The 72,089-nt window shown below is 39.6% G+C and overlaps 3 protein-coding genes across 3 annotated transcripts; all 3 read left to right on the top strand.

Moving 5' to 3' along the window:
• Positions 1-20,997: 20,997 nt before the first annotated feature.
• LOC137033614 (cerebellin-1-like) lies at positions 20,998-34,897 on the top strand. The gene is made up of 7 exons (XM_067405689.1): positions 20,998-21,176; positions 21,908-21,970; positions 22,056-22,154; positions 22,305-22,397; positions 29,421-29,558; positions 29,644-29,929; positions 31,177-34,897. Exons 1-6 carry the CDS (start codon positions 21,011-21,013, stop codon positions 29,925-29,927), a joined length of 843 nt encoding a protein of 280 aa, XP_067261790.1. The 5' UTR covers positions 20,998-21,010; the 3' UTR covers positions 29,928-29,929; positions 31,177-34,897.
• Positions 34,898-45,459: 10,562 nt separating this feature from the next.
• Positions 45,460-47,382, top strand: LOC137033616 (adiponectin-like). The gene is made up of 3 exons (XM_067405691.1): positions 45,460-45,889; positions 46,152-46,280; positions 46,372-47,382. The coding sequence occupies exons 1-3, from the start codon at positions 45,733-45,735 to the stop codon at positions 46,653-46,655; spliced, it is 570 nt and encodes a 189-aa protein (XP_067261792.1). The 5' UTR covers positions 45,460-45,732; the 3' UTR covers positions 46,656-47,382.
• Positions 47,383-52,224: 4,842 nt separating this feature from the next.
• On the top strand, positions 52,225-60,685 carry LOC137033615 (asialoglycoprotein receptor 1-like). Its single transcript, XM_067405690.1, has 5 exons — positions 52,225-52,398; positions 54,047-54,127; positions 55,843-55,994; positions 56,067-56,176; positions 59,120-60,685. Exons 1-5 carry the CDS (start codon positions 52,230-52,232, stop codon positions 59,265-59,267), a joined length of 660 nt encoding a protein of 219 aa, XP_067261791.1. The 5' UTR covers positions 52,225-52,229; the 3' UTR covers positions 59,268-60,685.
• The last annotated feature ends 11,404 nt before the right edge of the window (positions 60,686-72,089 follow it).

The raw sequence follows: 72,089 nt of genomic DNA, 5'->3' as shown, positions 1-72,089 counted from the left end.
AAAATAGCATGCTTTTGGAGTTTAAATTAAGATCTGAAGTGAACAAATGTAAATTTTTAGAAAAAAACATTTTTAGAAAAACCTGTTCCCTTACATGGTTCATTAGCTGAGATAATATATTATATATATTATATAATGGAGTTCATGTTTTGAATGTATGAATTTGTCAACAATGGCTCCCTGTTTTGGAGGAAACATCACGGCCACATTTTTGTTGAAACGCAATCAAGATTGTGAATGGGTAACTGTGAGCTGCACTGCTGCCCTTCTATCAGCACATGATTTGAGACTGAGCAGTTCTGTGAAACAGGAAGGATGACATCAAGCCGACTGCCAGAGCCCTTCATTACCTCATAGGAAGGAAATGAGGGTCTGTGCGTGGAGCTCTATGAGGGTCTCTGGTGTCTCCAGTGAGCAGTAACACCACAGACCCACTGAACATTTCCCCTAGTCAGGCTTGGCAGAAAAAATTAATCAAAGTGATGAATGGGACTGCTCTTCACTAAAGACGTTAAACTGAACAAATGGATTCTTTAATTTACGGAGGGTGGAAAGGGTCGGGCTGCAATCAGCACCAAAAACTGGAAAATTATACACACACAGAACCCTTCTTTTCTATAAAAATAGGGCAAAGAAGACAGTCGGTGTGCCAGTAGCTTCATCAGTACAGCAGTCGAGATGACCAGTTGAGCCTAATCGCTGTGATGAAGATGTGGGAGGTGGAGGCGGCATCTCGAAAGCGCCCTCCGCCGCCTGTGCGCCTCACGTCCCCGCAGTGGCGTCTGGGCCAGTCCGGTGCCTCTGATGCCGAAACGCTTTAATCAGGCCAGAATCCCTAATGAATGGAGGCTGAGAGTCTGCTGAGGACTGGAGGAAGAGGGAAGGCAATTTCTGGAAATGATTACTGACTCATTTCCTTGTTTATCGTGCCTTTGAAAGAGAGAGACCCCCACGCCTACTGCCCTTCGCTCCACACCGCCTCCGCCCCTATACGCCCCTGCCACTCTTTTCTGTATCATTGTTGGCCCACTTTTGAACATTTGGCGCACTAGATCAAGCCTGCTTCTGCTTCTTTTCATGTCAGGGGCTGTACCTTCTCCTGCCCTTGTTTCCCTCAAGTGGGAGAGCCAGCTTAGTCTGAAGTTAATGGCTGGAAATCTCCAACTAACCTCCCCAACAGCTGTCTCTTCAGCCTCTTTCTTTTTCTCCTCACGATTCCTTCCTTTCTTACGAGTTCCCCCTTGTTGTTTTGTTTTCCCGTTCTCTCCTCCCCGAACCAATCAAAAGGAGGATGAAGGCAATGGGCCCGCTTGTTGATAAAACAACCACTCCAGCGAGTTTTTCAAAATTGGCTTTCTACAGACAAGTGGCTGGAGGCCGGAAGGGAGGTGAAGGACATGCTGTGTAAAGCTCTCTTGTTTTCATCCGAGTCTTGTTGAAAAGAAGAATAGAGAAAGCCTGGCCGTTGGACTTGTCTTTCATTTGGAGTCCACCCTCAAAAGGCAATTGGGGGTCTTTTTGGTCCCACCGGAGCGAGCATTAATGACGTAAGAGCTCAGAATACTGAACTTCACCTCTATGCGGCCTCATTCTATAGACCGCAAATGGGTTTGAAGGAGAGGGAGAAAGAGTTCAGGGATCGCAACCTTGACCAGACCCCAGAATCCATCGTGTCCGCCATTTATGCTGAGCTTCAAATGGACATGCTTAAAGCAAAAATGCACATATCCTTCACCAAGTCAATGGCGTTTGAACTTGTGTGGCGGTGACGACCCCTGCTCACTCCACCTGCTGTTTTTATTTGGTGGCATCTTTATGTTACAGTGATTAATGGACCAGAATGCCCCTCCTGAGAGCAAACATGACCTTCCATTCACACATGCAGCTTCCTGTTCACTCTTTCTCCTGTAATTTCCACTGACAAAGTAAACAATTAACCTGCTTGTGCAGTAAGAGACCAGAATCAGGCCACTCCCTCCTCAGCTTGATGTCACATGGGCAGAGGTCAACAAATGTTGTCCCTCCACACACTCCTGTGTGAGTGAACCTCAGTGTCTCAGAAGATGTGGAGCATTCTGCTCCAAACCCCGGATCCCTGGAGCCACACACTCATCTGAAGCCTGTGACGGTCGCATCTACAGTAGCAGAGCGGGTCGAGGCTTGTTTTTTGCGATGTCAGACCTGTCAGCTTTTCACTTGCAATTAATATCTGCCTGCTTCAAGCTCATCAGTTGTCACAAGTTTAGCACCCAGTCACACGAGCGGACAAATCAGGCTAAGGCAGAATGACACCACTGGTGTGAAAGAAGATACTAATTCTGGATAATTAGCTGACAAGAGCATGAGAGAGAAAGGATGGAGGCGAGGAAGAAGGGAGGAGAGAGAAGTGGCAGTGCGTTGTAAGCGTTTCTGTCAACCGGCGATCTCTCTCTCTCTCTCTCTGTGTCCCTCTGACCTCTTTCCAGTCTTCTTTGTCCAAGGATCAAATCTTTCACAGTAGCAAAGCTTTATCAAGCTCAGACGAAGCCTGAGGTCATAATACTGCCTTTATTAGAGTTGCGATAATAGATGACAATGGTATTTTTAGACAAATCTCTTGTTACCAAAGCAGAAGATGCCATATTCTGGGGTGCAGCGCATCCTTAAAAAAGCAAGGCTCTTGTGCTAATGGCTTTAGAGAAACTCAACATTTTGAAAGTACTGAAATGCATATGCTCCAAACCATGAGATCCAACAATGCATGTCAACATAAATCAATTAATATTGATGATGAAAAAACAGCAAAACAGCTTTCTGTCTGCACAGTCCTTGAGTGAATGGATTGACCATTCACTGAAAAACTCAATTTCCATTTGAATGCAGTTGCTTCTATTCTCAGCAGTCATAGCAACATTCCACTCATAGTAACATGATCTAAGTGGCCAGTATGTACATAGCAATTAGTGACATCCCTTCTTTCCAAATTTCCTTAATGTGGCCTTTATATATTTCTGAATTGCTCAACTCTCAGATGAGAACTTCAGGCAGATATATGCATTTCTATTTTCTTTTCATCAATGGTGTGGATTAATATAGCCCATTTCTAAGAGTGATGTCTATGATAGATCTGTAATATATCACTGATGTGAATCTAATTCCCATCGTGGCGCTTTGGCCTCGTCTCTGACGTGTTCGGTGACCAGCAGTGTTACTACAGGGTTGTGCTGCAGTGACATGACGGGTGTAAATCACAGAGTTTGGGGCATGTAGCAGGTCATTATCACCATGTGGCAGTGTCTGCTTCATCAGGAGAAGATTAGACGACATTCTCTGCAGCAAAAGGCGGGAACAAAAAGAGGGACATCCGAAAGCCAAGTGACACCTGTAAAAGTGGTGCGCTCAATGCTAGATGGAACTGCCGTGTTATTAAAGGGTTAGTTGACCCAAAAATTTAATTTCTGTTATTAATTACTCACCCTCATGTCGTTCCAAACCTGTAAGACCTTTGTTCCTCTTCAGAACACAAATTAAGATATTTTTGATGAAATCCGAGAGGTTTTTTATCCCCCATAGAAAGCAGCGTAATTACCGTCATTCATTGTGTGCAAAACACAACATATTTGTCTCTCCTGTCATTCTCCTATGCCATTTATGTCCAGGTTCTACATCCAAACGCCGGCTCAGTATTGGCCGGCTCCTGCGTCCTAACATTAAGGTTGAACCACTGTAGTCACGTTGACTATTTTAACAATGTCTACTCTATTTTTCTGGACCTTGAATGACAGTAATTACGTTGCGTTCTATGGGGGGGATAAAAAAACCTCTTGGATTTCATCAAAAATATCTGAAAGTCCCCCTGTAGTCAATAATTATCCCTTAAAGGCGCCGAACAACATGTTTTCAAAAGATGTAATATAAGTCTTAAGTGTCCCCTGAATGTGTCTGTGAAGTTTCAGCTCAAAATACCCCATAGTTTTTTTTTTTTATTAATTTTTTTAACTGCCTTTCATTATAAATGCGCCGATTCAGGGTGTGCGGCCCCTTTAAATCTCGTGCTCCACACCCCAAGAGCTCGTGCTTGCCTTAAACACCATAAACAAAGTTCACACAGCTAATATAACCCTCATAATTGATCTTTACAAAGTGTTCGTCATGCAACATGTTCAATCGCGTAAGTATAGTATTTATTTAGATGTTTACATTTGATTCTGAATGAGTTTGATAGTGCTCTGTGGCTAAAGCTAACATTACACACTGTTGGAGAGATTTATAAAGAATGAAGTTGTGTTTATGAATTATACAGACTGCAAGTGTTTAATAATGAAAATAGCGACGGCTCTTGTCTCCGTGAATACAGTAATAAACGATGGTAACTTTAACCACATTTAACAGTACATTAGCAACATGCTAACAAAACATTTAGAAAGACAATTTACAAACATCACTAAAAATATCATGATATCAATGTCAGTTATTATTGCTCCATCTGCCATTTTTCACTATTGTCCTTGCTTGCTTACCTAGTCTGTTGATTCAGCTGTGCACAGATCCAGACGTTAATACTGGCTGACCTTGTCTAATGCCTTGAACATGAGCTGGCATATGCAAATATTGGGGGCGTACATATTAATGATCCCGACTGTTACGTATCAGTCGGTGTTATGTTGAGATTCGCCTGTTCCTCGGAGGTCTTTTAAACAAATGAGATTTATATAAGAAGGAGGAAACAATGGAGTTTGAGACTCACTGTATGTCATTTCCATGAACTGAACTCTTGTTATTCAACTATGCCGACGTAAATAAAAAATTTAATCTAGGGCACCTTTAAAACTCATCTTTGATCACCAAAATGACATATTTAAATGTTTTTTCCTGTGGAAAAAAAAATAAAAATCTTCATGACTTAAAATAGCTTGAATGTAACCTTGCTTCATTTAATATACACAGATCTATGAATATGCACATTAGCCCCGCCTCCTCTCGCTCACGCCAACTTACTGAGGTAAATGCTGCACAATGCTATCACTCTTTACAACGTCGGACACATAACGGTAATAAATATGATTAGCTTTTTGCTTGATTATGTTATCAAACAGCTAATAATGTGTTGCTAATGTGTTGTTTCCTTTCGCCATCTCAGACAGCTGCCTTGTAACAATCAGTATCCTTACAAATGCTTTGAACAACTCAGAACGTCAGTGGAGAAAGGCATATGTTTCATCATAGCATCGTAATATACATCATACACCCGCCATATTGCTAAATCTACACGATATTTAATATCAACAGAAAAATATACCAGGATAACCTGGCTTCTCTCGAGACTCCCCTGCTAGTTCGCTGGTAATGTTATGCTAAAGCCCGCTGGCACGTTGACGTGATTGGTTACAAAGTAGTTTGTGATGTCACAGACACTAGCAATTTCTTTTTTTAACTGCATTTTTAAAAAGAATTTGCACATGGTTTGTCTTAAAGCATTTTTAAAACACCACATAGACATATGAACAACATTAAAAACTAGATTTTCCCCACACTGGGTCTTTAATTTGTGTTCCGAAGATGAACGAAGGTCTTACGGGTTTGGAACGACATGAGGGTGAGTAATTAATGACAGAAATTACATTTTTTGTGTCAACTAACCCTTTAATGGCAAGGATGAATAATTGTTATTGTATAGTAATATACATAGAAACAGCACAATACCTGGTCGAGTTCAAAGCAAGACCTAGGGCAGGGTCACTGCCAGGTCACCTTTGAAGTTCACACCCAACAGTGTAGTCGCAGACAAAACATATAAAACAAACAAGCATGAGTGTTTGTGCGACAGTAGCAGGAAGACTATGACACTGACACTATAATTAGTCAGAGGTTACAAGCTTTGATTTTTGCCCAGAATCACACTTGAAGCCAAAAAGCCAGCGGGCACGAGGAAGCGCAGGCTTTGTTTAAAGCACGCTGACATGAAAACACACTTGAAGGGGGAAAGAAACGTCCCGTGACTAATGCGAAGTGACATTTTGGATGTCAGAATTATCACATCAGCCTGTGGGTTTTTGGTGTCCATTAAAAAAAAAAATCAAAGTCTCAGAAGGACCGTTGAAGTTACACCTCACCATGTGATCATTTATTGTCACTTATGCATTCATTTAAATCCTCTAGGAGGTTACAGCACCGGACTTTTTCTGACTTCATCTGACTTTTTCTGACATGCAGAATTTTCAGCATGGCAGGAGATATTTACCAGCATCAAAACATGCATGGTGTTTCCATCAGAATGGCCACGTGTAGCAAACAATTCATTCGAAAACTTGATTAGAGAAGTTAACCCCACAGTTGAGCCCATTCCACCTATCTGGGCAGGGGTCAGCATACACCGGCTCTAAGACAGCGGAGGCCCTACATATTTGAAATGATATCCATTACTGTTTGTGACAGGCCTTCCTGAGCACACACTTTGATGCTCTCTCAGACTGACAAGCTGAGTCCAGTGACACTGATGGCTTCGGGCACAAATCAGAGGCGGTTTCCTGCATCCCGGTGGCTGAGGCAGCGCTCCATGTTTTAGTGCCCCTCTTGTATCACGGGAAGGCGTGAATGGGATGCAGCCAAAAGAACGCATTAGAATCCTAAATCCCATCCTCTCGTCCGGCCCTCAGCACTCGACACTCTCTTATATCACTCCTCTCCTGAGCTCCCCAAGCAGACGAGAGTTATCTTTAAAGGTCATTGAAGAGACGAGGCAGACGGGAGGAAGAGCGAGGGAAGGCCATGCGCTTTACAGAACAAAAGAAGCTCTTTGCGCTGTGTGATTCTCACTGACAACTGATGTATTCAGCTCTTGAAAGAATTTAAAAATGAATTTTCTTGCATGGTTTATATACAGTACAAGCCATATCCAATACTCTTGATGTGAATTCTGTGCGAGAAGGTATCTTAATGCTCAGGGTAGTATTTCCCAAAAGCATCGTAAGCCTAAGTTGATCGTAGCTCCATTGGTTTCAATGGAGCTACGATCAACTTAAGCTTACGATGCTTTTGGGAAACGCAGCCCAGCACAGTTGTGAATATGGGTTGGACGAGTGTGAATTTGAATCAAACTGGCCACGCCCACAGGATTACATGTGATTACATATGATGGTGGCTTATCCATTTCACAAGTCTCACATTATTATTTTTGACTAACTATTCTACGTAGATAATTTTTTTTAATGTATCCACTATATATTATGTGTCTTAAACTACAATGCACTTGCATCAAAAAAATTTTTTTTTTGCTAAGACTGAGGTGGGATACGGGTAAAGTTAGTGACAGGTTTGGTGGAATGGGTAGGTTTAAAGGGTTAGTTCACCCAAAAATGAAATTTCTGTCATTAATTACTCACCCTCATGTTGTTCCAAACTTAGTCCATCGTTCATCTTCAGAACACAAATTAAGATATTTTGATGAAACCCAAAAGGTTTTTTTATCCCCCATACAAAGCAACATAATTGACAGTTCGCGAAAATTCGAACAATAAAAACCATTTTGTGGCTCTTTAATGTGTCGTGGCAGATCTCTGTAGCACCTCAGATCAAGCAGCTTGTGAACTGATCATCTCTTGGCCTCGTAGACTAGTTCATTTATAGCATTAAATAAAAAATGAATGAACATCAGAAGGAATGTTGTTTCAACTGTAGAAAGATGATAGTACACACCACTTTTCAAGTTCAAGTCCACCGAGGTTAATCTTCTAACTCCTGACTGCTTTGTCGGACAAAATGGCGGATTCGGCGTTATGATTGGTTAGATCACCTGTCAATCAAACCGTAAATCAATTACCATCCTAAAAAGCCGTGTCTCAGACAGCGCAGAAAATTGACCTCTCTTTAATTCCTTCCTGTGCTTGAACGCACAAATTCACACAAAATTATGTCAAAAAAAGTATCCTAGTAAACATAGCCGGTTATGTCTTCAGTTGAGAAAGAAAACGCATAATCTGTGCATGCATCCGCTCTTAAAGTGACAGCATCCTAATAATCCTGCTGCTGTCTGCATTTTTAATGTTAATCAAACAACAAAAGGAAAAAAAATCACTCACTGCTTGAAAAAGGATATGCAGTGTTATTTATTTGATTGGACTACTTTATTACATTTCTGAATGTACCTGAAAACTACTGTTAGACCTGCCCAAAAAGCACTGTTTATTTTATTTGTATCTTTGTTGTATTATATGAATTTGTGCTATTGCTTGTAATTCGATTATTTGTTCTTATTTTATCTGTTTACTTACATCACTAGCTTAATTAATATGAGTAGTTTTAGCTGTGGTATCGACACTATATATGCTCAATGTCTTGTAACTGACCCTATCAGACATCTTTAGTCGCATTATTGCCCACTGGAGATGCTCATCTGCCCTGATGATTGACAGCACCTCCCATCCAATTCCGCTCTTGCTCTCTGCTCGACTTAAGCGGTTGTGGCAAGCGGACACGCATGGACCCTGCCGTCCACTGTCCATGTGTCACAGGCGTTCAGCGGCGGCACCAGCGTGTGCGCAGAGGTAGAGATCTGGCCCGAACGGCCTCTGGCCACCATGCCAGTGCGATCTCTTCAGCCGGCCACGGCAGGGGGGCGGCCAGTTCCTCTCAGACCTATTTGTGCTGTTATTTCCCCAAGCCCACATTTATTTCTGTCAGTTTCCATATTCTTGTACTCAAAGCTTGTTTGGGCTTCCTTGGTAGATGTCTCCTGCGAGGCGGGCAGATGAAATCGGAGAGCCACAGGCTGAAGGAACAGGAACCGGTTTCTGCAGGCTGACTGACGGGTCCGCCGATGACCGGCCTCTGAGAAACGCACCACCCGGTCTCCACTCTGGCCTGTCAGAGGCGCTGAAATCAGATACATATACAGCATCTGAGCATTTCCGTGATGTGAAAATCAATATTTGAGTTTAGCCAGCTAACAGGGAACGTTCTGGCAAGTTATGAACAAACGTTCTTCCAGTAACGTTAACAGAATGCTTATTCAAAGTTATCTTTAAAAACATTAGTAAACATTAGCACAAAACAAGATTATTTTTCTGACCCCATTGGCAGATATTAGTTATTGTTTTAAGCAAAGCTCACTTCATTTTGATGCATTTTTCAGAAAACAAGACTTAATATCATTTTAAAGTCATTTTGCTTTCCAGTAAATGTATCTTGATTTAAGAATGTTTCAATATTTGTACTGGAAAACAAGACAAAAATACTGAGGAAATACTGAGAAAGTCCTTTTTGTTTTTTTGCTGTGTACTACTTTTGTCATATGGTTCAGAGAACATTCAGAAATAACATTCCCATAATACTTGCAAAATGTTAATCAAGAACTAAGAAGAATGTTTAAAAAACATTTAAAAAACTGGACATTTTGAACGTTCTGAGAACATTCAGAAATAAGGCTTTCGTAATTTAATGATAACATATTTTTGTTAGATTAGAAGCATTTTAGCAAAGTAAAGGAGAAACTGCACTGTAAAAAAAATCCCAGTAAAATTTACGGTAAAAAAACAGCAGCTGTGGTTGCCAGAACTTTACCGTAAAAAATACAGTAGCAATGTAAAAAAAAATCTGTTAAATTTATGGTAAAATAACGTATTTCATTAACTGATATAATGTTAATTTACCAACCTAATGAAGTACTAATATCTGTTTTGTACCTTTATAATACACTGACAGTCACCAAACACAGTGGTGATGAGAGTCACATGATGAATCAAAGTTCATCACAAGCAGCTTTTCCACTGAGAAGGACAACACTAACATATAGAAGGTGCACACAGTGTCATTCACACACACACTAAACACCATCATGGTAACATGCATTATAAATGCAAATAAACATTAATTTAACAACATTAGATGTAAAAAAACCCTAATGTACATAACTGATTAGAAAAAAATGAGAAAAACTAAGAAGAAACAGAGTTATTTCAACGAAAATATATCAAATTATAATAAATTAATATTAATATAATTAAATTGTGGGAATGTCAATTTACGGTTTTTCACTGTAAATTTTAAATGAATTGTTATTTTTCACTTCCAAAAACTGTGAATTGAACGGTAAATGTACCGTTAGATCTATTACAGTTATTCACCGTATATAGTACGGAAACTTTCTGTAAACCAATTGACAGTTTTTCACGGCGCATTTTTACAGTCTTTTACTGTTAAAATCACAGTAATTTTTTACAGTGTGCTTAAATTGCCTAAATTATTACATTATTAGCTAAGTGCATTCTCTAAATTGTAATGTTGACATGCATTCTCTGTAAAGCTGCTTTTCACGATATGTATCGTGAAAAGCGCTATACAAATAAATGTAGAAATGTAGAAACCGAGAGATTATTTATTGATACAAAGTTAAAGCTCAACTGAACTTGTATGGTGGAGCAAGTCCTGGTTTTGATCTGGTTTCGAGGGGCCTGGGACTAACTGTTGGTCTGAGCAATGTTGTTTGGAAATACACATCCATAATTAAAGTAATTTTGCCTGAAATCACAGGATCTTTGGTTAGAAGTCCTAGCAGTGTTTGGTTAGCGTGCTCATGTCCAATCTTCCTGATGGCTCTCGGCTTTCCTTTGCTCTTTCTGTTCTAATGGGATGAGTCAAGCAGGCTGTCCTGATGAATTGATCTCTTTGGTTCAGACCCTCCCGTTCCTGCCCTGACACAACCGTTAGAAGAGATTTGTCCATTATATTGACACAGCTGATTTACTGTTAAAATTCTGTCCACCCCTCCAATCATAGCTAAAGACGAGACCTCCCACAAGCAATGAAAACCAAGCTACAACTCTTCCTGAAGTGATCGGCCTGCCACAATCACATGCTTTATGTGCAGTTCACTGCCAGGCAAATGTGGCTAAAAGAAGTGCCATTGTAAAAGAGCTGAGAGCTGCGATTTCCCAAGCCCTGGTCATTTAAGCAGAGCCTGTTGACGGAGGTGCTCCCGGCATCGGCCATCTCTGCCCGCCGCCGTCAGAGTTCCCCGGCAGATCATAAAAGATAATTGCGCAGCCTGAGCTTTTAAAGAGTTTCAGAGCGAGAGCTGCGGGGTGGTCAGGAGGTAACGTGTGTTCACCAGGGCCGAAACGCGCACTTAGGGGGACCAGATTTCTCATGGTGGATACGGGACTGGATAGACAGGAACTCCCCACCCATATTTCATGATATGAGAAATTTGATTTCATGATAATGATATATGTCATATAGTTATTTTATTTTTGTTATATATATAAAAAAGAACAAAGAAGCAATTACAAACAATAGGACAAATACGGAGTTGATAAGAATGATAAGACATGCCATCATGGCTGGGAGCATCAACTGCAACTGCAACAATGAGCAATTAAAGACCTATTAAGATCATTTTAGGCAAAATAGCTGAAAAATCATAAATATAGTCAATAATAATGATTTAATGTTTTAACACTTTTGATTAATAGGTAGCGCTGCATGTGACCAAATTAATGTGGTATGGTCAGAGTGAGGTGACAATGACACATGCAAGTTTGGTGTCAATATGCCAAAGAATTGAATCGTATCATCTTCTGACCATGCCAGCAAAAAGTTAAATAACATGCTATTTTTCTTACACAAATGCTTTGCTTCACTTCAGAAGGCCTTTATTAACCCCCTGGAGTTGTGTGGAATATGTTTATGATGGATGGATACACTTTTTTTCGAGCTTCAAGCAGGTGGCTTCCGTTCACTGCCATTATAAAGCTTTGGAGCATCAGGGTGATTATTAATATAACTCTGATTGTATTCATCTTAAAGATTATATACACCTAGGATGGCCTGAGGGTGAGTAAACCATGGGGTAATTTTCATTTTAAATTGAAATAATCCTTTAATGGTACTGTTGAGCCATTAAAGGTACAATTTTATCACATTTTTTCTGAGAGTGTGGAAAAGGCGCATCTGCCCCTTTCCAGTTTAGGTGTTTGCTCGGGTTCTTTTAGGCACTGCGGGGCACTAAATCAACTTGTACAGAAAGCTTTTCATAGCATAGCTGTCAGGTTGAAGGCCGCAAGTTTCCTTTGTCCAGACACGCTGGTTGCCAGACGTACCTCTGGAAGTTGACGAGGTGTCGGAGCAGGTAACAGCGTACAGCTCGTAACAACAGACCACAGTCGCAGCACACGGCAGTCTGGGCCACACAAGAGCAGCAGGGGAAGTCGGCTTACTCAACGCACCGGGAGGTCCCAACCTGAGAACATGAGAACCAAAGCCGCCGTCTTTAAGATGAGACTGAATACTTTTTGATGTAATTTGTGTAGTTTTATCATGGCAAACAAAAATATGTTCTAAGAACGTTTTTCTAACTGAGTTACAGAAACGTTATTTTTGAATGTTCTCTGAAAATTCAAAACGTCTTTTGAAATGTTTTTTTTTTTTTTTTGGTTACGCGAATATTAAGGGAATACTCTGAAAGTGCAAACGTTAAGGGAACGTTCTGAAACTAATAGATGAACGTCCAACTGAAACATTTCATTAAAAAAATTGCATAAAAATGTCTAAATATTGTGCTAACGTTTTGAGAACATTATTAAAGTGGACCTGTAATGCCCCTTTCACAAGATGTAATATAAGTCTCTGGTGTCTCCAGAATGTGTCTGTGAAGTTTCAGCTCAAAATACCCCACAGATCATTAATTATAGCTTGTCAAATTGCCCCTTTTTGAGTGTGAGCAAAAATACGCAGTTTTTGTGTGTGTCCCCTTAAATGCAAATGAGCTCTGCTTTCCAGAAGATGGCGGAGCTTTAACAACTCTTGCTCAACATCAATAAAGCTGGAGAATCTCACGCAGCCAAAATGAGGATTGTCAGTGTTGGTGTTCAGCCTTACATTGTTCAAACCGGAGTCGACACTGATGGAGAGACTCAGGAAGAAGTTACAACTTTTAGAATGAAACTGGACGTTTCTGAATGGTTAGTGGATAAATTTATGTAGTTGCTGTGGAGTTGATTCAACTCATCCACTAGCATGTGCCGTCATGTTCATCTTTTGTGTTGAATTGATCCTAGTTTGTGAAGCAGTCCGGTGTAAAATGACGGCATGTCAGCAACACTCTACTACAACAACTCTTCCTCTTCTCTAAAGCAGCCCAACATGGCCCCGCCCCCTTTGTTGCGTGTCCTTGGGGGCGGGGTTTACGTAAAATTTAGGGTTAGTGATGTAACTAACTCAGGAAGAAGCTTGTTGTAGTCCCTACCAGTCGTTCGTTGTAGTCCTTAAACAGTGAATTCTTTAAAAGAAAATATCTCCCTTTGCATTGAACTTTGAGCGTCATAACTTTGCAGATGTTGTTTATGATCAAACAGCAACATTACACTAACTAAAATTAAAAAGTGAAAACATTATCAACCACCCCTTTCAAGACCAGATAACTTTGAAGAAAAAAAAAAAAAAAAAACGTTTTATTAACATTATTGGAAGAATGTTTGTTCATAACCTTGAGAGAAGCTTGCCATTTGTACTGGAAATTCAACTCCAAAATATTTAATATACATTACATACATCATATAATCATGGGGTAATGCCTAGAGACACCAAATCTCATGTTTTTTATTTATTCTGGTGATTATTTGTAAAAATGTATTTATCTACATGCACCATATTCAGGTCTCATATAGTAGTATCATCTCTGTCTGCAGTCTGAGGAGTGGAATTCATTTGCTGAAGCTTTATTAAATCAGTGCTGTTTCTCCTGGAGTGAGACGATACAACAGATCCATGGTAATGCAGTGCTCAGGGCAGCAGACAATCACATTACGGCAATGCATCCGACGCATGCACTGAGGTCAGGAACACACCTGAAACACACCTGCAGTGCTTGGTTATCAAATCAGCCTAATATGCTTCATTTGAGAAAACAAATCGGTTACTAAATGTTTTCCTGAGTAAAGAGACAGTGAAGGCCCTGAGAGACAGCCAACATGAAAATGTTCCTGAAACATGAAAGAGTTGCGTGCTGTGCCTGCTTTAGCGTGATCTACAGCGCTGTGTGACGTGAAGGTCTCAGGGTGAAGTTTTATTCTCCTGAACTGCTGCAGCCGTTTGATCTGTGTGACCTGTCACTGGCGTACGGCGAGCGGAGACACGGGCCACACACGCCGCGCTTATACCAGAGCTACGACGGCCCCAATCCCTCTCTCCTCCTGTCCAACAGAGTCAAAACTGAGGATAAAGATTATATACTGTATGTATGTTGCCCTGAATGTAAAAAAAAACGTTGTTGCTGGATTCTTTAAACTTTATTTTTAGCATATACTATAAAACTAGTCATTTCAATGTGAAATTAAATTGAACATGAAGATTACAAAAAGCTTTCCAGCTGTGGTGACTCTTCCAAATTTATTGGTAACACTTTACTTTGATGGTTGTACTTAATACAAATAATGGTGCAACTACATGTCAACTGGCAGTCATTAGAGCATTAGTAGACTGCCTGCTTAATATCTACTAACACTTTATTTTGATGCTCCTAACAGACATTCACTGACTATTTTTTCACTGACTAACTTTGCAACTACATGTCAACTTAATCTACTAACCCAAACCCTAACAGAATCATGTTCAGCCAAAGAGTTATTTTTTTGAGTGCTTCAATAATGTTTTCAAAACATTTGCACAAAAACATTATTTATACATCGCTCATGGAAAATTTTCAGTGGTCAATCCCCGAAGGGGCAAGGACCCCTATTGAAATCGTTAGTTTTCTTCTTATTATTATTCTGCTCGAGTCTATGGCAGCCCATACAACCGCAAGGTAAAAAGTTATAAAATTTGGCACACAGATAGAAGACAGTCTGAACTGTTACCATAGCAAATTTGGAGTCTCTACCTCAAACCCTCTAGCGCCACCGACAGTTCAAAGATTCGTTCATGTTTATGCTTAACTTTTGACACCCAAGTCCTAGAAACAACATTTTCCCGCCATTTTGAATTTTTCCCAAAAAAATTGTTTGTCCAATTTGCATGAAATTTGATAGCCTCTCAAGGGCGTAGATTTGGATATGATAGTGTATCTTCGTAATGATTTGGTGTATCGACACCAAACTTGGTATATGTCATTGTAGGCATGACTTGGGGGTACATGCACAGTATAGTCACAGCACCACCTACTGGTGCAGAGATAGGAAAAATGGATATTTTTGCTTATAACTTTTGAATGCCTTGTCCTAAAATCTGCTTAGATTCCTTGAGGCATGCCAAGTTCAATGATATCCAATTTTCTTTGGTCGGCCATTTTGAATTTTGTCATAAAATGCTGTGTTTTACAAACACATTAACATGTTACAAAACTTGGTATGATTTATCGAGGCCTTGTTCTGAGAGGATCTGTAAAGTTTTAGGTCAACGCACCCTATTGATCAAAAGACATAATGAAATTTATGAAAATGCTTATAACATGTAAAATTCAACATATTGTCATTTAACTTACAACATTAGATTTGTTGGCTTATGCTGAGTCCTACGATACCATATTTTCCATATTCTACCATACTTACTGTCCGCTATATTGCATTTTATTCAAAACCTACTTTTTTGAACTCCTCCTACAAAATTTGTCTGATTTTTAGGAAATTTGGTATGTAGCATCTACAGACACTCATGACAAAAAGTTATTAAAAGATTTTGATAGACCCAACCGTTGTTTTATACTGCGTCAGCAAATTTGACTGCAAGCGCACCAAAATGGATATGCGGCTATATCTTTGCCGCAAAAGTTTTGTGTATTGACACGAAACTTGGTACATGTTTCATCACAGGCATGACTTGAGGGTGCATGCAGAGTTTCGTCACAGCGCCACCTACTGCTCAGAAGTTATAAACCATGATATTATAAGTTCTTTAACTGATGTAATTTAAACAGCTTTATCCTAACCTCATGATCACAGATGTCCACAAATATTTCCTTTTCGGCCCTTATTTGGCTTGACCCCGTAATTGCTGCTTGCAGCTATATTTTCTTAAATGTTTTAGTTGGACGTTAGTGTTTTTTAAATGTTACTACGTACACTGCAAAAAAAAAAAAAAGATGTTCTTCCTCAGTATTTTTATCTTGTTTTCCAGTTTTTCTGAAACATTTTAGTTAGATGTTTGTCAAACATTTTTTAAATGTTCCTACTAGTTTAGAATGTTTCCTTAACATTCGTATAACCGAGAAAAATAGTTAATAGTTAAAAAAAAAAAAAAAATTGAACATTCAGGAATAATGTTTTATTATTAGAAGATATTTTTGTTAGCTGGGATACTAAACCACAGCAGCTGAATTCAAGAATCTGAAGTCAAAGGAAAACCCTTACTAAAAGATGAACTGAAAGCAGCTGATTTTCTGTTACCAGAGCTGAAGGAATGTAAATGTTTTCCAGCACCAGCATGAGTGTTTTTTGCTGTCAGTGAATGTTTGCCTTCTCCTGTGTTTGCAAGACATACAATCTGTTAAATGGGCTAAACATACACACAGAGCTCACTCACGCACAGAGCATATTTCTCTCCTGACCAAGAAGGACCGGAGAGACGCTGACATGACCCACATAATTGGCAAGAAGTCTTGCATCCTACAATTTGATCAATTTGCTGCATTCGGTCACCGTCGGCCACTCTGTCCCCTGCAGCAACACGCTGGCCTGCGCCCACCCCTCCTCCTTTTCCCCCGACACTCCGCGCATTTCCCCCCGGATCAGCGTGATGCCACGCAAACATGCCTGTGCTCTGTCATCTGCTGGCGTGGAGCGGACTGCCACTGACAGTTTGTCTGCGACCATATGCCGCATGGCAATAAAGTCAAGCTGATCTGCGCAGGGTTGGGGCAGTGCCTGCAGGCCTTTCATCAGGACTTCAGCCTCACTCTTTGTCTCCTTAAATTTTCCACAGTTATGTGATATAGTCCGAGTTTATCCACAGTCACCAGGCCGGTCGCGCAGCACACGCCTGCAGTGTTGCCGCTGTGCTACTGATCTTTATTTGTCTGATATTTCAGATGGCTCTAATAATACTCATGAAGTTTGAGAGCAGAGATATTATAATACAACAACAACATTCAGAGCTAACAGGTAATGTTCTCAGAGCGTTCTCTCAAAGTTCTTTGAATGTCCAGTAACTTTAATAGAACGTTTGTTTAGAGTTATCTGGCCTTTAATAATGTTCTCAAAACGTCAGCACAAAAACATTATTTACACATCGTTCATGGAGGGTTTTTTTCCTGAAAAGTTTAGTTTAGTATAACATATTTAAATGTTGCTACTTGTTTCAGAATGTTCAGAGAACATTTAAAAGTAACGTTCCCATAATGTTTGAAGAATGATAAAATGGAATCTTTCCTTAACGTTCACATTACTAAGAAAAAAACATTATAGAACATTTTAAAAACTGGATGTTTTGAACATCCAAAAAACATTCAGAAACAAGGTTTTCATAACTTAATAGGAACATTAGCAAATCATTCTTAGAACATTTTGTTAGCTGGGGCCATCTCAGACAGAGCAGTGCCACTCGGGAAGCATTGCCTGCATGTCTTTTGTTTGGCTTGTGTTTCATGGTTTCTCTGTTGCCTTTACATACTGTACATCTTCAGAAAAAAAAAAAAAATGGTTTCTCAGATATCTCAACAATATCCCAAACTGTTTTCAGATTTTAAAACACCCTAAAACCACACATACACCCACACACATACACATTCTCGCTGTTTATGGGGGCTCTCCATAGGCATAATGGTTTTTATACTGTACAAACTGTATATTCTTTCCCCTAAAAATGACATTGAATTGTATGAAATTATTTTAGTATCATGTTTGTTATTTTATTCATTATGTCGGCTATATCAGTCAGTCATTTTGTTTCCTGCATTCAACCTCTAGACTGAATTACTGTAATGCATTACTAGCTGGCTACAGTACTAGCTTCAAATGCAGTTACTAGAGTACTTACCATGTCAAGAAAATATGATCATATTTTCACCAATTCACTAATTTTATTATCTCTAAACTGGTTACCCATTAAGTTCTGAATAGATTACAAAGTTTTGCTACTGACATAAGGCCCTAAATAGTTTAACTCCTGTGTATCTTCAATTGCCCTACAATCCATCTTGCTCTTTAAGTTCACAAAACTCTGAACTTTTGATTGTACTTAGGATATAAAAAACTAAAGGACTTTTTTGCATTTTGTTCCTAAAAACTCATGGGGGAAAACTCCATGTTATCTCTGAATACTGAAGAATGATTGGTTCACATCAGTGCACCTGCACAGACAAATGGTTTTTCAGCCCGCCAAAATGGGTGGGGCAAACTGCCTATTTAAGTTGCGCTGAAAGTCATTTTTGGCAGGCAAGCTACACAATGCTCGTTCCCATTATCTCAGGGAACCAAGATTACGTTAGTAACTGGAACATTCTCTTTTGAAACAGTTCACTTGCATTGCATCAATCTCTGAAGCTTTTGGAGAACGCAAAACAATAATGCCGTGCAACTAACAGGCTGTCCTGTGAGCCAGTAGCCTGATGGCGCTTGATAACAAGGCAGACTACTAGAGAGATAGGGACTTAAAAATATGTACAATAAGACGGGCTGGGGTCCGGGACCATCCCATCACCTGAACATCACATCACCCCATTGTATGGGGACTAAGTAAGCAGTGTTATGACCTGTGCTCTAAAAGCCGTGGAAAGCACCTTTGGGCACATAGCCTCGTTTCACATTAAGGAAGACTTTACTGTCACTGGGCCCAATCTCAAGGCAGGAAGCCTCCACTGAAAAAGCCTGCAAATTACCAACTTGCTTGGCCAATGCTAGAGCCAGCAGCAAGGCAGCCTTTAGCATGAGGGCCCGAAGATCAGCCTCAAGACAGTGGACAGGTCCCAGGATGGAACTGTGTTGGGGTGAGGCGGGTGAGGCCTCCTGGCCCTTCTCAGAAACTTGAGCACAAAGTTGTGTTTCCCAACTGAACAGTCAGCCATATGAGCATGAAATGCTGCAATAGCTGCCACATATACCTTGAGTGTGGATGGAGAGTGTCTGCCGTCCAGCAGCTCCTGTAGGAATGAGAGGATATAAGAGATCTCACAAGATTGAGGGATTACATCCCTGGATAAACACCAGCTGGAAAAAAAGGCATAAAGGTGCCTGGTAGAAGGTGACTTTGCCTCAGAGATCATGAACTTCAGGGAAAGACAACTCAGGATGGGGATGCCAAATTGTCCCTCCCTCCCACCTATATATATATATATATATATATATATATATATATATATATATATATATATATATATATATATATATATATATATATATATATATATCCCGTTATATATATATGGAGTTGGTCCAAGCATATGCAGAGGGGGAGCCATGTTTTAAACAGTGTTCTCTGTTCACATATAGGAGATGAGCATGAATACTGGTGCAGAGTCGTATCGTCTTATGCTTTATTAGTCAGAGAGACTTTGAACTTCAAATATTTAAATGTCCCTTTTCTTAAACCATGAGTTTGTACTGACTTTATCAATCATTCAAAGAGGTCAATAGGCATGAGAGATTTGGTGATCTTAGGTAATTTACATATTGGGGGGGGGGGGGGGGGGTTATGTACAATAGTATTATGTAGTACATATGCATTCTGACTTATTTACACTGTTAAAGACTTCGATTCTCATGCTAAACATGGCCAAAGTTTCAAAACACGAGTTGGATGGCTGACAGAGTAATTCCGTGCCAAAAATACTCTTCCAAATCCTCACAAACTTCGGGGTCTTTTTTTCAAGTATGTGCCTGTGTGACATCAGAATGGTCGGAATTCCTTGTACAAGCACTTCTCCCGGAAGAGTGCGCGCACACATCGACCAGAGCGAGAGAGCAAGAGCACAGCCATCAACGCGCTTCGTTCGGCTTTACGGAAGTCATCGGCAGCAAAAATAATTTTACATGGCTGGTAAAATTATTGGAGCTAAACAAGTATCTCTGACTGACCTCTATACTGCTGCAGTAAAAAGAAAAACCTCCGCTATTTTGGCAGATACATCTCATCCACTTTATAGTTCATTTCCAGTATTTTCATCAGGTAGAAGGTACAAAGTACCCCTGAATAAAAAGACGTATAGGTATAAGAAGACGTTTGTTCCGACAGCCATTGACATTTTAAATAGGATTGTAAGATGAGTTGTTGTTGTGGATGTTGTGAAGTTTGGAAATTAATGTTTGTGTTTTGTTTTTGTTTTCTTTTTGTTGAGCCTTGTCTGAAGACAATTTTCTACCTCTGTGGGGCTAGACAATAAAGCTTTTGAATTTGATTTTGATTTGAATTTGAATGCACAGGACTTGCTGGAGAAGAATTTATCACTTTGTTTTTAGACCACAAAATCTAAAAAATTTTGGTTGTAAGGGAAAGATAACCTTGTTTCCCAAAGAACCCAGTGGAGCTGAGAGTTTTGTTCTCACGCATTACATTGATGTACTCTCGATATTTGTCATTAAAATAACCATAGAAACTCATCAGATGTCTGTTTATAATGTAAACAATATGAACGTAGCGAATTAATAAATTCATTATTCATCATTCACTATATGCTGTATTTATTATAGTGATTCAAAATTTATCCATGGATAATGCGATGGTGTATTGTGTGTGTTTAAATTTAGCTGACCATAGATAGCGTGCAGACGATCTCTTTACAAAAGCTGATATATGATAAAACTAAAGACTTTTCAGCGATATGAAGGATGCTATACTACTCTATAGGTACTTAAGTTTAACATGAGATTGGCAGGAACTATGTGTGAACCCCCCCCCGTAAATGTTAGGTTTTTTAATGTAAATTAAAACGTATGTACTTTAGCAAATCCACTAATTCACCAAATCCCTCATGCTCTATAAATGATTGATAAAGTCAGTTCAAACTCGTGGTTTATGAAAAGGGAAGCTTAAATATTTGTAGTCCAAAGTCTCTCTGACTGTTATAAATGTTGTTGTGTTTCTGGATCTATAATCACACAGAACAGCAAAGATGAAGCTGGTAATGAGCGTTGTTGTGTTGATGTGTGTTGTTGCAGCAGAGGATGTAATGTCACCAACAATTGACATCATTAGTGAAATCAAGAAGATTAAGGCCATGGAGGAAAAGTTAAATGCTCTTTATGATGGATTCGGGGAACTAAGGAGCAAGAATGAAGGTACTGTACAATGTTATTATTATTATTATTAACTTTACATGTGTATAACATACTGAAGTTCGAACTAGAATATTCTTCTTTTCACTTACTTGATCATATTCTTCTCCTCTCTTACTTGCAGAAAAGGTCAGTGATGTGAATAACGGCGTTATAAATAAACAGCGTTACTTTTTTCAGTAGCGAGTAATACATTTTCTCCTGTTACAACGCTTTTACCGTTAATGACAAAAAAAATGCAGCATTACTATGAGTAAAATAAAATGCAGCGTTACTAATTGAGCTCACTGAAGCAGTTTTCATCTGAGTAGGCTCTCTTATTTTTAAATATATCTCGGATTGCGTTCGTCTGAAAGAAGATAGTCATACACCTAGGATGGCTTGAGGGTGAGGAAATCATGGGGTAATTTTCATCCCTTTAAGACAAAATATGATATGAGCAGATGATAAATATGTATTTTTATATTGTCGTATTCACAAAGCCATTATTGCTATGCACATCTTGCTGCTCCAGTATAATGTATGGCTTTTGTTTCATGTTAAAGAGTCTCTGTCAACATCAGTGAGTGACCTGAAGAGTTCAGTGTCAGATCTTACTACTTCTGTATCATCTCTTTCATTCTATCAGTCACCAGTGAATATGCTACATTACACGCACAAAACAGCTTTTGATTTCAATAAGAGTCCAATAAATGCACATACTCTACTCACACATCTACACTTCTCTTCCACAGTCAGTGAGGTGAAGAATGTGATGAACAGCTTGAGTTCTGCTGTATTGACTCTGAATGATGCAGGTGTCAAAATCTTTTAATAACTTTACATAAATATTGTCTTCAGTGGATTGCAGAAGTTTTAAACACCAATCCTTTTTTCTCACAGTTAACAAGCAGGACCAGAAACAAACTGAAACAGAACGATTGCTGGACAGTTTGAAGTCATCCATACAGACTGATCAACAGAACAAACAGCGTGACTTTGGTAAGTCAGAAACATAAAAATCAGCTAAAATTAGAAGCATGAATACATATAAGTTTGTCTCAAGTAGTCTGTCTCAATAAAAACATCACAGTAAACTCATAAGTAATCTTGCTGATATATCATAATTATGACTTTTGTCTTGTGTTAAAGAGTCTCTCTCGAGCTCATTGAGTGCCCTGAAGAGTTCAGTGTCAGATCTCACTTCATCTGTCGCATCTCTCTCTTCTAAACAACAGACCTCTGGTGAGTTATACATTCACAGTGCTCAATAATGCAGAAAATGCATTATTGCATTATGAAAGCTATCTTAGTCTGGGCTGTGTAGTTGTAACCATCTCTCAGCTCCGTATCATGCTTGAAGAATAAATTTGGTCTCTATTTGCACTTTGAATATTGAGAGAGTACTTTGATTATAATTGCACTTATTGTTTGCACTTTATGATGTTTTATTAAAAAAGATCGGCAGGAGCACATTCAAATGATTTACCCAATCAGCATAAGAGGAGGCTTATAAATACGTAGCCGACTCACCTATGTTCCTCGACAGTTATTTCCACCACCCTGCCTCCTAACAATTGCCTGGTTACTATCCTAACCAAAGATATGGGGGAGTACCCTCCCCCGGACAGCAGGCCAAATATGCATACTTTTTATTCTATCTAATAATTTTTAAGTGTAAACTCATGAAATAAGACTAAGAGAAAACTGTTATTCATTTTTATTAGGGGCCAAGCACTGAAGGTGCGTAGGCACCTATTGTATCCGTTGGCGTTATTTTTTTTCTTCTTTATTTCTTCTATTATGGCAGCCCATAGAACTGCTTGCGGGAAAGTTGTGAAATTTGGCACACAGTCAGAGGACAGTCTGAACTGTGTCCATAGCAAATTTGGAGTCTCTAACTCAATCCCTCTAGCGCCACCAACTGTCCAAAGTTGCACCTATGTTTATATTAATAACTTTTGAACCGTAAGGGTTAGAAACAAAATTCTTTTTTTCCTTTGATTCCTTGGCTCAAGACGAATCGATTACTTACTTGCCGACAAAAGTTATGGAATTCAAGTCGATTCCTAACACCATTTTTGTAAAACACGCAAACGAATTGTACGTAGTGCTTGCGAAAATAGAAGTAAGGCTGTATCTCCACAACAGTTATCGTATTCAGACCAAACTTGGTACATGTAATCACAAGCATGACCTGAGGCATCATGCAGTTTTTTGGCGCAGCTCCACCTACTGGTGCAGAGATATGAAAAATGGTCAGTTTTGCTTATAATGCATTTTGGCCGTCGGCCATTTTGAATTTTGTGCTAAAATGCTGTATTTTACGAACGCATTAGCGTATCTTTATGAAACTCGGTATGGGTCATCAGCACAATGCCCTGAATGAGCTTGAGAAGTTTCGGACCAGCGCCACCTTGTGGTCAAAAGTTATAACAACATTTACAAAAATGCTGATAACTTTTGACTATTTTAACTCATTGTAATGAAACTGGTCTCAGTTGATTCCTTGGGTCATGCCGAGAACACAAATATCAAATTTGCCATAGTCGGCTGAACTTCCTGTCCGCCATAATGTTTTTCTTTAAGACTGGATGATTGCTTATTGAAATATTGTATTACTTTGCTGTTGTTCCAATAAATTAATAAACTGTTCTCTCTTTAAAAAAAAAAGAAAAAGATTTTATCCTTATTTTTGCTGGTTTGCTTATGTAGCTCTGTATAGCTTTGTTTTGAATCTCTATTTGCTATCATTCCTTGTTTTCATTACTAAATATAATCTGATATTGTCTAATATTGCCTATCACATTAATCTGACATTGTTATCTTTTAATCCAAATCGTTATCGCTAGCACAATGTGTGAGCATTTCACTTGCCTGTTAACTTCTCTCGCATGCTCCTTTTTGTCAATGATACACTATACTCCAGTGTAGTGCCGAATAAACTGAGGTAAGCTGGTATAGTGCCGAATTGTGACCAATCAAATTATGTGACCCTAGTAGCCAGTGTAGTGATGGTATGATTAGGTTGGGATTAGGAGCAGGTCGGATTAGCGCAATATAGTGCCTGCTAGGGTCCCAGAATTCGCCACAACACCACAATCAGTCAACAAACACATTGAGTCATGTCATCTTCTCCTGTTATTGTCACTTGCACTGCCTGACACGTTTATTATAGCCTTCTAACGACGCAGGTTTCACATTTCATAAATGCAGGGAAATAGACAGCCCGATGGAGAAGGTTTCAGAATTAGACACACATCCAAAGTTTAATCGAGGATAGTAAGAATGCAAGTGCTTTAGAAACTGCTTTGGATGCGACTAACTTAGAGAAGCCCATACATTGTTCGCTTCTGTCTGTAGAGCCCTGCAGCAGAGCAACTGGGTGACTGTGCGACAGGACAAAACACCGCTGTTCCATGTCATCTTCGCTCATCTTGTATCTTTGGGGTTGAGATGTCAAGAAATGCATTCTCTCTCCTGCCCAGAGGACAACATATTTAATGGTTGTATGGGACACATGCAGGCACAGCTGTCTTCCACACGTGTCAAGTCCATCTTAACCACCCTGAGCAATATCAGGCTTGGTCAGGAAACTACTTTCCATCACTTTCAAAGAATTCTAGGTCTTATGGCAGCTGCATCCACTGTGATACCTATGGGCCTTCTGCACATGAGACTGTTTCAGTTGTGGCCCAAAGCCAGGGGTTTTCATCCAAGGGCCAATCCCCAAAGGCAAATAAGGGTTAGGCAACACAGACTTCGTTCCCTTTCTATGTGTATCAGACCCTGGTTCCTCAACTTTGGGTCCCACTCTAGGTGCGTGTTGTTGTCGCAAAATGCTAACGACAGACGTTCTGGGGAGTGGTCCAAGTGATTTGTAGAGGTCATCATCTCGTTTGACACATCAATTGCCTCAAACTGATGGCTGTATTTCTGGCCCCGAAATACTTCCTCCAGCAGTTAAGGGGCTACCATGTCCTAGTGCGGGTGGACAATACTACAGTAGTCACCTACATAAATCACCAGAGCGTCACTTTTGCGTCGTCTGAACAGGCTAGCACAGAAGGTTCTGCTTTGGGCTCAGGACAAGTTCCTGTCCCTCAGGGCGATCTAATCTCTGGGCATTTGAATGTGGGACTTACTATCCAGACAGGCTGTGACACACAGGGAATGGAATCTCCACCCAGAGGTAGTTAAACAGATTTGGGAAAGATTTTAAGAAGCAGAGGTAGATCTCTTTGCTTCTCAAGTGACAGCACAATGTCCCCTCTCTTCTCTCTTGATGCCATGGTGCATATGTGGCCCAGGCTGCATCTGTATGCATTTCCACCAATCACTCTGCTCCCGGGAGTCCTGGCCAAGGTCCGTCAACAAGGGTCGTGCCTCTTATTGATAGCACCTCATTGGCTTACCAGAATTTGTTTCTCAGAGATAATATCCCTCCTTGACGGCTCGTCCTGGGTGATTCTGATCAGGAGGGACCTTTTGTCTCAGGCACAGGGGACAATATTTAACTTCCGAACGTTTACGTTTGGCCCCTGAGGGGGACCAACTGAGAGATTCTGGGCTTCCATCTGATTTTTTCTAAATGCTAGGGATCCCCTTAAATGGGGTTTCCTTTAAAGCTGGTGTACCGCATACTGTACAGACACAGTTTTATGCAAGATTGTTTCAGTGCTGGAGTTTCTGCAGGAAACATCATCAGCAGGCACATGCCCCGCTACTCTCATATTTGTGGCCGCCATATCGGCTTGCTGACGAGGCTCCAATCAGGAAGAACCCTCTGATCACCCACTTCATCCGTGGAGCTAGGCGGGGAAGTCCTTCTGTTAGAGCAAAGATCCTATCATGGGACTTAGCCATAGTCCTTGAGGGGATAGTCAAGACCCCTTTTGAACCACTAGAGTCAGCACCTAGCAAGCTTCAGATTCTAAAGATGGCTTTTCTCATGGCCATTACTGCACTAGCCAATGGTGTAAGTCAGAGCAACTTTTCATTTGCTATGGGGTCGAAAATGGCAGGCGGCTGCCACCAAGCAAACAATGTCACACACAGTGAGGGATGCCATTCCTCTTGCCTATGAGGTGTGCGGTCAAGCTTCACATCTAGGAGTTAGGGTTACCAGGGGGTTGTATCCTCCAGGGCCTTGGCAAGAGATGCCCACTTGCAACAAGTATGTGATGTATTGCTGCACTGGGGGTGTGTCCAGATGTTTCTTCAGACGAAGTTATACCTGAAGGTGCACCTGTTTTACATCTATTGATAGCCTCTCACGAGCATGCATTCCAATGACTTCATCGTTAGAGGTTATTTAAGCCAAGTTCTTGCCGTGCTTGCCACACATACTTCACAACGTGTCAAACAAAGAAGTTTTTCCTATAGCATATAACAGCATCTCATTCCTGCTTTTTCAGGGAACAGGGCTACAGTTAATTAACCTGAGATGTTTTCGAAGTAAATTTTATTGTACATTAAAATTTATGTACATTAGCAAATTCACCAAATTTCTAATGCCTACCAACTTTTCTAAATGATTGATGAAGTCAGAGTCGCACAGACACAGGACTTAATGTCACCAACATTAGGCATCATTAGTAAACTCCATCAATGGTGTGTACGGACAGATTTGTGTGTAATGAGTGTGTAAGAACAGTTTCACGCAAAGTGTGGGATTCACCAACTTATACGTAGAAATGTGTGTAAATAAAAGCACACCTCTGAGCATACTTATGCAGGGAATCTAGTGGTAGAATAGCGACACTACACATAAAAAGCATTTAAGAGTGTCACAGTATGCATTAAGCAATCCACATACAGTACAGTCCAAAAGTTTGGAACCACTAAGATTTTTAATGTTTTTAAAAGAAGTTTGGTCTGCTCACCAAGGCTACATTTATTTTATTAAAAATACAGTAAAAACAGTAATATTGTGAAATATTATTACAATTTAAAATAACTGTTTTCTATTTGAATATATTTCACAAAGTAATTTATTCCTGTGATCAAAGCTGAATTTTCAGCATCATTACTCCAGTCTTCAGTGTCACATGATCCTTCAGAAATCATTCTAATATGCTGATCTGCTGCTCAAGAAACATTTAATGTGTACAATTGTACAAAATATTTGTGTACAATATTTTTTTTTTCAGGATTATTTGATGAATAGAAAGTTCAAAAGAACAGTGTTTATCTGAAATCTAATCTTTTGTAACATTATAAATGTCTTTACTGCCACTTTTGATTGATTAAATGCATCTTTGCTGAATAAAAGTATTCATTTCTTTAATTTCTTTTCAAAAAAATAAAAATAAAAATTCTTACTGACCCCAGACTTTTGAACGGTAGTGTATAATGCTACAGAAGCTTTGTATTTCAGATAAATGCTGTTCTTTTGAACTTTCTATTCATCAAGGAATCCTGAAAAAAAAAAGTACACAACTGTTTTCAGCATTGAAAATAATCATAAATGTTTCTTGAGCAGCAAATCATCATATTAGAATGATTTCTGAAGGATCATGTGACACTGAAGACTGGAGTAACGATGCTGAAAATTCAGCTTTGCATCACAGGAATAAATTACTTTGTCAAATATATTTAAATGGTACACAGTTATTTTAAATTGTAATAATATTTCACAATATTACTGTTTTTAACTGTATTTTTAATTAAATAAATGCAGCCTTGGTGAGCAGACGAAACTTCTTTAAAAACATTAAAAATCTTAGTGGTTCCAAACTTTTGGACTGTACTGTATGTCCTGTGTTTCCTTTAATTATAAAACACTCAATTTATCATTTGTAAAGTTTTAAACATGATGCATAATTTGTCTCAGTGCAATAGCTTATCTTGCGTTATTGGAAGACTTGGCAAACAATGCACTCCGCAGAGAGTGCGTTTTCCATGATCGTGCTGATCTGCTTGGCGAGAGTGGTCTCTTTGCCATTATTGCGGTGAGGAAAAAACAGAATCACATGATTTTTAAAGAGAAGTTTTGTCACCATATTTGGTTCATTGGAGGCGTTTCCGAATGCTAATGACCGTGAACGTGAATGAGCATGGTACTTACGCACATGTGGGATTTATCAACAATGATTGCTTACTCATGTGCATAAGAACTCCAAATCTATGATCACTTTCGTCATTCATACTGTTTTGTTTTGTTTGTTTGGTTGTTGTTGGGGTTTTATTTAATTATTGTTGCTTCAGAATTATTTTTGTTGTTGTTTGTTTCAACTTTTTATTTTTCGCAAGCAAATGTAAAGATATATATAAAAAAAAAAAAAACATTTATGTAAATGCAGCATTTCTTATTCATTCTTTATGCTGTAATACAGTCAGTAAAATGGAAATATGTTATTCTTATCCTATAATGAAATACTTATTTGTGTGAAAAATCATTCAGACTTTAAAGATTAGAATTCATCATTTATGAAATGCCCCCTGTTTTTTTTAGGTCGGTGTGTTATAAGTGACAATCTATGTTTTTTGAATGAGAATTGTTGCTAATGTTTTGGTGGATCAAACTTATTTTGAGACATATATGAAGTGTTTTGTTGGTCTGAGTGAGTTTTGGAGGTGAGATTAACTGTTTGGCCAAGATTCATCTTAGTAATGCAGACTGTGTGAAAAGTTTTGGTGGCTTCAGTACTGACCGATGCTTGTTAGTAATTAAAAAAAAAGCTGTAAATGATTGATAAAGTCAGATAGCACCCTTTTACAGAAAACAACTTTTTATTTACGAGAAGGGAAGTTTAAATATTTGTAGTCCAAAGTCTATAAATGTTCTATAAATGTTGTCGTGTTTCTGTGATCATGATCTATAATCACACAGAACAGCAATGATGAAGCTGGTAATGAGCATCGTTGCATTGCTGTATGTTGGAGTCGCACAAACACAGGATTTAGACATTTCTAGTGAAATCAAGAAGATTAAGCCCATGGAGGAAAAGTTAAATGCTCTTTATGATGAAGTCAGGGAACTAAGGAGCAAGAATGAAGGTACTAAACATCGTTATTATTATTATTTTCTTTTTCTTTTTTTTTTTCTTTTTTTAAAAAACTGACTGATCACACTGGAGACACCAGTTTATTTCTTCTTTGAGCAGGAAGATTAATGGAACTATTATTTAGTTTAGAGTGTTTTAATCAATGTAGCACTGACTACAAAGCTGAAATTAAGGAAACATATGTTCTAAGAAGAAATAGCATTACTTACAAGTTATTCTTCTTTTCACTTGATAATTTTCTTAATCTCTTTTTTTGCAGGAAGGGTGAATGTGGCTTTTTCAGCCTCACTATCATCTACATTGGGCTTCAGAGATTTTGGCCCTCATACTGAAGCAACCACTCTTGTATATGAACATGCATTTATTAACAATGGAAATGCTTATGACACAAATACAGGTATTATAACACTGAAAATTCTAAACAATTTTATAAGGTCATTTGTCAACTTTTTAAGAGCTTAGGTTTCTATGGTTATCAACAGGGATCTTCACTGCACCAGTAAAAGGAGTGTATTTCTTCATCTATGTGGTCTTCAATCCTTCTAATGTACAGACCGGTGTGAGACTGCTAAAGAATGACAACTTTGTGGTGGCAGCATCAGATAACCTACCCGGACAGGACACAGAGGACACAACCTGCAACTCTGTCACTCTTCTTTTGGAGCAAGGGGACCGGATTCATCTTCAGCTCATAGAGAATCGACGGGTCTATGCGGATAGCTGGAAACGGAACACCTTCAGCGGACACCTTCTGTTTACTGTGTGAAGGTCTGTGGCCGGTTGCTTCGACTCTTACAAGTACAAATTTTACACATTTTTAATCAGTTACATAAAAGGTAGACTGATCTATTTAGAATCTGAATGAATTCTAACTAATTACTAATTGGTCAGTCAGACTAGTTCTTACAGTTTTTCTCAATGACTTTGGCACATTTCTCGAAACAGGCTAAACATTCTCTAAACTGTAAGTGCAATTGTCACAACTGTTCACTGAAACCTCTACTGCATGTCTGCAAAATGTAGTTACTTGTATTCAGTTGTATTCATATTGCATTGCAAAACACTTGTGCTGCTGAGGTGGCATACTGGTAAGATTATTGACAGGTTTGTTGGTTTGGGTAGGTTTTATGGTTAAGGGAAGGCTCAACATTGTAATTACAGCTGTTTTTGAAAAAAACGTTTTTATAAGTGCATTGTATCAAATGATGAATTTACAGTAAAAGTTAGTATGATGTAGTTAAAGACACCTAATATAAAGTGGGACCAAACATATTTATTTTATTTTTTTTAGAAATGTATTACATGTAAACTGAAAATTCACAGTTGCTTGTTCTTTTTTACATATTCTATACAGTATGTCTTCCCCTAACACCACACATTCTTCCCATATCTTCCCATTGCTCTTCCACGACAAGCAACCATGTTTTGTCAGTTTATATGTAACACATTTCTACAAACAAAAAACTGCTGTTGCTGTTTAGGGATTTACTGTAGACATCCCTGCATGTTCAAAAATGGTTGTGCTGGGAAAACTCCATATAGCTGTATGTACCTGTGTGCGTCCAAACCTCTTCCGGAAGCTCAAACATGCTGTGTAACCAATGAGATTTATTCTCGCATGTTACAATGCACGTTTGAGCTTCCGGAAGAGTTTTGTTCTCACGCGCGAAACTGGTTTGATTGAGCTTCTGCTTATGTTCGCTGATCAGTGTTTACATGTGAGTATAAAAGCCTAAGTGAAAAAGGAAATCTGACAGCATTTTGTCAACAAAAAGATCTTCATTTGTGTTCTGAAGATGAACGAACGTCTAACAGGTGTGGAACGACATGAGGGTGAGTAATAATTGACATAATTTTCATTTTGGGGTGAACTAACCCTTTAAGCCAAATCTTTTCGCTCTGGAGCAAGTCATTTATTAAAATAAGATCAAAGATTGCCCGTTTGATATACCCAAAAGGAATTATACCTCATGTTTAAACACTATCTACATCTATCTGCTATCTACACTATCTAGAGCCAACAGCAAATTCCTGAAGGACTGGCCGAGATGAAGCTGTTCTCTGCGGGTACACGAGCACTGAACGGTCGCTGACAGCCTGGTGCTCGCATTTCCGAAAGTGTCTAAACAAATGTTCAAATAGATGCCATGTTTACATATAAATCGCATGTGTTACATGTGCCCTGGGTCTGTGTTCATTAACTTGGTTATATGGACTCCATTTCCCACAATTCCCCATCTAGGAACTAATCACACCTGTTTCCCATAAGTGACACTTTATAAGCTGCACTCTAACACACACACATTACTGAGTATTGTTTAGCCCTTTGTTTGCATTCCATCTGTTCCTTGTCCTGTGTATTGGACTACTCTTTTGCCTGTTTCTGTTTGCTGGTGTTTGACCTACTGCCTGTACGACTACGCTCTCCTGTAAATATTTGTTGTCCAAAGTCTCTCAGACTGTTCAATAAATGTTGTGTTTCTGTGGCCTTGGTCTATAATCACACAGGGCAGGGGTGCATTTCCAGTAAGAATCGTTAGCCAACTCTGTTTGCAAGTTTCGTCATCATCAGCATAGTTCAATGAGTCTTTTTCCCGAAACCATAGTTCCAACATTCATAAACCGCATCCAAAGTTGTGTGATTGGAATGACAGCTCTCGACCTGTAGTTAGAAGCATAGTTTCTTATTTGAATGACATGTGGTCTTAATAAATCCTTATCTTGAGCAAAATAAGCAAGCTGACATTCAATACAATCTACATCTTTTATTTCAAATACATACAAATGTCATTCAAGTCTTTTAGTTTGTCAAGAGATTTAAAGAGAAGAGTGCGCATGTGCGTACATGCTCTAGTACGTAAGAACAAGCATATGATTGAATCTGGAAAATAAAGCAAAATAACTGAGAAAAATGAGAATTAGACCTCAGATGCCATGTCTGTCATTTATAGCAAAACATCTAGCATTAATTCAATGTCAATCGGATTCGTTAAAAGAAGTTATTACTCAACCCCCATGGTTGAATGACAAATTTGCGACAAAGTTTCGGAAAACAGTCGTGACTAGCTAGATGGTTTCTTCAACGATGCATCATACTATGGTGTTTAGCATCGAGTTACATTGTTGTAGGGCAAACACACACAGCAGTGATTAAGCTGGTGATAACAGTCATTGTGTTGTTGTGTGTTGGAGCTGCACAAATTTACTATCACCAAAATTAGACATTAGTGAACTCCAGAAGATTAAGACGATGGAACAGGGGCGGTTTCTTCATTAGGGCAATTGGGCGACGCACCACCAAAAGTGAGAAAGGGACGGATTTTTTCAATCACATTCAACCACAGAGTTACGCTAGCTGTCACTGCTAGGCTGTTTGTTCCATAGACAGTAAAAGAAATGGACACAGCGACCCCATTGGAACTCATTTTTAGCGATTTTTAGCACTTCCTTTTCTGACGCGAAGACTCACACTAAGCTTGATGACGTCAGCAACCTGTCTGACAGATGTAAATCTTCTAGTAGCTGTGCGTACAAACTGCCATCGTTAATCTTGCAGAGACGGCGAGCTTGAGCGGGGAGTTCTTTGGCGTGAGTGAGCAGGAGTAAGTATTCTGATTAATTAGTTTGTATAGTATTTTAAAATGTAACGCCAGTACGCCATATTAAGATAATCTCCCCGATTGCCTGCGAGCTTCTCCTCCTGTCTGTACGGTAATTTCTCTACTGTGCGACAGAGAGTCGAGTGGTTATGACGCAATCGTTAGCTTATTTTTACGAAAACTGTTTCTACGGGGCCATAATGTAACATAGAAGGTAATGGAGCCCTTTATACATTGTCGTGTATCTTTGGAAATAAATAATGGACAAATGGAGTCTTTAAACGCCTCAGATGTAAAGTTATTCACTGTCAAAGTGACGCCAAAATGAATGGGAGTCAATGGGGATGCTAACGCAAGTGAAGTTCTGCTACAAGATGGCGGCACCCGGCCGACTTCAACTTCCGGTCGACTTCCTTGGGCACTGGTTTGTTCTGCCTCTGGATGTAGTCCAATCAGCGTCGAGTCACACTCTGTGGAGTACCGCCTCTTTTTGGGCTTTTCAGTCTGGCGGAGATTTGCCCCGAGTGCTCCCATAGACTTCCATTCAAAGAACTTTTTTTTCGAACTGCAGGCACTGCAATGCAATCTCTATGGGTTCCGGGAGGGCTCGCACTAACGTGCTTTCGTCATCATACGTAACCTTAACTTGTGCAGCGATTGGTGGAAACGAACATACCTCTATTAATTTTTTTTTTTAAGCGGAAGTGACATCCAATTTCCTCAGTGCATAACTTACATTTCACAGACATATTCTCCATCTGTAAATATTAGAAAGTCGAGAAAATATTTCCATTTTGCAGTCAGGCGTGGACGAGCTTCAGCAAGCACAAACTTCCGTGAACGAGCGCCGCCGCGCGCATGCGCGCCAAACATACAGAGTTCAATCTGAGTACATTTTTTTTTTTTTGGCGAACATAATAATTATGCCATATGTAGAATTTCGAACTAAGTGTATTTGTACGATAGCAGTAACTGTGTAAAGTGACTGTTGTAGAGTAATCAAAATAGCCTAATAATTAGTCTGTTCTTTTGTTTTTATTTAATTTCATTTTTAGTTTAGTGTATTTAACTTCTGCTTTAAAAAACATTTAAAATTTTAGAATATAGCCTAGGCCTAATGTGATTTGACCCCTTTTTTGCACATAATATATCATATAGTACAAGGTTACATTCATGTTTGTTTTTATAGCCTTCAATATGAACATTGTTTCAAGTACAATATTGGACAAGATGTGAAATAACAGTTTTTTTAATTAAATACAGATTTTTTTTCAGATCCCAGCCCTATGGCATGCTTTAAATACTGAATTTTCCCTGTTTTAGATAAGCAGTAATGATACATTATTATATCACTTGTTAAATGGTTATTCAACAATTAGCCTATTCATTCCTGCATTTCTAAATTGTTTTTTTTTTTGTTTTTTTTTGCGCCCCCCCCCAATAATTTTTTGCACCAGCCGCCACTGCGATGGAGGAAAAGTTAAATGCTCTTCATGATGAAATCACATATACACACACATATATGATGTTTATGGGGGCTCTCCATAGGCATAATGGTTTTTATACTGTACAAACTGTATATTCTATCCCCTAAAAATGACAAATTGAATTGTATTAAATTATTTTAGTGTCATGTTTGTTATTTTATTCATTATGCCGGCTATATCAGTCAGTCATTTCTGATGCAGAAAAGTTAGTTCATGCATTCATGACCTCTAGACTGGATTACTGTAATGCATTACTAGCTGATTGTCCTGCATCCTCAATAAACAATCTACAATACTAGCTACAAATACAGTTACTAGAGAACTTACCATGTCAAGAAAATATGATCATATTTTCTCCAATTCACTCATTTTATTATCTCTAAACTGGTTACCTATTAAGTTCAGTATAGATCACAAAGTTTTGCTACTGACCTATAAGGCCCTAAATAGTTTAACTCCTGAGTATCTTCAATTGCCCTACAATCCATCTTGCTCTTTAAGGTCACAAAACTCTGAACTTTTGATTGTACTTAGGATAGAAAAAACTAAAGGACTTTTTTGCATTTGGTTCCTAAACACATATGGGAGAAAACGTCTCGGTTACGTATGTAACCCTCGTTCCCTGAAGGAGGGAACGGAGACGTACGTCAGTAGTGACCGACGAATTGGGATATCGCTTAGAGAGCCCTATCATCTTCGTGTAAACTAAAACAAGCCAATGGAATTGGCGTGCGATATTTGCATAATGCGCACCGCCCCCGACAGGTGTATATAAATAGGAAGCAGATGCAATCGCACTCTGTTTTTCGCTGAGGAGACAACTGGTGTCCGCACTACAGCGAGGGTACAGAAACTGTGGCGACGGGACGTACGTCTCTGTTCCCTCCTTCAGGGAACAAGGGTTACATACGTAACCGAGACGTTCCCTTTCAGTCGGTCACGTTCGACGTACGTCAGTAGTGACCGATGAATTGGGATCCCAACTAAAGCGCCACAGTTACGAAACCCCTTCCAGTGCCCAGCGCAAGCTCAGCCGCCCATAGCACCGGCTGGCGGTGAAGGGGGCGAGCTTACACCGAGAGAGTCTACTGCTGTCTAACCACTACCCACTAAGTAAACTAGACTACACTGGGGAAGCGAACCCATAAGGGACGCTGCGGAGACCACTACCTACCCAATGGGGGAGGAGTTTACGTGGGAAATACACATATGGACTGGCCCGGGGGGCAGTACGCATATGGAGTCCCTGGGATGGCTCCACCTGGTAGGGGGAGACTCATCTGACAGGTGACAGCAGAGCTGGCTCTGCTAAGGGAAAGACACGGACTCAGCCCATAGGGAGTTTTAAACCGTGGATAATTACACATATGGGACCGCTCACGTAGAGGAGTCACGACATATGGGCCCCAGCCAACAGACAGCGTCAGCGACGGATGTAGGCCTGGCATCAGACACCCCGCAATGTCCGAGCCGAAGGGGGAGGCGGAGGAACTCGACAGGGTTCGCCAAGTGGGGAACATGACCGGAGTGAAAGTATGCACGTATCCGGCCAGTGGCGGGAATGGCATTGCAAGCCGACACTTAGAGCGGGTACAACACGTCTACCGACTAGTGGATGCGAGTACACGTGAAGATAACGGCTCTACACGTAGGCTATAAAACCTAGCGAACGTCGCCCAGCCCGCAGCTCTACAGATATCTGTCAGCGAGGCGCCATGAGCCTAGGAAGAGGCCACCCCTCTGGTGGACTGGGCTCTCAACCCGAGCGGGCAAGGCACGCCCTGGGATTCGTACGCCAAGGCGATGGCATCCACTATCCAGTGGGCCATCCTCTGCTTGGAGACAGCCTTTCCCTTCTGCTGGCCTCCGTAACAGATGAACAGCTGATCTGAGGTCCTGAAGCTTCGCGTTCTATCCATGTAAACGCGCAGAGCGCGGACGGGACAGAGCAAAGCTAGGGCTGGGTCTGCCTCCTCCGAGGGCAGCGCTTGCAGGTTCACTACCTGATCTCTGAAGGGAGTGGTAGGAAACTTGGGCACGTATCCAGGCCGGGGTCTCAGGATGACGTGAGAATCACCGGGCCCGAATTCTAGGCACGTTTCGTCGACCGAAAATGCATGCAGATCCCCTACCCTCTTCAGGGAAGCCAATGCAACCAGAAGAACCGTCTTAAGAGACATTAGTTTCAGGTCGACTGATTGCAAAGGCTCAAAGGGATGACCCCGGAGAGCTGTGAGAACCAGGGTCAAATCCCAAGAGGGTACGGAGGAAGGGCGAGGAGGATTCAGTCTCCTGGCCCCCCTCAGGAACCTGACGATCAGATCGTGTTTCCCCAGGGACTTACCCTTAACTGTGTGGTGATGTGCAGCGATAGCAGCGACATACACCTTCAGGGTGGAGGGAGACAGCCTTCGCTCCAACCCTTCTTGCAGGAAGGAAAGCACGGATCCGACCGAACATGATCGGGGGTCCTCTCGGCGAGAGGCGCACCATTCGACGAACAGGTTCCACTTCAACGCGTAGAGACTCCTAGTGGAAGGAGCTCTAGCGGAAGTGATGGTGTCTACGACCGCTTTCGGGAGATCACTCAGAACCTCCGCATCCCGTCCAGGGACCACACGTGGAGGTTCCATAGATCGGGACGCGGGTGCCACAGGGTGTCCCGTCTCTGAGTCAGGAGGTCCTTCCTCAGAGGAATCGGCCAGAGAGGGGCTGTCGCGAGGAGAATGAGGTCTGAGAACCAGGTCCGAGTGGGCCAGTACGGAGCCATTAACAGAACCTGCTCCCCGTCCTCCCTGACCTTGCACAAGAGTTGTGCGAGAAGGCTCACTGGGGGAAACGCATATTTGCGCAGACCCGGGGGCCAGCTGTGTGCCAGGGCATCTGTGCGAGCGTGCCACCGGTCAGGGAATAAAACCACTGGCAGTGGGCAGTTTCTGGGGAGGCAAACAGGTCTACCTGAGCCTCGCCGAAATGCTGCCAAATCAGCTGGACCGCCTGGGGGTGGAGCCACCACTCGCCCGCAAGTGGATGCTGTCGTGACAGCTCGTCGGCTGCACGGTTGAGCACACCTGGGACATGAGTGGCCCGAAGGGACCTCAGATACTTCTGACTCCACAACAAGAGATGGCGGGCGAGTTGCGACATGCGACGGGAGCATAGACCACCTTGACGGTTGATGTACGCAACAGCCGCAGTGCTGTCTGAGCGGACTAGAACGTGCTTGCCTGACAACAGCTTCTTGAAGCGGGCCAGCGCAAGACGTACCGCTAGCAACTCGAGGCAATTGATATGCCAATGCAGCTGAGGCCCCGTCCAAAGACCTGCCACTGCATGCCCGTTGTACGTGGCCCCCCATCCCATGGCAGAGGCTGTGGAGACCACAGCGTGCCTGGACACTTGTTCGAGGGGTACTCCGGCCCGCAGGAACGAAGGGTCCGACCACCGGACAAGGGTGCGACGGCAGCTCGGTGTCACGGGGACACGGAGCGTGCCGCACTGCCACGCCCATCTTGGGACCTGGCCGCGGAGCCAGTGTTGAAGCGGTCTCATATGAAGCAATCCGAGCGGCGTGACTGCGGCTGCAGATGCCATATGCCCCAGGAGCCTCTGAAAATCAAAAAGCGAACTCAGGCAGTTCAACACCGACTGGACGCGCGCCTCGGTGAGACACGCAGTCCGTGCAACCAAGTCTAGCTCGAGACCGAGATAAGAGATCCTCTGCCCGGGGGCGAGTTTGCTCTTGTCCCAGTTGACCCGAAGACCCAACCGGCTGAGGTGAGCTAAAATCATGTCCCTGTGTTCGCACAACTGCTCTCGCGAGCTGGCCAGGATCAGCCAGTCGTCGAGATAGTTGAGAATGTCCAACGACACCTGAGTGAAGTGGACACCCCTGAAAACCGGGGGACGCCGGGCGAACTGAATCGCATAGCCGAGTCTGATAGTGCGAATGAGTCAGCGGGACGGGCTGGGAAGCGTGATCCACGCCTCCAGACTCTGAGCCAGCGGGACCAAAGGCACCACAGACGCACCGGGGGTGGGGCAGCGAGGCAGAGAGGGACCCGACTCGGGCGGCTTGGGAGCGGCCCGGAGTGGGGTCGGACTCTGCGAGGCAGCAGTGTGCATTGGAGACGGCGCACGGGACGCGGTCTGCGCCATCACACTGCCGCCTGCTGCCGAATGGGGAGGGAGCTGCCAGCGGCGAGGCGGGGCCTGGCACACTGGCAGACACACCTTGTTGTGACCTGGAGTTTGAGGAAACTGCTCTTTTTGTGAAAAAGTGGGTACCGCTGGACTCCGGAGAGCCAGCGGCGGTGGACAGACAAACACAAATTCCCCCCGGCCCTCCTCCGGGGGTGGGAGAGATGGTGGAAAACTCTCCCGAAGAGAAAGATCCTTCCCCTCCAGGTTGCCCGTCTCAGGGCCGTGACTTCTTTTTACGCTTGCCACCTGGCTTAGCTGAGACGGGCTGGGCACCACGCCCGCGACCGGCACCCTGCTGTCTGGCTGGTGTAGGCTGCTGCTTTGCCGTCTTAGCAGGGGTGGAGGACGATGCAGGCGGGCGCCCTCGGCGACGAGCAGGCTGAGGTTGGGCCACAGGCGGCTGGGTGGAGGCAGCAGCGGACCGCCGTGGCATGACATGACTGATGGCCTCAGCCTGCTTCTGTGCAGCGGAGAACTGTTGGGCGAAGCTCTCCACCGCGTCGCCGAATAGGCCGACCGGGGACACGGGGGAATTTAGGAACCTTTGCTTATCGGCATCCCGCATGTCCGCCAAGGTCAGCCAGAGATGGCGTTGCTGGACTACCAAGGTAGTCATCGCATGACCAACAGCGCGTGCTGTCACCTTCGTCTGGTAGACCTGCAAAAGCGCCATGGAATGCAGGGCAGAGGCAGCCTGCCCACAGGAACTGTAAGCTTTCTCAGTCAGACCGGCTGAGAATTTACAGGCCCGGGACGGGAGACGCGGCTCACCACGCCAGCCAGTGGCCATTGGACACAGCTGCATCGCAACAGACTGCTCGACTGGCGGGATCCTCGCGTACCCCCTGGCTGCCCCGCCATCCAGGGAGGTGAAGGCGGACGCGGGGCCAGGCCTCGAACGAACACTATACGGTGTTTGCCAAGACCTGGTCACCTCGTCATGCACTTCCGGGAAGAAAGGCATTGGGGCGGGACGCTGGGTTTGGCCAGCGCGACCCCCCCCCCAAGTACCAATCATCCAACCGAGATGGGCCAGGACAGGGTGGAGGGTTCCACTCGAGCCCGACGCACAAGGCGGCCCGGGAGAGCACAGCCATCAACTCAGGATCCGACTCGGGCCACGCTACCGTCCCGGAGGGCGGCAGCGCGTCCGGGTCTTCCCCCGAGGACTCTGGCTCACCTTCCGATGCTGTGATCGACATCCGATCCGCTGCCGGCGCACCAAAGGTAACGGCTGGACAGTCCGAAGAGGGCCCAGCGGAAACCAACGGCGGCAAGATGGGTTGCGGTGCTGCTGAGGCGGCAGGGGCCCGAGGACCGTTTCCGCTCGGCGGGGAAGCCCTGACCGTTATCCTCAGGTCGCCCTTCCTATACAGCGCCGTACCGTCATTCCGGTTCCCGGGGCCGGAAAAAGCGGTCGTACGCGGCATAGGAGAGGGGACCCCCGCTTCCTGAGACTTCAGGAAGGAGAGCCTCGACCTCAGCACCGCGATGGTCATGTTCCCGCAATGGGAACATGAACCATCCACAAAAGCTGCTTCAGCGTGCTGAACGCCCAAACACGAGATGCAGCGATTGTGCCCATCAGCAGGGACCAGGGAACGACCGCACCCAGTAACGCACAGACGAAATGACATACTGTCAGGGTTCGTCTGTAAAGCTCTTTTAGAAGGGGAAGTCAACTCACTCTTGCTGAAGCACCCAGGGAGCGACGCGATGTGTCAGGTACACCACTCCCTGACACACCGAGGAACCGGCCCAAATCGCTACACACAGACACTCTTTGTGTTGCTGTGAAAACAGCAGTTTTAGAGCTTATAGCTCAGCTCCTCGGAAACTCGCGACCTCGCTGAACGTGCCTTCTTCACCAGCACTGTAAGCTCGCTGCAAATCCTCTTCTGAGGCAATGTTTTAGAACAAAACAAAACGAAGAAAGGAGTCTTCTGAACAGGACACCAGAGAATGGCTCCGAAGCGAAAGACAGAGTGCGATTGCATCTGCTTCCTATTTATATACACCTGTCGGGGGAGGTGCGCATTATGCAAATATCGCACGCCAATTCCATTGGCTTGTTTTAGTTTACACGAAGATGATAGGGCTCTCTAAGCGATATCCCAATTCGTCGGTCACTACTGACGTACGTCGAACGTGACCGACTGAAAGGGAACTCCATGTTATCTCTGAATACTGAAGCCTGATCGATTCACCTCAGTGCTCCTGCACAGACAAAATGGGTGGGGCCAACTGCCTATTTAAGTCGTGCTGAAAGTCATTTTTGGCAGGCAAGCTACACAAAATAAAATTTTATTTTAATTTACATATTTTACATAAAAAACAATTTCATGCATTCTGACTTATTTACACTGTTAAAGAGTTGGATTCTCATGCTAAACATGGCATAAGTTTCAAAATACGAGTTGGATGTATGACGCAGTAATTCCGTGCTAAAAATACTCTTCCAAATCCTCATGAATTCGGGGTCTTTTTTACAAGTACGTGACATCAGAATGGTCGGAATTCCCCAAAGTCATCGGCAGCGCTGCACAGATCACACGACTGCATGAAATCAACAATATTGCCAAAGAAGTGTGTTTTTGGTTGCGAGGGACAGATAACCTTCAGCTTCCCAAAGAACCCAGTGGAGCTGAGAGTTTTGTTCTCACGCATTACATTGATGCGCTCTCGATATTTGTTATCAAAATAACCATAGAAACTGATTGTTTGCAATCACTTTTTTATTGGTTAAAACGAATAGAGAATATCATGTGTTTTTCCATGGCTGCTCGAGCCCTCAGGATCAGTGCTGGTTTTACAGATCGTTTGAAACTGAAAGATGGAGCGGCCACAGCGATAATGATCCCGGTCATGAGTCGGAACAGCAGGTGTGAGTAAAATTGCTTCAAATGTCTTGTCTTTTGTTGGCAATAGGCACCAAGTGCATATAATGTAAACAATACAAACGTAGCAAATTCATAAATTCATTATTCACTATATCCTATATTTATTATAATGATTTAAAAGTTATCCATGGATAATGCAATGGTGTATTGTGTGTGTTTAAATTTAGCTGACCATTGATAGCTTGCAGACGATCTCTACACAAAAGCTGCGCGTTCCCGTGACGGCTCGTCATCTCCGCTCACAGGACACGCCTCCAGGCACTCGGCTGTTTTCGGAAAGACTCGGTAGGGGAGAGTGGGGTGATTTGTGCTGGGGGGGAAGTAGTTCCACCCATTGTTTCTGGAAAACCATAGAAGAAATTGGTCATGTGACCACATCATTTTGAAAAGCCATCCATTTTACTCATCCTCCAATGAAGAGAGACACATGGCATGAGAGGAAAGCACATTTTAGCTCAAAAAAATGTTTTTTTTCCTTTCAAAGTAAAATTTCTATGATCAAGGTTTTTTGATTGTAGTGTCTGAACAATTATAAACAAATTTGAAAACATTTCACACATGTGTTAGGCTACACAATGAGTCTATACAGTTAGCATGATGTTAGCTCTTAACTGCTGGATCATGCTAGTTTTTCAAACTTGTGGGTCTGGGGTGATGTGCCAGTGGCACAACACCCCCACTTATGATTATTTTCAACATATTATTAATTTGTAATTGCACATTGTACTCTTACATTTTAGCAGTTAAACCATGTGACATTCTTGATTTTAGACCAAAACCCATCATGCCACGCACTTATAAAAACGCACTTTCTGAAGATGAAAAGTATGAAATTGTCCAATGTTGTGCAAAAGGCATGAAAACAACTAATATTGTGTGAAAACTGAATGGAGATTATCAAATTATCATAAGATTTGTGAGTGATTTAGAGCTCAGCAGAATTCGGTCAGATAAAGGCTTATTAATGAAAGTTCAAAGTTTAAATTGTATTAAAATGGCATCTATAAAAAAAAGCCAGTGCTGAGGAGCAGAAAGATCTTTCTTCCTCTCCATATTGCATGAGAACTGTGACTCTAAGTAATTATTATTATAAAATTATTTTTCTGAGATTGATACCAGTTATCTAAAAAAACATGGATAAATAAACAAACAAACATTTTCTTAGAAAAACTAAAATCTGAATGTTTATTCTACTGAAATCTTACTGATATGTCACTTGTGATGTGAATGTGATGTATTCTTTTATACAACAGTTCTGTCTGGTTCTCGAATCTGATTGGCTGATAGCCATGCGATATTTCAGTGATAACAGCACTCCTACTGCCTTTTCACCATTTGTATCACTCCGCTTGAAGTGACCGTCATGGCGGCCGATCAAATCAACCGTAATTTTTACAAATACTACTCCTTGTACCACAAACTGTAGTTTTAATAGTTTTTTAGGCGAGAATGTAGTTGTTTAGACCTGAAATATGTGACTCATATTTAACAACAGCGCCTATTTTACAATTTGTTTTGGCGTTTTCGGAGATGCGAGCTCGAGTGCGTCAGCGGCCGTTCAGTGCTTCTGTAACCACAGAGAACAGCTTCATCTCGGCCAGTGCCTCGGGGATTTGCCGCTGGCTCTTATAGTGGTTAAACTCGAGACATAATTCAATTTGAGTACATAGAACGGGCAATCTTTGGTCTTATTAATCTATTATTTGTTCCAGAGCAAGTCGAATTGTGCTATATTGAATTTGATAATAATAAACGTTACGTTACATCCTTATATAGCACATTGGCTACAACTAGACGGGACATATCAGACTCTTCTTCGCTTCAAATATGTAAAACATTAAACTTTATAAACATATGTTTTTTTGAGTAAAGAAAACGCTTTACAATTTTTTTTTTTCAAACATCAGATCTTTTATTTACCTTTGCATTGCACAGAGATGACCAAACTGCGTGCGCACTTCATTCAGGAGGTGAGGCAGATTAATTAGGCTTGATTGACAGTTTGAGGATCCAATGGAGTTAAGAGGTTTTGTTACACGCTCTTTAAAATCCTTTTCATTCGTTAAATATTTGTAAAACCCACATACATAAATGGTGACCTATTTTTTTTAATAACTAGTGCTTTATGTTTGTTTGACTGAACTGTACAATTGTGCTTATATGTTGTTCAATAAATATTTATTTTATATAAATATGTCAATTAAGTATTATTGGATTTAGTGAACACATTAATACGCCATTAGATGGCGGCAACACTTTACAGGAGAATGAGTCAGTGAGTCACAAGAGACTTTTAAATTGAAAGGAACTTTGCAAAAGGAAGTTGTTTTAGCGCTGTGGTGTTATGGATGGAAAAAGACAAATACAAAGATCGCTTACCTCAGCGGACATTCAAACGAACTTGTATAAAGGATGTAATATTGTGGACATCGTCTTGATGAATGAATGTAATGCAATATGCCAGACACAGGTAATAGCCTACTCTCTCTCTCTCTCTCTCTCTCTCTCTATTACTGTACAAAATTCAATGTGTTTCAATGAAGCGACTCAACGTTCCTTCGTTACTAGTTCTAAAGTGACATTTTTGAATTAGTAATGGAGGCTTGGTCCAACTGTTAATTGAGATTTGAATCCGTGGCGGAAGGAAGTAGTGCTGCACAAAAGAGGGTTTTAAAGACACTCCGTTGTTGTTCTTATTTATTTACACACTCGTGCCGTCGAACTGTTGTATAAACGCAATATCACACTCGTAGCCGTGCGATATGGCTGTATATCAGCACGCTGTGATTCGTCCGTAGGCACGAGGCCGCAGGTAATCAAACAGCCATATCGCACGGCTACTCGTGTGATATTGCTCATATATGTTACATAATTGACAGACAGCGTTCTATGTATGTCAACAGGCATCTATTGCCAAAGCCTTTTTGCCTGAAATGATTCACAAATATCATGTATTGTGTATTTAAGTTTTTTGTGTTTTCCCAAAAACTACAAAATATGACTTATTCCAACAGTTTAATAGGGTGACAGTATCTAAATAAACCTTAAATGAGTAATTTTGTATTGAATTTGTCTTGCTTTCATATAGCATTACAGTTCATAACATTAAATTGTTCTGTTTTACTTTAGAAATGACTGGCACAATTTACCCCAATGTATTCTCCCCAAAGGGACAACTTACCCTGCACCACAGGCAAGTTGTGCCACAAGACCACTTTTTTCCCAAAAGCTATATTTCTGAAACAATGTGAACAACTATGTATCTTTTATAAATATGATAAATATTTCTGGCGATATGAAGGATGCAATTCTACTCTTTAGGTACTTAAGTTTAAAGGGATAGTTCACCCAAAAATGAAAATTTGATGTTTATCTGCTTACCCCCAGGGCATCCAAGATGTAGATGACTTTTTTTCTTCAGTCGAACGCAAATTATGATTTTTAACTGCAACCACTGCCGTATGTCAGTCAAATAATAGCAGTGATTGGGAACTTGAACAATAAGAGTCGAAAAAACTTCCATAGACAAATCCAAATTAAACCCTGCGGCTCGTGACGACACATTGATGTCCTAAGACACGAAACGATCGGTTTGTGCGAGAAACCGAACAGTATTTATATCATTTTTTACCTCTAATACACCACTATGTCCAACTTCGTTCAGCTTCCGGTTAGTGAGGTCTGATCGCGCTCTGACAACGGCAGTGATGTCTCGCGCTCATTGAAGTATATGGGCGAGACATCACTTCCGTCATCACAACGCGTTTTTTGACCTCACTAACAGGAAGCTGGACATAGTGGTGTATTAGAGGTAAAAAATTATATAAATACTGTTCGGTTTCTCGCACAAACCGATCGTTTCGTGTCTTAGGACATTAATGTGTCGTCACGAGCCGCAGGTTTTAATTTTGATTTGTCTAAGCAATTATTTTTTATTGTTATAGTTGAAGTTCCCATCTACTGCTATTATTTGACTGACATACGGCAGCGGTTGCAGTTAAAAATCATAATTTGCGTTCGACTGAAGAAAAAAAGTCACCTACATCTTGGATGCACTGGGGGTAAGCAGATAAACATCAAATTTTCATTTTTGGGTGAACTATCCCTTTAACATGAGATTGGCCGAAACTGTGTGTGATACCCCCCTTTAAATGTTATGGTTTTTTTTTAATGTAAATTAAAATGTATGTACTTTAGCAAATTCACCAATTCACCAAATCCCTCATGCCTACTGACCTCTATAAATGATTAATGGAGTCAGATAGTTCAAACTCGTGGTTTACGAAAAATGAAGCTTAAATATTTGTAGTCCAAAGTCTCTCTGACTGTTACAAATGTTGTGTTTCTGTGACCATGATCCATAATCGCACAGAACAGCAAAGATGAAGCTGGTAATAAGCGTTGTTGTGTTGATGTGTGTTGGAGCCACACAGGCTCAGGGTACAATTACTCTAACATTAGACATCCTTAGTGAAATCCAGAAGATTAAGACCATAGAGGAAAGGTTAAATGCTCTGGAACTAAAGAGCAAGATTGAAGGTACTGTACAACGTTTATTATTATCATTATTATTATTAATATTAGTTTTTTTTTTTTTTTTAACTGACTGATCACATGGGAGACACCAATTTATTTCTTTGAGCAGAAAGATTGATGGAACTATTATATAGTTTAGAGTGTTTTTAATAAATGTAGCACTGACTACAAAGCTGAAATGAAGGAAACATACTTAAGTTCAAATAAGAACATTACTTACGAGTTATTGTTATTTTTACCTACTTTATCATTTTCTTTTTTGCAGAAAAGATGAAAGTGGCTTTTTCAGCCTCACAGTCAGATGTAGGGTATATTGGCCCTCAGAGTGAAGCAAAAACTCTTGTATATGAAAATGTATTTACTAACATTGGAAATGCTTATGACTCCATTACAGGTATCATAACTGCACATTCTAAACACAGTTTTACCAGATCATCTTTTTTGTCAACTTTTCTAAGAGCCTAGGTTTTTATGGTTATCAACAGGGATCTTCACTGCACCAGTAAAAGGAGTTTATTTCTTCATATTTGTGGTCTTCAATGCTGCTGCTCCTGAGAGTGGTGTGAGACTGCTAAAGAATGACAAGTTGGTGGTGGCAGCAACAGATAACCCACCTGAACCACTCACCGAGGACACGGCCTGTAACTCTGTCACTCTCCTTTTGGAGAAAGGGGATCAGATTCGTCTTCAGCTCATAGAGAATCGTCGGATCTACACAGATAGCTTGAACCGGAACACCTTCAGCGGACACCTTCTGTTTACTGTGTGAACGTCTGTTGCCGGTTGCTTAGACTAAACTGCTTAGTAGTCTTAAAAGTAGTCATGTAATTTTTTAATTCAGTGACATACAGTAAAAGGTCTAAATAGAATCAGAATGAGCCCTAATTAATTACTAGTTGGTCAAACTAGTTTAGACACAGTTAGGCCAACTGGTGGAATTTTGGCTCAAATGCAGTTTTATTTAAGATACAAAAAATAAAATCAATCAAGTAAAAAAACCTTTTTTTCCCTGAAGCTGTAAAGAAAATTGGCAAGACAATCAAAAGTGACAAAAAGACAAGAAAGTTGTAAATTGGCTACAATCCTTCAAATGTAGCACCATTTCTCTTATTGAACACTATAACGGTTTGTAGACACTTCCATTCTATATGTAATGGTTTTTTATTTATTTATTATTTTTTTAATTGACCATAACTAACATTTCATTTCCTTGCTGGCCTAACATTTAACATTTGAGAACAAAAAATACCAACTATTAACCAAGGTTTGTGTGTCTATACTTAAGACACTGGCTAGACAGTTATCTAAATATAATAGCCCCATGACATACTGAGTAATCAATGAACCAATAACCTCATGATAAACTCTTTTCATGCCATGTATCTATCCTATTTAAATGATTCTCTTTAATGGTGGGATTCTCTGTGCTTGAAGGTCCTCTCCAGCTGTGATTAAAGCATATTCAAAGGCATTGTCTGGAGTCTGTCTGTATAATTCTTAGGCATCTTATGCAGTCAAAATACTAGCAATTTCTAGTTTTAGGCACCTTGGTTTTCCAGTGTGATCAGAACGTAAGGGGTTGCCGAAAAGGAAAGATTGGAAGCCACTTGAGGACGCCTCTACCACACATGTATATTACATGAATAAAGTCATATATTGCTAGTGAAGGATTCTTTTTCTGAATCAAACTTTAGGACACAACTGAAAGAACAAAAAGGCCTTGTCCACACTATCTGTTTCACTCTGTTTTAGCCTTCCGTCCACACTGAGACGACGTTTTTATTAATGAAATGAAAGCTTTCTGAAAACATTCTTAAATGTGTATAAATTTACAATGTCTTTTTGGCATTGTAGTGTGGACAAGTTATTTGAAAACAATGACACGTTTAGTCATATGACACATATTGTACCAATAGATATTAGAATAGAATAGAAAGCCTTTATTGTCATTATACTCACATACAACTAAATTATGAATTCATATTCATGTTTATACCTGTATTGTGCCTGTGCTATTCACTTTCACACAGTTGCTGAAATGTTACTTTCATGATCTGTATCATCTCAATGAGCTTTTATGAGGGTTTGCGTATGTGCAGTAAGGTGAATTTAGTGTTTTCTGACATTTTAGTGTGGACAAGAAACTTTTGGAAAACGCTTGAAAATGCTGGTGTGGATGGAGAGCGTTTTGAAATGAAAAGTGGCGTTTTCATTGTAGACGTTTTCAATGTAGACGTAGCCCAAGTGAAATAAATCCCTCTTAAATATGATCAGACAAACCATGTACAGTGATCACATTACTGTCTACCACACATAGGGTGAATTCAGGTTGTTTGGGACACTTTTTCCAATTCACCTCGATGGCAAAAAGTGTCCCAATCACCCTGAATTCAGCCTACATGCTTTTATGTTGCCAACAACTTCCTTCACCCGCATAAACAGGGCCTTTATCATAAAATGTTGCATAGAAACCATGTTACATTTGATGATAATTTCTTAAATATGCGTATGTGATTTAGAGAATGAACGTGTGCACAAAAAAAATATAAAAATAAAAAATGGCCGGTTGCTTAGACTAAACTGCTTAGACTAGTCTTAAAAGTAGTCATCTAATTTTTTAATTCAGTGACATACAGTAAAAGGTCTAATTAGAATCAGAATGAGCCCTAATTAATTACTGTTGGTCAAACTAGTTAAGACAGTTAGGCCAACTGCCCCTGGTGGAATTTTGGCTCAAATGCACTGTAAAGATGTTAAAAAATATATAAAAATAAAAATAAAATATGCGTATGCCTCTCTTACAGATGTGAATCGTTTTAAGACCTGCAGAGTCATTTATAAAACCTACTCACAGATTTGAACTTGCGCTAAAATCCACAGCCACATTCATATTAATCAGGGTCTAAGCAGACGTATGCACTTTTTCTTCTGGCAGAGAGTCGGAAACTGCAGGTATTTGCTCTGTTATGTTTATGAGTTTAATTAGGCGGAGATCTGAAACCATTCAGCTGCGCACAATTTCAAGATCATTTGCGATTTAGAAATTTCACACGTGGAAGAGAGGTGGACGCAAGTTTTTTGTGCGTATGCTTGTTTTCTGAATCACACATTTGAGAAGTGATTGTAAGATCAAATGTAGGACGGTTTCTAAGCAACATTTTATAAATGAGGCCCCTGATAACTTTTGATTTCTTCTTTTCGCTTACTTGATCATTTTCTTTCCATCTCTTTTTTGCAGAAAGGGTGAAAGTGGCGTTTGTATGAACATGCATTTACTGACATTGGAAATATTTATGACAAAATACATGTATCATAACATTGCAAATTCTAAACACAATTTTGTCAGATCATTTGTCAGCTTTTTTAAGAGTTTCTACGTTAATCAATATGAATCTTCATTGCACAAGTAAAAGGAGTTTATTTCTTTAGCTTTGTGGTTTTCAACGCTAATAAACAACCGACCGGTGTGAGACTGCTAAAGAACAGTAGGTTGAAAGGGTGAAAGTGGATTTTTCAGCCTCACCATCAGGCTACAGATTTATTGGCCCTTATGCTGAAGCAACCACTCTTGTGTATGAATATGCATTTACCAACACTGGAAATGCTTATGACACAAATGCAGGTATCATAACTGCAAATTCTACACTTCGTTCCAAATTATTATGCAATTGACATATCAGTATGATTTCAGTACAATAAACATTCAGATTTTAGTTTTTCTAAGAAAATGTTTGTTTGTTTATTTATCCATGTCTTTTTAGATAACTGGTATCAATCTCAGACAAAATAATTTTCCAGATCTATGGAAACCCTACTTAGAGGTTGTTCCACTTTATTAATCAAGTCACAGTTCTCATGCAATATGGAGAGGAAGAAAGATCTTTCTGAAGATGAAAAGCATGAAATGGTGCAATGTTGTGCAAAAGGCATGAAAACAACTAATATTGTGTGAAAACTGAATGGAGATTATCGAATTATCATAAGATTTGTGAGTGATTTAGAGCACAGCAGAACTCGGTCAGATAAAGGCTTATTAATGAAAGTTCCTATCAAACAAATGTATTGTATTAAAAGGGCAGCTATAAAAAAAGCCAGTGTTGAGCAGCAAACAGGTATTTGAAGCTGCTGGTTCCTCTTGAGTCTTGAGAACCTCACCATGCAGGCTGGCAGTTGTGCGTAAAGATGCATTTTAGACACTAACCAAACCTAACAGAGAGAAACATTTACAGTGGGTGTAGAAATACATTTTCAAACAGTTTTATTACTGTGGTGTTTTTTTGCAGCATGGGATAGTGCATTGTACTATGCACTATCCTCCTTTTTATACCATAGCTGAAAATGAATTATTATGAACTCCACATATCTTGCAAAAGTCATTTTAATACCCTCAGAGACCCTAAAGGGACCTTCCATCTCACTTCTAAGTATTCCAGCCCAAATCATCACCTACCAGCTCCTTGCTGACATCACAGTCTTGTTGGAACATGGTGGCCATTCACCAACCATCCAGAAATCCATCTATTTAGACCATCCATTGCAGTACGGCATTAGTCAGTGAATAAAACTATTTAAAAATGAGTCTTCATGTATTTCTAAACCCACTGTAAATGTTTCTCTTTGTGAGGTTTGATTAGGGGTGGCTAAAATGCATATTTACGCACAACTGCAAGCCTGAATGGAGAGCTTCTTGAGACTCCAGAGACACCAGCAGCTTCAAATACCTGTTTGCTGCTCAACACTGGCTTTTTTTATAGCTGCCCTTTTAATGCAATTAATTTTTTTGAACTTTCCTCAATAAGCCTTTATCTGACCGAATTCTGCTATGCTCTAAATCACGCACAAATCTTATGATAATTCGATAATCTCCATTCAGTTTTCACACAATATTAGTTGTTTTCATGCCTTTTGCACAACATTGCACCATTTCATGCTTTTCATCTTCAAAAAGATCTTTCTTCCTCCTCATATTGCATGAGAACTGTGACTTGATTAATAATGTGGAACAACCTCTAAGTAGGGTTTCCATAGATCTGGCAAATTATTTTGTCTGAGATTGATACCAGTTATCTAAAAAGACATGGATAAATAAACAAACAAACATTTTCTTAGAAAAACTAAAATCTGAATTTTTATTGTACAGAAATCTGACTGATTTGTCTCTTGCATAATAATTTGGAACGCAGTGTAAACACAATGTTACAAGGTCATCTTTTTTGTCAACTTTTTAAGAGTCTAGTTTTCTATGGTTATCTTCACTGCACAAGTAAAAGGAGTTTATTTCTTCAACTTTGTGGTCACCAATCCTTATGAAGAAGCGACCGCATGTGGTGGCAGCAACAGATAATGTTCCCAGGCTGGACACTGAGGACACGGCCTGCAACTCCATCACTCTTCTTTTGGAGCAAGGGGACCGGATTCATCTTCAGCTCATAGAGAATCGTCGGATCTACTCTAATAGCTTCAGACGAAGCACCTTCGGCGGACACCTTCTGTTTACTGTGTGAACGTCTGTGGCCGGTTGCTTACACTAAACTGCTTAGACTAGGCTTATAAGTAGTCATCTAATTTTTTTCTTCACAACTTTTTTCATTCAGTTACATAATAGGTAGATTGATCTAATTAGAATCAGAATGAGCCCTAATTAATTACTAGTTGGTCGGACTAGTTTAGACACAGTTAGGCCAACTGGTGGAATTTTGGCTTTTATGTAAGATACAAAAATAACAAAATCAATCAAGTAACAAAATCTTTTTTTTTTCCTGACAAAGTGACAAAAAGACAAAAAATTGGCTTCAATCCTTCAAATGTAGCACCATTTCTCCTATTGAACACTATATCTGTTTGTTGTATAGACACTTGTAATGGACTTTTTTTTTTTAATTAACCATAACTAACATTTATTTTCTTTGCAGACCTAACATTTAACATTTGAGAACAAAATTGTTATTTTGTTATTTTTGACAAGCTGCAGAGATATTCAAGAGAAGTATTTCCTCTATTTATGATAAAGTTTATTACAATTAAATACTAATAAATTTAACATAAAATTCTACATATATGTCAACAAAGTTCAACCTTTCACTTTAAATGTTACATTATACATTACATTTAATGTTTTTTTTTCCCATTTGTTTTATTAAAATGTACATTTAAACTTAACTACATTAGCAAATTCACTAACTGACCTCTCATGGCTACCGACCTGTATAAATGATTGATAAAGTCAGATAGCACACTTTTACCGTAAAAACTCTTTAAATATTTGTAGTCCAAAGTCTTCCAGACTGCTTGATAAAAGTTGTTGTGTTTCTGTGATCATGATCTATAATCACACCGAACAGCAATGATGAAGCTGGTAATGAGCGTTGTGGTGTTGTTGTCTGTTGGAGCCGCACAGGATTTAATGTCACCAACATTTGACATCATTAGTGAACTCCAGAAGATTAAGACCATGGAGGAAAAGTTAAGTACTCTTTATGATGAAGTAAAGGAACTAAGGAGCAAGAATGATGGTACTGTACAATGTTATTATCTTTATTATTAATAATATAATGTGTATAACATACTGAAGTTTCAACTAGAACTATGCTTCTACTTTTCACTTAATTGATCATTTTCTTCTCATCTCTTTTTTTAAAGGGGTCACGAACTGCATTGTTTTATTGTTTTATAATGTTTCCTGTGGTGCACTTATGATGTTAGTATGCTTTTTACATCCAAAATTGTCATAATTCATGAATAAAAGGCACTTTTCCTACCCTGATTTTAGCTCTCTGGTTTGAACGCTCTCTTTTAAGGGGCGTGTCTGCCGTGAGACTTCAGTGTAAACGCCCACTGCTGTGATTGGCTGACATTAGTATTACTCTCTTTTAGTGCATTTTTACTATTACAACTCTCAAGGTTAACTAATCGCGAAAAGTGCTTCATTATATTCAGATCTATGGCATTATATTTAGATCGTGGCGTGAAAGGTTGCATTGATGAACATTGTAGTCGATCACAGACATGTTGCTGAGCTCATGAAAGCAGTGATCTCATCATTGAAACTCAATTTCTGCACACTAACAAATGCTTTCATCATAACTAACAGTGCAAACGCCATATAACTAAGAGATTTGTTGAATAAAAGCGAGTTTTGTGCATCAGTCACGATAAACTCACGCTTCAGCTTCAGAGCGCGCTGCTCCAACGATTGCAAAGGGAGTGATCGCTTTACATAATCACTGTTAAATAACAGAATATTTTCATCCTACTAAGAGAAACAAAGCAAGTTGACGTTTAGTCACGGGTTTGATTTACTGACACACAGACAAAGAACATCTGACTGTACATGAATCATTAATATCAGATCAGGCATTTGATTTAACACAGTTACTGACATGTTGTTGCGTTACTGTCGAGTCCAGACACTGCACAATATTTTGTAATCCTCAACGGCATGTTTATTGCTTGGTAGCTCGATCTGGTTTAGCACCACATAGGCCTATGTTACTAGGCTACCTATTCTATTGCATGTCATGTGCGAATCGTTGGGCGGGGCTAAACAGGCAGTGATGAAGTAGGTGTTGATCTTCTTCTGCAGAGGCGGTGCTTGCTGCCCTTTGACATCATAGATCCCCACTTTGAGAATCCTGTCGTTTGCTGGGTCTGGTGTCAATTAAAGCTTCTATTGGACTGACAAGGACACAGCTCTAAAACTTACAGGATATTCTTATAGTATGATGACCTCTTATAAATCAAAAGCACAAGAAAAATTTGATTTCTCAGTTCATCACCGCTTTAATAGGCTTTATAGACAGACAGATTGAGAGTGTCTCTTGAAGGACCAGCACCACTTCCTCTTGTACCACTGTTTGAAGAATTCATCTTCCAGAATCTGGCAGTAAGTTTTGGGAGATCATTTTTAGTCCATCTCCTACCCTGAAGTCCGTTTTGCAGAGATGGACTAAAAATGAACTCCCAAAACTTACTGCCAGATTCTGGAAGATGAATTCTTCAAACAGTGGTACAAGAGGAAGTGGTGCTGGTCCTTCAAGAGACACTCTCAATCTGTCTGTCTATAAAGCCTATAAAAAAGTTTTATGAACACAGTTATGCAAAGTTCTTGTTTAAAGGGTTATCCAAAAATGAAAATTAACCCATGATTTACTCACCCTCAAGCCTTCCTGAGTGCCCTGAAGAGTTCGGTGTCAGATCTTGCTTCATCTGTCGCATCTCTTACCTCTAAACAACAGACCTGTGGTGAGTTATACATTCACAGTACTCAATAATGCAGTTACTGTAATGTAGTCAACTGTATCCCTCATTTTTTTAGTTGAATAAAGACATGATTTCAGAAATATATTCATAATTAGAAATATATTCATAATTAGATTTCAGAAATATATTCATAATTATGAAATATATTCATAATTCATAATATATTCATAATTATATTTCATGGACCTGCATGCTGATACTGACGTTATTCTTTATATTGGAAATAAATGGATTGAAATTAACCTCACAGGACACTGACTGCAGTAAGCAGGTACTGCATCTACACTCTAATAAAGCTTCCATTTTCACACCTTTTCACACCAATGCCATAGAAGAAGCATTTTTGGCTCCTCAAAGAACCTTTCAGTGAATATTCTTAAAACAACCATTTTTTTTCTTAGTGTTAAGAACATTGTAAAAAATCTACAGAACAATTTTACACTATGAAGATTCCATGGATGTTAATTTTTGTAAAATGTAAAAGATTTCTAATGGAACCATCAATGCCAAAAAGAGCATTTATATTTCCCTCTACAGTGTTGCCTCCAGGCAACATAGTCTATTTTAGTTTGTTTTTAATAAAATAAGACACCAATTTATTGATCAAACAAATCTCAGGGCAGAATAACTGAAATACTGATCAATGAAAGTGCAAAAAAGACCAAAACATGACCCACATGGGTCCATTTTGTGTCCTGTTTCACATGGCTCCATATTTTCTCCAATAAAAAATGCATTTTTCACTTATTTGTATCCATTTAATCACTCACAAAAATATGAATCACCTTCACTGGCATGTAAAGTATTTTCAAGAACTTTATATTACATATCATCAAATGTTTTAGAGAAAAAAAAAAAAAAAAAGAAAAACCTCAAGGCAACATTGTACCATAATGGAATCGCATAAGGCCATACAGGCATAATAGGTTTGAATACAAATATATTATATTTGTAAGGAAAAGAGTTAGAATTATCTAAATATATTTGCATTTTCACATGATTTTGTAATGCACTTATAAGACTATAAGACTATATGTGCATATATTATGATCTGCACATTTTCTATAGCACTTCAGAAAGGTATAAAACACAGGTAACACTGGCAGTTGATGAGGGTGAGGATGAGGAGTTAATGAGGGGTCATGCTGTGAGGAGGTAGATGAAATCATAGTGACAGCCCATCAGGGTGAGAGAGAAGATGGAGATGAGGATGAAGATGGATATGATAACTTGATATGATAACATCAAGCTATGATGGTTTGGTAATACTTCTCTTCCACTATGGTACAGTGTTGTTGACTAAGAGAACAGCTGGATATAAAATGTTACTTTTTATTAAATATGAAAATTTTAATGCATTAAAAACTGGATAAATTTGTTTGTTCAAGTGTCTAACTTTAAAAATGGATGTTTCAATAAATATATTTCTTTTTTCTAAAATGCCAAATGTTTCAATTTGTCCATTGTGGTACAATGTTGCCTCGAGGCAACAAACTTTTTAAAAAATAATAAATTAAAAATGTTTGAAAATGTTTATTGGTAAAGTGTCCAATTTTAAGCAGGAAAAACGACACAAATCATTAATATCATACCATAGAGGTTAAGAGTGTAGCGCTATTTTATGTGGTTAAAATTGTTGTATATTCATCTTTCATACCTCTTATTTAGTCACTTTTCTCTCTCTCTCTCTGACACAGACGCCCCTGTAACCTGTAAATCTGGCTGGATATCGTACAAAAGCAGCTGTTTCTTGTTGTCTAGTAATGCACTCAACTGGACTGAGGCACGAGATTACTGCAAAGCACAGGGCGCGTTACTCCTCAAAATACAAGACGACGACAGGGAGTGGGTGTGTAATGTTCATGAATTGCACATAACAGCATTTTCATTTCATTTTTTTAAAACTCTGTCTTTCCCCTAGGCATTCTTGAACCATCATACCATACCCACACCCTACTGGGTCGGTCTAACGGATCAGAGCACAGGCCAGTGGAGATGGGTGGATGACACTCCTTACACCATGAACAAAGAGTGAGCCGATTCATGCATTATTCTCCCCAGTTAAGAAAGCTTGATTCACAAGAACATTTTTTAGCAAACATACATTAAAATAGCATACATTTAAATTCACATTTGAATAATATAAATTCTTACTGAAGCTCTAAAAGGCCATGGATTATTATTATTTTGATCATGACTTCCTTTTCTGGTGATCTCGAGATAACAAAAATTCTTTTTACAATGATTGTTTGATTCTGAAACACACTGCTCCCGGATTCTACTGTTGCTGTATTAACAAACACAACTTTCACGCACATCTGATCGACGGATAAATCATGCGCTCTTATATCTTGTGGATATTTCAGCAAAATGTTTACTTCACTTAATACTAGAGTCTACAATAAATAAATATAGGCAAATCAATCACTGTTCAATCAATGTACGCTAAACCTTTTATTTGTGTAATTGACATGTTTGAATGATCAACAGAGCATTGAACACCTCAAGCGCAGGCGGAGTGCCTTCAGAAGAGTGCCAGATTATTCTATAACTATTCTAAAAGCTTTTAGAGAGACCCTTATCTTGAGATCACGAGAAAATTAAGTCGTGATCATAAGAAAACAAGAATTAAAATAATTATACTCCATGGCCTTTTAGGGCTTCCGTACATTCTAGACCTTACAGATATTCACTGCCATTCACAAATCCTCTCCTGTGGCCTCATGGGATAGTAAAGTGTCATGTAGTAGGTAATTTGGGTATGTTTTGCCTACTCTTTACTGTGAATTCAAACATACTTTTTTTGCCACATACTGTTTTTCGCCTATAAAGTAGGGAAGTATGCAATTTCGGATACAGCCAATAATTCGAAGAATAATACCAGTTAAGTATCTTGTGGTTCAGCGCTTTACAGTTAATGTGGAAGATGCCTGTGTTTTTTTGCTGAGATGCCCCTGAAATCATTAGCCATTTATTTTGGAAAGATTTGAAAAATAAAAAAGAAATTAAGATTAAAGGTGCCATGTGTGGAATGGACTATATGCATGGAGCGTTCTTTAGAACTTCCGCAATAATATAAGCCAGCTTGAAAGCTTCCGGTGAGAGTCATTTGCTGGTGTGTTGAGCATCATAGTGTAATCCTTAGTTTATAATCAGAATATAGTCACTTAAATAGTCAGGAATAGCATTAATTTAGTTATTCAAATGTAAGATGGGATAAATGAATAAAGGCGTACCTTATTGTTCCTTCTCAGGTAACTTCAATTCGACCATCATTTTTCACACTTTTATGTGAAAAAAAGCTTCAAAAATTAAATATTTATGGTGCACTTTAGTTTAATAAAATGTGAGTTTTCTCAAGTGTGCTGAAATCATTGATCTTGTGCTGCACTGACTGACAGCTGCTGCGATTATAAAGAGAGAGCGGCGCTCGCTTTCTGTGTCATTCATTCACAAGAAAAGTTATTGTTTTTCATCAGATTTAATACTTCACATTGACAAAATGTATTTTTAAACCTAGTTATTTTATAATGTTTAATATTTAGTCAAAAATGAAGTGAAAAACGATTAAAGGCTGATATATGCGCAAATAAATGCTACTTTGCCACCACCTGCTGGTTAAAGTGGTAATTATTGTCTTTTTTATTTTTAAATAAGTGTTTTCTATCAAATATTGAATTTCCTACATTTTTAAGCGTTCGGTTTTACAATGGGGACAATCTCAGAAGGATGAACAAGTAATGTTTGTGGTCATCACATTAAAAATAACATTTGAAGTGCTGGGGGAAAAAAATGTGTGTGTGTCTAATTACAGATGCAGCGTTTTTAAACGTCCCAATAGCTTTTTCTTTATTGCATTCAATAAAATGGTTTATTGGCAAATTATTTAAATGTGATAACTGCATTAAGATATGAATACAACATTAAAAAGTCAACCACTGATGGTTTTGAGTCGATGTACAACGAGTGCAGAATGAACAGCAGTTCACCGGAAATGCCTGAGCTGGCTTAACGACAAACCAGGAAGTAACAGTGCATATAGCCCATTTAGAAACCCTTGTTATTAGCGACACCAGTGGCCATTAAGTGAACTGCAGCCAGCAACTTATTGCTCATGCTCACAATTGGTAATAAACACACAACAAAAATGACAGTGGTAAGAAAACAGCAGTTAAAAAAAGCATCTGATCATAGCAATGTGGTTTGCACCAGCCCTGCGATTCACCAGCATCATGTCGACAGATGAGGTAAATATAGATCTGGCTGTTTGATACTATAGTTTGAATTAATCCCTTTTCTTTGCATGACACATTGGACATTTCAGTACAGAATAGCTTTCAGCATTATCCTGAACATTGTTTGTATCATGTGTCATTGAACAGAAGAGTGGTTCTCCAGAGTATGTGTAAGTTCTTCACAGTCAGTCTACAGGCTTTCATGTGTCATGTTTGATTATGTTCTCAAAAAAAAAAAAAAAAAAAAAAAAAAAAAGAAAAGAAAAGAAAAGTGCAGTAAATGGTAAAACTATTTGAACTACAAACCAATGTTTTATGATTATGATAATTAAAATAATGTGATATCAAATACCAGTTTGCAATATCATGCAGCATAACAGACTGTGTTTGTACAGGTAAAATCGGATACCAGAAGTCTCACAAATTCAAGTCAGAAATGGCCTCGCCACTCTTATGTTAATAATAAGGTGGATAATGATTACATAGTTTTCCATTTTCCAATTATTGCCCTTTGTAATCATGAGTAGGAAAGGAAGAAACTACTTCAAGATAATATACTTCAAGTAAATGCATCTAGCAAAAAAAAAAATCAAAATCATCTGTTTAAATATTTTTGTCTGTAGTGGTGTTGGAATGAAATGCATAGTATAAAATGAACTCTAGATCGAATGGGATGACAGAAAGATTTTTTATATTCAGATGGAATGGAGTGACATTTGTTGATTGGCATTTTTCACAGACGATGGAATCCTGGGCAGCCAGATGACTGGAAACAACACGGTCTGGGAGAGGAAGGAGAGGACTGTGCGGCGATTACAGTCATTGGGAAACTAAACGACAGTCACTGCTCCATCAAACAGGGATTCATTTGCAGAGTACAATTCTGAAATTGAAAATAGCTGTGGTGTAGTGCCATCTAAATGACAAATGAAAAGGATCCAGGCACTAACGTGAAAACATTTAACACTATATATAACACTGATTTGTAGGGGTGTGACAAGATCTGGCGAGACTGTGACAAGATTTCTTGTCGAGGTGAAAAACTGTCTCTCGATATTGCCATGACGGAGTGTAAAAATTAGGATATAATATGCCCTTTACATTAACATTATGCCTCCCCTGTCGTTTTGCTTTTTATAGAAATAAAAACCATTTAATTTAGTTGGATAACAGTCACTTCAATCCCATCCATCTCATCCGACTGATTCCTGCTGCAGAGTCATCTGTAGTGCAGCGGGAATCAGAGTTCACTGATCATGTGATGAGAGTAAGTGATGAGATGACTGACAAGACCATGGCAGAGGATTCATTGCGCACCAGAGCCATGGCATCTGACATATGCCTTATCTTGTAGAATGTGCACTCAGCACCATTTACAAAGCATGTTGAAAAGCGAAAGTAAAACGCGAATGCACATTCAAACACGATTTCAATACCATGCATTTTGAAAGCGGCTCCCTGATGCATGAAAATATCTCTCAATATGAAAGCTATCTTAGGCTGGCCTGTGTAGCTGTAACCATCTCTTAGCTCTGTATCATGATTGAAGAAAAATTTGTCTCTAGTTGCACTTTGAATATTGAGAGAGTACTTTGATTATGGTTGTACTCATTGTTTGCGCTTAATGATGTTTCTGGAGGAGCATAAGAGCATTAGAGGAGGCCTATAAATACTTAGAGTTCATTTTATACTATGCACTCACCAGGTTACTATCCTAACCAAAGATACACGGGTTTGGGCGACATTCTGAAGTGAAATGACATTCATTACAAGATGATTAGTTAAAACATTTCAGACGCAGCTAGTCATGTATTTCATCATTGAGGATTTCTAAAAAATCTCAACTCTTTCTCATGAACTAAATCTCGTGTCTGGTCTCATTTGCTAACTCTCTCATCACACCTCTACTGATTTGACAATATTTTAATTTCTTATGCTTCCATTTTACTTCAAAATGTTTCTGCTGTTTCTTCATAATTGACCTTTATTAAGCAATAAATGGCTGATCATTAATAATAAAAACAGTTTCTTTATTGCTTATTAAAATGTTGTATTACTTTTCTGTTGTTCCAATCAATTAATAAACTGTTCTCTCAGAAAAAGATTTTATCCTATTTTTGCTGAGTGGTTTGCTTTTGTTGCTCTGTATAGCTGTGTTTTGAATCTCTATTTAATATCTTTCCTTGTTTACATTACTAAATATAACTTATGCATCACCATATATCTGATATTGTCTAATTTTGCCTATCACATTAATCTGACATTGCTAGCTTTTAATCCAAATCATTATCACTAGCACAAAGCGTGAAGGTTAGAAGGATCATGAAAATTGCATGTTATTTTTTATTTAGTACTGTCCTGAATAAACGATTTCACGTAACAGATGTTTACTTGTAGTCCACAAGACAAAAAAAGCTGAATTTATAAAAAATTACCCCAATCAAAAATTGACATGATTCTTCATACTGTGTGTGGTTACCTGGATGATCCACGATTTTTTTGTGATGGTTGTTCATGAGTCCCTTATTTGTCCTGAGCAGTTAAACCCTTCAGGTCCTGCAGATTTAACTTTGATTTATTTCTTTGATAGTTATAGTGCTTTTAATCAATGTAGCACTGACTACAAAGCTGAAATTTAGGTAACATACTTAATTTCCAAGAAGAAATGGCATTACTTACTAGTTATTATTCTTCTTTTCAGATACTTGATCATTTTCTTCTTATCTTCTTTTTCCAGAAAAGGTGAAAGTGGCTTTTTCAGCCACACCGTCAGGCTACAAATTTATTGGCCCTAATGCTGAAGCAACAACTCTTGTGTTTGAACATGTATTTACTAACATTGGAAATGCTTATGACTCCACTACAGGTATCATAACTGCTCATTCTAAACACAATTTTACCAGGTCATCTTTTTTGTCAATAAGAGCCTAGGTTTCTGTGGTCATTAACAGGAATCTTCACTGCAACAGTAAAAGGAGCCCAACAAACCATTATCAGCTAAGTTTTCAGCTCCAGCTTGTTCTCTCACGCATAACCGCAAGCCCACCATATCTGACTCAACTAATACCATCATTTCAATAAAGAGGAACAAGCAGTGATGTCACCTTGGCTCCCGCAGGAGCTCAGTTCTTCTAGCAGTGTAGCTGTGGCAGTGGTCTTCATTAAGTGTTGTGAGAAATCTCCCGGTCCTTTAACTAACCCTCCAAACAGCACGATCAGCCTGCGCATTGCAATTTTTTGGGGGGTCATCAGAAATGTTCCTGGGTGCTGTCTTACATTGGTTCGCAATTTTTGGGAGTACTCTGGGTTCGAGCTCGGAGCCCTCTCCTCAGACAGCACGCCAAATACACATACTATTACACATACTATTTACTGTCTCAGTCTTCTTTTGGAGCAAGGGGACCAGATTGTTCTTCAGCTCGCCGAGAAGCAGCACAGATCTACACGGATAGCTCCTTCAGCGGATACCTTCTGGTTGTGTCAAGGTCTGTGGCCGGTTGCTTACTACGGTTACCACTTACTACTTAGGGTTTTAAGACTAGTCTTACAAGAAGTCAATTTTTTTCTTCACAACTTTTTTTAATTCAGTTACATAAAAGGTAGATTGGTCTAATTAGAATCCGAATGAGCCCTAATTACTAGTTGGTCAGACTAGATTAAGACACAGTTAACTTAAACTGCCCCTGGTGGTATTTTAGCTCAAACACTGTTTTATTTACATACAAAAAAATAAAGCAACAATTCAACTATTACCAACTATTAACCAAGGTCTGTGTGTCAAAATAGTGGAAACTTAAGACACTGGCTAGACACTTACCTACAGCGCATCCAGAAATTATTCACAGCACTTCACTTTTTCCACATTTTGTTATGTTACAGCCTTATTCCAAAATGGATTAAATTCATTATTTTCCTCAAAATTCTACAAACAATTCCCCATAATGACAATGTGAAAGAAGTTTGTTTGAAATCTTTACAAATGTTAAATTTTATTAAAAATAAAAAGAAAAGAAAAGAATCACATGTACATAAGTGTTCACTGCCTTTGCTCAAAATTGAGCTCAGGTGCATCCTGTTTCCACTGATCATCCTTGAGATGTTTCTACAACTTGAATGGAGTCCACCTGTGGTAAATTCAGTTGATTGGACATGATTTGGAAAGGCATACACCTGTCTATATAAGGTCCCACAGTTAAAGCCGAGTTCAGACTGCACAATTTTCAAAGTAGTCGGGTCACTGTTCTTTTCACACTGCATGACTAGCATTCAGTCGCTGCTGTGTTCATACTGCACGATGGATCGGCGACAGAAGGTTTCACACTGCATGACTTTACAATAGGAAGAATCGCCGATAACTCTGTCTGGCACGCAAATTATGTTTCACAACCAAACACACGCGAGATGTGACAAGGAAACAACGCGATATCATGCGTGCAAGACCGGAGTTATTATTATTATTAAAAACAGTAGCCCCCAAGAAGCTTGCATACGAATACGAATTGCCTGTGCGCTAATTTGCAGCGAAAACAAGAGAAAGAAAAGAAGAATATGGAGGAGGAAATGGTTGGGGAGACTGTGGATTGTGTGTTCTGCAACGAGAGTTGGAGGTAAATAAATAACTTTTCAATGTGCTGCTGTTGCGGATGGTCAAGCAAATGTTTGTGCTTTGTTTCTGTTTGATATAACTAGGGCTGGGTATCGTTCAAAAATGTTCGATACCGAGACGATACCGATACCTTGACTTCGATACCGATACCTAAACGATACCTTTTTCGATACCAATTTTATAAAATCTGTTTAAACAAGATTACATAACCTCAAAAAAAAAATATTTGGTTTTATATTTTAATTTTGTTGACTTTTTTTCAGACTCAAAGACTCATCTCCTGAGCCACTGCGGGGAATAAAAAAAGCACAAATTAACTAAATTTACCCAACACAATAAATCAGTGCAAATAGTTTTAATAAAGTTTAGTTTTCAATGCAAAAATTCAGTGTGCTGAGTGATTGTCTTTTTAAATCACTCAGCAATTGTTCTTCTTCAAAAAATTAATTATTATTAACAAGATCAAAGCGGAAGTAAGAGTGACGCAAGTTCGTTGAAATAAGAGTTCTGTGTCTTTATTAAAATCAAAACATTAATGATTCATCTCTCATCCACCCGCAATTAATTTGAATGTTATTTTTTTATTACTTGGCCCGACCCGCAGATTATCCGCAGTATCAGGAGGACGCTGATACCTCTTTTTCAGCAGAATTGTTCGCGTTCTGGAGCCAGAGGCAGAGCCTGTGCTCGTGCAGGCGAACAAGCCTGTCACGAACCGGTCGCGTGTTTCCATAGACTTGAGGGACGAACGCTGATGTAAAGCTGCTTTGTGTTGTACCTGTCCATAACTAGTCTAATAAACATTGCGCGTTCCGCTGTTTCTGCAGGCAGTGCGACACTTTTGTTTTCTGTTAACAGTATTATCTGTAGTGAACCGGCTGCTCACATAAACAGCCGTTTCTCACCCGTCCATTCGGAGATAAACTGAAAACGAAACCGTTGATTCACTCGCCCTCTCGCACATAGGGTCTCTCTCGCGCGTATAGTTTTATATATTTAGATATAAATAATAATGTAACGCAACGTTACTTGCTCCTCAACGAGACAGCGAAAGCATTTCTCCGCCCCTCTCCTCGGCTCCATTCTGAGGTACCGAAATTTGGTACCGAATGACAAGACACTTTTCGATACTCGATAGTATCGAGGCAGTTCGATCGGTACCTAAAAAGTATCGAGTTCGGTACCCAGCCCTGGATATAACTGTAATGTTTATCTGAAACGAAGCCATGCTTGCTGATATTGTGGTCTATAACTCCTCCCAAACTCCCCGCTGCTCTGTATCTTGCTCTCTCATTGGCTGTCGGTCATCGCCGATGTAGTTTTCAGTCAGAACATTTTTCACACAGCAGGATTTTGAATCACGACAGGTCCAGATATTTAGCATGCCAAATATCTCACGGGCGTCGGCGACTCGTCGGCGATTCTCTCAGATCGCGTCTTTGCTCATTCACACTACGTGATTGTCACTTGCGTGAACGAGCTCCGATTTGCCTGTGATTTCGGGCATTTGTCGGCGAGCCAAAATCGGGGTTAAAATCGTGCAGTCTGATCTCGGCTTTACAGTGCATGTCAGAGAAAAAGCAAGCCATGAAGTCCAAGGAATTGTCTGTAGACCTCCGCGACTTCCTAAGAACTTCCCACTCCCATTGGCACATTTCTGGAATTGCGCTCTCATGTTAATTTGCCCTGTTCAGTAAATCTGGGCACTTGTGACAAACATGCATAATGTTTCAGATCATCAAACAAATTTACATATGAATCAAAGATAACACAAGTAAAGACAACATGCAGTTTTTAAATGAAGGCTTTTATTATGAAGGGAAAACAAAATCCAAACCCACATGGCCCTGTGTGAAAAAGTGCTTACCCCCTAATCCTAATAACTGGTTGGGCCACCCTTAGCAGCAACAACTGCAATCAAGCATTTGCGATAACTTGCAATGAGTCTGTTACAGCGCTGTGGAGGAACTTTGACCCACTCATCTTTGCAGAATTGTTGTAATTCAGCCACATTGGAGGCTTTTCGAGCATGAACCACCTTTTTAAGGTCATGCCACAGCATCTCAATAGGATAGAGGTCAGGACTTTGACTAGGCCACTCGAAAGTCTTCATTCAGAGGTGGACTTGCTGGTGTGTTTTGGATCATTCTCCTGCTGCAGAACCTGTTCGCTTCAGCTTGAGGTCACGAACAGATGGCCGGACATTGTCCTTCAGGATTTTTTGGTAGACAGCAGAATTCATGGTTCCATTTATCACAGCAAGATATAGATATATATATATCCACACAACAAGGTTCAACCTTTCACTTTAAATGTTACATTTGCTTTTACATTTGTTTCATTAAAATGTGCATTAAAATTGAACTACATTAGCAAATTCACTAATTCACCTCTCATGGCTAATGACCTTTATAAATGATTGATAAAGTCAGATAGCACACATTTACCATAAAAACTCTTGGTTTACGAAAAGGAAAGTTTAAATATTTGTAGTCCAAAGTCTCCCAGACTGCTTGATAAAAGTTGCTGTGTTTCTGTGATCATGATCTATAATCACACCGAACAGCAATGATGAAGTTGGTAATGAGCGTTGTTGTGTTGTTGTCTGTTGGAGCCGCACAGGATTTAATGTCACCAACATTTGACATCATTAGTGAACTCCAGAAGATTAAGGAAAAGTTCAATGATCTTCATGACGAAGTCAGGGAACTAAGGAGCAAGAATGAATGTACAATGTTATTAATAATATTTTTATTATTATTATTTTGAATGATCACACTGGAGACACCAGTTTATTTCGTCTTTGAGAAAAAATATTAATGGAATGATTATATAGTTTAGAGTGTTTTAATCAATGTAGCACTGATTACAAAGCTGAAATTAAGGAAACATACTTAAGTTCCAAGAAGAAATAGCATTACTTACTAGTTATTATTCTTCTTTTCACTTACTTGATCAATTTCTTCTCATCTTCTTTTTCCAGAAAGGGTGAATGTGGCTTTTTCAGCCACACTGTCATCTTCTATGGGCATGAAATATTTTGGCCCTCATACTGAAGCAACCACTCTTGTGTATAAAAATGAATTTACTAACATTGGAAATGCTTATGACACCAATACAGGTATCATAACATTATAAATTCTAAACACAATTGTATATGGTCATTTGTCAGCTTTTTTTAAGAGCCTAGGTTTCTATGGTTATCAACAGGGATCTTCACTGCACCAGTAAAAGGAGTTTATTTCTTCAACTTCGTGGTCTTCAATCCTGATGAAAAAGCGACCGGTGTGAAACTGCTAAAGAATGGCAATTTGGTGGTGGCAGCATCAGATAACCCGCCACGATGGGACACAGAGGACACGACCTGCAACTCTGTCACTCTTCTTTTGGAGAAAGGGGATCAGATTCGTCTTCAGCTCATAGAGAATCGTCGGATCTACACAGATAGCTGGAGGCGGAACACCTTCAGCGGACACCTTCTGTTTACTGTGTGAACGTCTGTGGCCGGGTGCTTAGACTAAACTGCTTAGACTAGGCTTAAAAGTAGTCATCTAATTTTTTTCCCCACAACTTTTTTCTTAGTTATATAAAGGTAGATAGGTTTAATTAGAATCTGAATGAGCCCTAACTAATTACTAGTTGGTCAGACTAGTTCTTACTGTAAGATAGTTAATTTAGGCCAACTACCCTGATGGCATTTTAGCTCAAATGCAGTGTTTTATTTAGATACACTGAAGCTGTGAAGAAAAAAAAAGTCAACATTTAGCAAGATGCTAAAAAATTAGGAAAAAGACAAGAAAATTGTGAAATAGGCTACAAAAATCCTTAAAATGTAGCACCATTTCCATACACTATTATTGGGACTCTATAACTGTTGTCTAGCCGTTTGAGATTTATAAATCACATTACATGAATATAACATGAATAAAGGATATTTTATTGGAAATTGACAATGGAAATTGTGTCGGTCTTGTCTTGTTAGACCTGAGCATGGCCTTTAACACACTGGATCATGTCATTTTAAACACTTGGATTATTGTAATGTTTTTGTCTTCAAATGCCTTCTACCAATTATTGCTTCAAAATGTATTCTTTTCAATCCAAAGCCTCTTGGTCTGTTGGTCTCTTTAAGACTAAGAGAATGTTATTTAGTTGATTCATCACTAGTAACAGTCAGAATAATAGATAATGTTGATTATTTGAGTTTTAATGCTCAATGTGAAGGCTATACCAGCAGACCATGTAGTTTTATCCTTGAAATACTGGGGAAGATAAAGATCAAGGAAACAAGGATGGAATCTATAAAGAAGGAATGGAGTGACTGAGAACCGAAGACACTGTTAACAAACGCGCTTTAAGAACTTCCAATTAATGATTGATTGATAAACTAAACGATTTCCATGATTTCCAGTGCAATAATTGGAAACCACACTATAGCACTCATCTGAAACATTGAATGGTTTAAAAGTGAATTAGTAATTGTTTGGTTTTCACTGTATGCATTAAATAATGAATGATCATATGAAATAATGAAATAAATATATGAAAATATAAAATAATAATATGAAATAATGAATGATAATATGACAAAAATGAATGTTCATTATTGGGGCACAAGCAGAGAAATGAGAAGACATGCATGTTTCAATGAATGAACTAATTAAAATGATGGTAAAGTAACAATTTTCTATTTTTGCCAATGATATATAAGTGGTCTAGATTATTTTCACTGAAAAACAGATTTGTTGTTGTTGTTGTTGTTGTTGTTAACCAGTTAATAAGTGGTTAACTTCTGTTAATTTCATTCTAATGTTTTAAAAACTGAAATAAGTTGAAGAAAAAAATGTAATATATAATATATATGTATATATATATATATATATATATATATATATATATATATATAGACCAGATAACTTTGAATAAACGTTCTATAAACGTTATTGGAAGAATGTTTGTTCATAACTTTGAGAGAACCTTGCCAGAACGTTCTGAAAACATTCCCTGTTAGCTGTGTAACCCTCATCAGTCCACACCTCTGCATCACACACACACATGCAGACAGTCACATGTGATTCACTCAGATGAGCCGAAACGTCTGCGGGGCAGAGCGCGGTGCCGCTGATGAGAGAGGTGACAGGTGAGTGACAGGTGAGTGACAGGTGTCCTGAGGAACAGAGGGGGGAGGGACGGGGCGCTGCCACAGGTGAGGAGATGCCACGGCCGCACACGCCTGGTGTTTGATGACACTGCTGGGCATGTGTGACACAGGTGAGGACGGAGACGACCGGAACGGTTCAGGACACACGGCACATCGGTCAGACTGACGTGCATATTGTGACAAACAATAAATCCCACTGTTTGTTTCTACACACAACTGCAGTCACGCTGTTTCAGACAGGCCTTCATTAGCAGTGTTTGTGCAAGACAAAGTTCACCGTTGCCATTATGAGTGATGGAGACGTGAGTGATTCCTCATGTAATGTGTTGCTGAGGGGCCACAACTACAGTTCACTGCAGGAAACAGTAAAAAAAAAACATCCATCAATCACCTTCATTCTTCACTACATTCTTAAAAATAATAATCTGAAGAAACCTTTTCACTATAAAGAACCTAGTAACGGTGTCGACACTGATGGAGAGACTCAGGAACTTTTAGACGTTTCTGAATGGTTAGTGGAAAAATTGATGTAGTTGCTGTGGAGTTGATTCAACTCATCCACTAGCATGTGCCGTCATGTTCATCTTTTGTGTTGAATTGATCCTCGTTTGTGAAGCAGTCCGGCGTAAAATGACGGCATGTCAACAACACTCTACTACAACAACTGTTCCTCTTCTCTAAAGCAGCCCAACATGGCCCCATCCCCTTTGTTGAGTGTTCTCGGGGGTGGGGTTTATGTAAATTTTAGGGTTTGTGATGTCACTAACCCAGGAAGAAGCTCATTGTAGTCCCTACCAGCCGTTTGTTGTAGTCCTTAAGCAGTGAATTCTTTAAAAGAAAATATCTCTCTTTGCATTGAACTTTGAGCGTTGTAACTTTGCGGATGTCGTTTATGCTCAAACAGCAACATTACACACTAACTAAAGTTAAAAAAGTGGAATCATAATCAAGGATCCCTTTAAAGGTTTTTCATGTAACCATCAATGCCAATAAAGAACCTTCATTTTTAAGAGTGACCTAATCATGAAATTCAGTTTAAATGGTCATGACATTATTTTTTATTATTATTTTAATATGTTCTTTGAGGTTAATTATAATGTTAATAACACACAAAAACAAATGTATATGTGCATTCTGAGTCTCTGACTGAAATGCCCTGTTTTTATGGCTGGTCAGTAAACGGTCACTATAATATTTTTATTTCAGGACAAAAATCTGAGAAAAAATCTGTCCATGTAACATAATTTCTGTCTAAAATAAAAATATGAGATGTGAAAGAGACACTCATTTTTTATTTTTCTTTGCTTTGGGTTTATCTACTAAGTCACGAATACAGAGTTATTGTAAGTGTGTTTAAGTATGTGACCTGCTGTCAGTCCTTCTGATTCCACTTTTTGCTCGTCTCAGTTCTACACCATTACAGTAAAACGGCAATTCAGCTGTAAATATGAAAATTAACAGCCAAAAAGGTAAAGCATCATTATCTCGGCTTTTCATAAGTATTTGTATCATGCCATTCATAAAATTCAGCATCTGTCATCAGTTATTGTGCAAAGAAAGACATGCTTTAAAAAATCCAAGGCATGAGAATGGAAATACGCATAAAGCACACTTCCGGATGACTTTCTCAGACAAAGATTTTGGTTTGACACAGAGAGATAATTTATTGAACAGATGCATGTTTTATTCAGGCTGACAGCGGCATAGTCTGGTTGACATTTCACCGTTGCGTCGTGTCGCATCCGTCACTGCAGAAACCAGCTGTTTATTACTGTCATTCAGCGGCCATAATGACACATTAGCCTCCTTACTCACATCTCGAACACAGCTGCAAATGGAAACCTCCATTCAGTCACAATATGACAACAAGTGTCACTGAATAATCACTCAGAGTGCATTTTCTTTGCATGACAGAAGACGCAGAGGTAAAGCAGCTTCAATATTAGGAACGGCTCAGCTGTGAGATGAGGTTGCACTACCCTGCGAATTGAAATGCCAAACATCCTGGTAGGCAGAAAGCCCAAACCGAGTCCATCTATAGCAGGTCACATCAGGGTCGCTGAGTGTCTTCGGTTCCAGACTGATAATCCCTTCTACAATCTGAAACTTGGCACCGTAACGTTCAGACCTAAGCAAAAATCTGCTGATTGATTGGTCAGTGACACCCCAAATAAATGAGCCAGCTCGAAGAAAGTCCATGGATTAAGTCCCGAGGTCCCACTGGAAAGAGGGGAATGGGGTAATTTGTCGGACCACTTCCATCTGTTTGGGCGTTTCCGTGACCCCCTGGTCTCAGCCATCTCAAACACGGCTGGCAGATCACGGGACGCCATCCGTCAGCCTACGGCACGCATGGCATTTACAGAAACCTTCCCAGACTCCACGCATTTAGCCAGCCAGCAGCCAGAAGTGGACCGAAGGTTATGATCAAGCAAAGTTTTTAACGATGCCAGTAGTCCACATGAGGCCAAGAAATAGCAGAGCCGACCTTCCCAATTTAAAGATTCATTGAGGCCCAGAAGCGTGACTGGCTTAAGATTCCCTGTCCGCAATGGAGATTGAGTGATCGGTCCTGCAGAGTATCGCTTGTGCTGAATGTTGTCTGCACAGCAGGTCAGGGAAAACTCCTGGCAGGGGTCTGAGAGCCTCAATCATCTGGACTGGACCGTAGCCAGCGTCACACACATCTATCAGTGCTTCTCGCCTACTGACTTGCTGTTTATGGCACTTTGGAGAGTGGTACAGTTTTGAACCATGAACAGGGTTGGGAAGCAACAAAATACATGTAACTTAGCTACGTATTAATTTTGAGTAACTGTATTTCATTACAGTTATGTTTTAAATGGGTGGTAATCAAATTATAGTTACATCCGAAAAGTATTTTAGTTTACCAAAGTGATTACTTTGAATTTTAATGTCATTTATTTAATTAAACAATGAATGTAAACTGTGACAGGCAATTAACGTAAAGAGCAATTGGTCATTCTCCAACTCTGACAGTCTGCAAAAGCATCATAAGTTACATTTCTGTTCACACGTTTCATATCTCTTGCAGAAAATGCAACATTTTAATAATTTGAATAAAATAAAAGGGATTATAGAAATGGCATGTTATTTTTATGAAGGACTGTCCTGAATAAGCTATTCCTCATAACAGATGTTTACATACAATCCACAAGACAAAATGACCTAAAATGGTGAAAAAATGCCCTATTCAGAAATTTACATACCCTTAAATCTTACAACTTTTTTCAACTGCTTACACACAAAATCTTTACTTGTCACTCTCTTTCTGAAAATCTGCAAAACCATCCACTTATTCCCACAAAAATCTAAGTATCTTGATTTCCTTTTTCAAACACAACCATTGTTTCTGTCCAACTACACAGGGTTGATCTATTTCTTTTCTTTCGTACTGTGTAATACTGTATTCACAACCACAAATGCTTACAGTAAAAAAAAAAAATATTTTTGTCTCAATCTTGCTTTCGAGTTTACTGTGAATTTTTCAGCAACTGTCTGCCAATTACTTTCAGTTTTGTACAGAAAGGAGCTCATGAAAAAAAAGCTTTAGGTTTTGAATAACTGTGTGTACATGATATATCCAAAAATAGAATATTATGGAAAAGACGTTTGCAATGTAAGACAAATGTTTGCTTTTGAGATGTGTTGGAAATATTATGAATGCAGTGCTTCATTTTGCAAGAGATGTGAGGCATTTTGCATTTTGTGTGTGCAGTTCTTGGATTTGTGTGTAAAGCTTTGAAAAAAAGAGGCAAAATTTGTGTAAGTAGTTGAAAAAAAAATGTAACTGTACTGTCATTACCTGGATGATCTGTTTTCATGTTTTGCGATAGTTGTTTGTGAATCCCCTTTAATTGTAAAAAAAAAAAAAAAAAGAGAAGGTAATTGCATCTTTTTATCTCACAATTCTGACTTTTT

The sequence above is a fragment of the Chanodichthys erythropterus genome, chromosome 13 (genome assembly GCF_024489055.1).
Source record: "Chanodichthys erythropterus isolate Z2021 chromosome 13, ASM2448905v1, whole genome shotgun sequence".
Classification (NCBI taxonomy): domain Eukaryota; kingdom Metazoa; phylum Chordata; class Actinopteri; order Cypriniformes; family Xenocyprididae; genus Chanodichthys; species Chanodichthys erythropterus.
This window is presented reverse-complemented; position numbering and strand designations above follow the sequence as displayed.

Bases quoted from the DNA above. Each gene is read 5' to 3' on its own strand.
- LOC137033614 (XM_067405689.1), top strand. From the start codon at position 21,011: ATGAAGCTGGTAATGAGCGTTGTTGTGTTGATGTGTGTTGTTGCAGCA. The intron at 21,971-22,055 runs GTGTCAAAATCT...TTTTTCTCACAG, and splicing joins ATTGACTCTGAATGATGCAG to TTAACAAGCAGGACCAGAAA. The intron at 22,155-22,304 runs GTAAGTCAGAAA...CTTGTGTTAAAG, and splicing joins GAACAAACAGCGTGACTTTG to AGTCTCTCTCGAGCTCATTG.
- LOC137033616 (XM_067405691.1), top strand. From the start codon at position 45,733: ATGAAGCTGGTAATAAGCGTTGTTGTGTTGATGTGTGTTGGAGCCACA. The intron at 45,890-46,151 runs GTACTGTACAAC...TCTTTTTTGCAG, and splicing joins ACTAAAGAGCAAGATTGAAG to AAAAGATGAAAGTGGCTTTT. The intron at 46,281-46,371 runs GTATCATAACTG...GGTTATCAACAG, and splicing joins TGCTTATGACTCCATTACAG to GGATCTTCACTGCACCAGTA.
- LOC137033615 (XM_067405690.1), top strand. From the start codon at position 52,230: ATGATGAAGCTGGTAATGAGCGTTGTGGTGTTGTTGTCTGTTGGAGCC. The intron at 55,995-56,066 runs GTGTGTAATGTT...TCTTTCCCCTAG, and splicing joins AAGACGACGACAGGGAGTGG to GCATTCTTGAACCATCATAC. The intron at 56,177-59,119 runs GTGAGCCGATTC...CATTTTTCACAG, and splicing joins CCTTACACCATGAACAAAGA to ACGATGGAATCCTGGGCAGC.